Consider the following 72,089-nt stretch of genomic DNA (forward strand, 5'->3'; position numbering starts at 1 on the left):
GCACTTTTTAGGTGGTTTGGTGCATATGTGGTTCATTGTTGGGCAGTATTGGCCTATGTTCATAAATGCACTCTATTCGGTCTGAAACGCGTTTTTAAGCAACAACTGTTAGATTTAGTCACTGCAAGCCAACAGAAGATGCTATAACCTCAAATCTCACGTATGTGGTGTAGTTTCTTACCCCCTGCATGGAGAATGTGGTTTGGTGCTGCTGAGATGTATTGTTGGGCAGTTACAGGCAAAATGAAAAAAGTAATTCATTTGGCCTCAGCAGGTCTTTCAAGCACTTTTTAGGTGGTTTGGTGCATATGTGGTTCATTGTTGGGCAGTATTGGCCTATGTTCATAAATGCACTCTATTCGGTCTGAAACACGTTTTTAAGCAACAACTGTTAGATTTAGTCACTGCAAGCCAACAGAAGGTGCTATAACCTCAAATCTCACATATGTGGTGTAGTTTCTTACCCCCTGCATGGGGAATGTGGTTTGGTGCTGCTGAGATGTATTGTTGGGTAGTTACAGGCAAAATGAAAAAAGTAATTCATTCGGCCTCAGCAGGTGTTTAAAGCACTTTTTAGGTGGGTTGGTGCATATGTGGTTCATTGTTGGGCAGTTCTGGCCTATGTTCATAAATGTACTCTATTGTGTCTGAAAGGAATTTTTAAGCAATCACTGTTAGATTTAGTCACTGCAAGCCAGCAGAAAGGGCTATACCCTCAAATCTCATGTATGTGGTGTAGCTTCTTACCCCCTGCATGGGCAATGTGGTTTGGTGCTGCTGAGATGTATTGTTGGGCAGTTACAGGCAAAATGAAAAAAGTAATTCATTCGGCCTCAGCAGGTGTTTAAAGCACTTTTTAGTTGGGTTGGTGCATATGTGGTTCATTGTTGGGCAGTATTGGCCTATGTTCATAAATGCACTCTATTCGGTCTGAAACGCGTTTTTAAGCAACAACTGTTAGATTTAGTCACTGCAAGCCAACAGAAGGTGCTATAACCTCAAATCTCACATATGTGGTGTAGTTTCTTACCCCCTGCATGGGGAATGTGGTTTGGTGCTGCTGAGATGTATTGTTGGGCAGTTACAGGCAAAATGAAAAAAGTAATTCATTTGGCCTCAGCAGGTCTTCAAGCACTTTTTAGGTGGTTTGGTGCATATGTGGTTCATTGTTGGGCAGTATTGGCCTATGTTCATAAATGCACTCTATTCGGTCTGAAACACGTTTTTAAGCAACAACTGTTAGATTTAGTCACTGCAAGCCAACAGAAGGTGCTATAACCTCAAATCTCACATATGTGGTGTAGTTTCTTACCCCCTGCATGGGGAATGTGGTTTGGTGCTGCTGAGATGTATTGTTGGGCAGTTACAGGCAAAATGAAAAAAGTAATTCATTTGGCCTCAGCAGGTCTTTCAAGCACTTTTTAGGTGGTTTGGTGCATATGTGGTTCATTGTTGGGCAGTATTGGCCTATGTTCATAAATGCACTCTATTCGGTCTGAAACGCGTTTTTAAGCAACAACTGTTAGATTTAGTCACTGCAAGCCAACAGAAGGTGCTATAACCTCAAATCTCACATATGTGGTGTAGTTTCTTACCCCCTGCATGGGGAATGTGGTTTGGTGCTGCTAAGATGTATTGTTGGGCAGTTACAGGCAAAATGAAAAAAGTAATTCATTTGGCCTCAGCAGGTGTTTCAAGCACTTTTTAGGTGGTTTGGTGCATATGTGGTTCATTGTTGGGCAGTATTGGCCTATGTTCATAAATGCACTCTATTCGGTCTGAAACGCGTTTTTAAGCAACAACTGTTAGATTTAGTCACTGCAAGCCAACAGAAGATGCTATAACCTCAAATCTCACGTATGTGGTGTAGTTTCTTACCCCCTGCATGGAGAATGTGGTTTGGTGCTGCTGAGATGTATTGTTGGGCAGTTACAGGCAAAATGAAAAAAGTAATTCATTTGGCCTCAGCAGGTCTTTCAAGCACTTTTTAGGTGGTTTGGTGCATATGTGGTTCATTGTTGGGCAGTATTGGCCTATGTTCATAAATGCACTCTATTCGGTCTGAAACACGTTTTTAAGCAAAAACTGTTAGATTTAGTCACTGCAAGCCAACAGAAGGTGCTATAACCTCAAATCTCACATATGTGGTGTAGTTTCTTACCACCTGCATGGGGAATGTGGTTTGGTGCTGCTGAGATGTATTGTTGGGCAGTTACAGGCAAAATGAAAAAAGTAATTCATTTGGCCTCAGCAGGTCTTTCAAGCACTTTTTAGGTGGTTTGGTGCATATGTGGTTCATTGTTGGGCAGTATTGGCCTATGTTCATAAATGCACTCTATTCGGTCTGAAACACGTTTTTAAGCAACAACTGTTAGATTTAGTCACTGCAAGCCAACAGAAGGTGCTATAACCTCAAATCTCACATATGTGGTGTAGTTTCTTACCCCCTGCATGGGGAATGTGGTTTGGTGCTGCTGAGATGTATTGTTGGGTAGTTACAGGCAAAATGAAAAAAGTAATTCATTCGGCCTCAGCAGGTGTTTAAAGCACTTTTTAGGTGGGTTGGTGCATATGTGGTTCATTGTTGGGCAGTTCTGGCCTATGTTCATAAATGTACTCTATTGTGTCTGAAAGGAATTTTTAAGCAATCACTGTTAGATTTAGTCACTGCAAGCCAGCAGAAAGGGCTATACCCTCAAATCTCATGTATGTGGTGTAGCTTCTTACCCCCTGCATGGGCAATGTGGTTTGGTGCTGCTGAGATGTATTGTTGGGCAGTTACAGGCAAAATGAAAAAAGTAATTCATTCGGCCTCAGCAGGTGTTTAAAGCACTTTTTAGTTGGGTTGGTGCATATGTGGTTCATTGTTGGGCAGTATTGGCCTATGTTCATAAATGCACTCTATTCGGTCTGAAACGCGTTTTTAAGCAACAACTGTTAGATTTAGTCACTGCAAGCCAACAGAAGGTGCTATAACCTCAAATCTCACATATGTGGTGTAGTTTCTTACCCCCTGCATGGGGAATGTGGTTTGGTGCTGCTGAGATGTATTGTTGGGCAGTTACAGGCAAAATGAAAAAAGTAATTCATTTGGCCTCAGCAGGTCTTCAAGCACTTTTTAGGTGGTTTGGTGCATATGTGGTTCATTGTTGGGCAGTATTGGCCTATGTTCATAAATGCACTCTATTCGGTCTGAAACACGTTTTTAAGCAACAACTGTTAGATTTAGTCACTGCAAGCCAACAGAAGGTGCTATAACCTCAAATCTCACATATGTGGTGTAGTTTCTTACCCCCTGCATGGGGAATGTGGTTTGGTGCTGCTGAGATGTATTGTTGGGCAGTTACAGGCAAAATGAAAAAAGTAATTCATTTGGCCTCAGCAGGTCTTTCAAGCACTTTTTAGGTGGTTTGGTGCATATGTGGTTCATTGTTGGGCAGTATTGGCCTATGTTCATAAATGCACTCTATTCGGTCTGAAACGCGTTTTTAAGCAACAACTGTTAGATTTAGTCACTGCAAGCCAACAGAAGGTGCTATAACCTCAAATCTCACATATGTGGTGTAGTTTCTTACCCCCTGCATGGGGAATGTGGTTTGGTGCTGCTAAGATGTATTGTTGGGCAGTTACAGGCAAAATGAAAAAAGTAATTCATTTGGCCTCAGCAGGTGTTTCAAGCACTTTTTAGGTGGTTTGGTGCATATGTGGTTCATTGTTGGGCAGTATTGGCCTATGTTCATAAATGCACTCTATTCGGTCTGAAACGCGTTTTTAAGCAACAACTGTTAGATTTAGTCACTGCAAGCCAACAGAAGATGCTATAACCTCAAATCTCACGTATGTGGTGTAGTTTCTTACCCCCTGCATGGAGAATGTGGTTTGGTGCTGCTGAGATGTATTGTTGGGCAGTTACAGGCAAAATGAAAAAAGTAATTCATTTGGCCTCAGCAGGTCTTTCAAGCACTTTTTAGGTGGTTTGGTGCATATGTGGTTCATTGTTGGGCAGTATTGGCCTATGTTCATAAATGCACTCTATTCGGTCTGAAACACGTTTTTAAGCAAAAACTGTTAGATTTAGTCACTGCAAGCCAACAGAAGGTGCTATAACCTCAAATCTCACATATGTGGTGTAGTTTCTTACCACCTGCATGGGGAATGTGGTTTGGTGCTGCTGAGATGTATTGTTGGGCAGTTACAGGCAAAATGAAAAAAGTAATTCATTTGGCCTCAGCAGGTCTTTCAAGCACTTTTTAGGTGGTTTGGTGCATATGTGGTTCATTGTTGGGCAGTATTGGCCTATGTTCATAAATGCACTCTATTCGGTCTGAAACGCGTTTTTAAGCAACAACTGTTAGATTTAGTCACTGCAAGCCAACAGAAGGTGCTATAACCTCAAATCTCACATATGTGGTGTAGTTTCTTACCCCCTGCATGGGGAATGTGGTTTGGTGCTGCTGAGATGTATTGTTGGGCAGTTACAGGCAAAATGAAAAAAGTAATTCATTTGGCCTCAGCAGGTCTTCAAGCACTTTTTAGGTGGTTTGGTGCATATGTGGTTCATTGTTGGGCAGTATTGGCCTATGTTCATAAATGCACTCTATTCGGTCTGAAACACGTTTTTAAGCAACAACTGTTAGATTTAGTCACTGCAAGCCAACAGAAGGTGCTATAACCTCAAATCTCACATATGTGGTGTAGTTTCTTACCCCCTGCATGGGGAATGTGGTTTGGTGCTGCTGAGATGTATTGTTGGGCAGTTACAGGCAAAATGAAAAAAGTAATTCATTTGGCCTCAGCAGGTCTTTCAAGCACTTTTTAGGTGGTTTGGTGCATATGTGGTTCATTGTTGGGCAGTATTGGCCTATGTTCATAAATGCACTCTATTCGGTCTGAAACGCGTTTTTAAGCAACAACTGTTAGATTTAGTCACTGCAAGCCAACAGAAGGTGCTATAACCTCAAATCTCACATATGTGGTGTAGTTTCTTACCCCCTGCATGGGGAATGTGGTTTGGTGCTGCTAAGATGTATTGTTGGGCAGTTACAGGCAAAATGAAAAAAGTAATTCATTTGGCCTCAGCAGGTGTTTCAAGCACTTTTTAGGTGGTTTGGTGCATATGTGGTTCATTGTTGGGCAGTATTGGCCTATGTTCATAAATGCACTCTATTCGGTCTGAAACGCGTTTTTAAGCAACAACTGTTAGATTTAGTCACTGCAAGCCAACAGAAGATGCTATAACCTCAAATCTCACGTATGTGGTGTAGTTTCTTACCCCCTGCATGGAGAATGTGGTTTGGTGCTGCTGAGATGTATTGTTGGGCAGTTACAGGCAAAATGAAAAAAGTAATTCATTTGGCCTCAGCAGGTCTTTCAAGCACTTTTTAGGTGGTTTGGTGCATATGTGGTTCATTGTTGGGCAGTATTGGCCTATGTTCATAAATGCACTCTATTCGGTCTGAAACACGTTTTTAAGCAAAAACTGTTAGATTTAGTCACTGCAAGCCAACAGAAGGTGCTATAACCTCAAATCTCACATATGTGGTGTAGTTTCTTACCACCTGCATGGGGAATGTGGTTTGGTGCTGCTGAGATGTATTGTTGGGCAGTTACAGGCAAAATGAAAAAAGTAATTCATTTGGCCTCAGCAGGTCTTTCAAGCACTTTTTAGGTGGTTTGGTGCATATGTGGTTCATTGTTGGGCAGTATTGGCCTATGTTCATAAATGCACTCTATTCGGTCTGAAACACGTTTTTAAGCAACAACTGTTAGATTTAGTCACTGCAAGCCAACAGAAGGTGCTATAACCTCAAATCTCACATATGTGGTGTAGTTTCTTACCCCCTGCATGGGGAATGTGGTTTGGTGCTGCTGAGATGTATTGTTGGGTAGTTACAGGCAAAATGAAAAAAGTAATTCATTCGGCCTCAGCAGGTGTTTAAAGCACTTTTTAGGTGGGTTGGTGCATATGTGGTTCATTGTTGGGCAGTTCTGGCCTATGTTCATAAATGTACTCTATTGTGTCTGAAAGGAATTTTTAAGCAATCACTGTTAGATTTAGTCACTGCAAGCCAGCAGAAAGGGCTATACCCTCAAATCTCATGTATGTGGTGTAGCTTCTTACCCCCTGCATGGGCAATGTGGTTTGGTGCTGCTGAGATGTATTGTTGGGCAGTTACAGGCAAAATGAAAAAAGTAATTCATTCGGCCTCAGCAGGTGTTTAAAGCACTTTTTAGTTGGGTTGGTGCATATGTGGTTCATTGTTGGGCAGTATTGGCCTATGTTCATAAATGCACTCTATTCGGTCTGAAACGCGTTTTTAAGCAACAACTGTTAGATTTAGTCACTGCAAGCCAACAGAAGGTGCTATAACCTCAAATCTCACATATGTGGTGTAGTTTCTTACCCCCTGCATGGGGAATGTGGTTTGGTGCTGCTGAGATGTATTGTTGGGCAGTTACAGGCAAAATGAAAAAAGTAATTCATTTGGCCTCAGCAGGTCTTCAAGCACTTTTTAGGTGGTTTGGTGCATATGTGGTTCATTGTTGGGCAGTATTGGCCTATGTTCATAAATGCACTCTATTCGGTCTGAAACACGTTTTTAAGCAACAACTGTTAGATTTAGTCACTGCAAGCCAACAGAAGGTGCTATAACCTCAAATCTCACATATGTGGTGTAGTTTCTTACCCCCTGCATGGGGAATGTGGTTTGGTGCTGCTGAGATGTATTGTTGGGCAGTTACAGGCAAAATGAAAAAAGTAATTCATTTGGCCTCAGCAGGTCTTTCAAGCACTTTTTAGGTGGTTTGGTGCATATGTGGTTCATTGTTGGGCAGTATTGGCCTATGTTCATAAATGCACTCTATTCGGTCTGAAACGCGTTTTTAAGCAACAACTGTTAGATTTAGTCACTGCAAGCCAACAGAAGGTGCTATAACCTCAAATCTCACATATGTGGTGTAGTTTCTTACCCCCTGCATGGGGAATGTGGTTTGGTGCTGCTAAGATGTATTGTTGGGCAGTTACAGGCAAAATGAAAAAAGTAATTCATTTGGCCTCAGCAGGTGTTTCAAGCACTTTTTAGGTGGTTTGGTGCATATGTGGTTCATTGTTGGGCAGTATTGGCCTATGTTCATAAATGCACTCTATTCGGTCTGAAACGCGTTTTTAAGCAACAACTGTTAGATTTAGTCACTGCAAGCCAACAGAAGATGCTATAACCTCAAATCTCACGTATGTGGTGTAGTTTCTTACCCCCTGCATGGAGAATGTGGTTTGGTGCTGCTGAGATGTATTGTTGGGCAGTTACAGGCAAAATGAAAAAAGTAATTCATTTGGCCTCAGCAGGTCTTTCAAGCACTTTTTAGGTGGTTTGGTGCATATGTGGTTCATTGTTGGGCAGTATTGGCCTATGTTCATAAATGCACTCTATTCGGTCTGAAACACGTTTTTAAGCAACAACTGTTAGATTTAGTCACTGCAAGCCAACAGAAGGTGCTATAACCTCAAATCTCACATATGTGGTGTAGTTTCTTACCCCCTGCATGGGGAATGTGGTTTGGTGCTGCTGAGATGTATTGTTGGGTAGTTACAGGCAAAATGAAAAAAGTAATTCATTCGGCCTCAGCAGGTGTTTAAAGCACTTTTTAGGTGGGTTGGTGCATATGTGGTTCATTGTTGGGCAGTTCTGGCCTATGTTCATAAATGTACTCTATTGTGTCTGAAAGGAATTTTTAAGCAATCACTGTTAGATTTAGTCACTGCAAGCCAGCAGAAAGGGCTATACCCTCAAATCTCATGTATGTGGTGTAGCTTCTTACCCCCTGCATGGGCAATGTGGTTTGGTGCTGCTGAGATGTATTGTTGGGCAGTTACAGGCAAAATGAAAAAAGTAATTCATTCGGCCTCAGCAGGTGTTTAAAGCACTTTTTAGTTGGGTTGGTGCATATGTGGTTCATTGTTGGGCAGTATTGGCCTATGTTCATAAATGCACTCTATTCGGTCTGAAACGCGTTTTTAAGCAACAACTGTTAGATTTAGTCACTGCAAGCCAACAGAAGGTGCTATAACCTCAAATCTCACATATGTGGTGTAGTTTCTTACCCCCTGCATGGGGAATGTGGTTTGGTGCTGCTGAGATGTATTGTTGGGCAGTTACAGGCAAAATGAAAAAAGTAATTCATTTGGCCTCAGCAGGTCTTCAAGCACTTTTTAGGTGGTTTGGTGCATATGTGGTTCATTGTTGGGCAGTATTGGCCTATGTTCATAAATGCACTCTATTCGGTCTGAAACACGTTTTTAAGCAACAACTGTTAGATTTAGTCACTGCAAGCCAACAGAAGGTGCTATAACCTCAAATCTCACATATGTGGTGTAGTTTCTTACCCCCTGCATGGGGAATGTGGTTTGGTGCTGCTGAGATGTATTGTTGGGCAGTTACAGGCAAAATGAAAAAAGTAATTCATTTGGCCTCAGCAGGTCTTTCAAGCACTTTTTAGGTGGTTTGGTGCATATGTGGTTCATTGTTGGGCAGTATTGGCCTATGTTCATAAATGCACTCTATTCGGTCTGAAACGCGTTTTTAAGCAACAACTGTTAGATTTAGTCACTGCAAGCCAACAGAAGGTGCTATAACCTCAAATCTCACATATGTGGTGTAGTTTCTTACCCCCTGCATGGGGAATGTGGTTTGGTGCTGCTAAGATGTATTGTTGGGCAGTTACAGGCAAAATGAAAAAAGTAATTCATTTGGCCTCAGCAGGTGTTTCAAGCACTTTTTAGGTGGTTTGGTGCATATGTGGTTCATTGTTGGGCAGTATTGGCCTATGTTCATAAATGCACTCTATTCGGTCTGAAACGCGTTTTTAAGCAACAACTGTTAGATTTAGTCACTGCAAGCCAACAGAAGATGCTATAACCTCAAATCTCACGTATGTGGTGTAGTTTCTTACCCCCTGCATGGAGAATGTGGTTTGGTGCTGCTGAGATGTATTGTTGGGCAGTTACAGGCAAAATGAAAAAAGTAATTCATTTGGCCTCAGCAGGTCTTTCAAGCACTTTTTAGGTGGTTTGGTGCATATGTGGTTCATTGTTGGGCAGTATTGGCCTATGTTCATAAATGCACTCTATTCGGTCTGAAACACGTTTTTAAGCAAAAACTGTTAGATTTAGTCACTGCAAGCCAACAGAAGGTGCTATAACCTCAAATCTCACATATGTGGTGTAGTTTCTTACCACCTGCATGGGGAATGTGGTTTGGTGCTGCTGAGATGTATTGTTGGGCAGTTACAGGCAAAATGAAAAAAGTAATTCATTTGGCCTCAGCAGGTCTTTCAAGCACTTTTTAGGTGGTTTGGTGCATATGTGGTTCATTGTTGGGCAGTATTGGCCTATGTTCATAAATGCACTCTATTCGGTCTGAAACACGTTTTTAAGCAACAACTGTTAGATTTAGTCACTGCAAGCCAACAGAAGGTGCTATAACCTCAAATCTCACATATGTGGTGTAGTTTCTTACCCCCTGCATGGGGAATGTGGTTTGGTGCTGCTGAGATGTATTGTTGGGTAGTTACAGGCAAAATGAAAAAAGTAATTCATTCGGCCTCAGCAGGTGTTTAAAGCACTTTTTAGGTGGGTTGGTGCATATGTGGTTCATTGTTGGGCAGTTCTGGCCTATGTTCATAAATGTACTCTATTGTGTCTGAAAGGAATTTTTAAGCAATCACTGTTAGATTTAGTCACTGCAAGCCAGCAGAAAGGGCTATACCCTCAAATCTCATGTATGTGGTGTAGCTTCTTACCCCCTGCATGGGCAATGTGGTTTGGTGCTGCTGAGATGTATTGTTGGGCAGTTACAGGCAAAATGAAAAAAGTAATTCATTCGGCCTCAGCAGGTGTTTAAAGCACTTTTTAGTTGGGTTGGTGCATATGTGGTTCATTGTTGGGCAGTATTGGCCTATGTTCATAAATGCACTCTATTCGGTCTGAAACGCGTTTTTAAGCAACAACTGTTAGATTTAGTCACTGCAAGCCAACAGAAGGTGCTATAACCTCAAATCTCACATATGTGGTGTAGTTTCTTACCCCCTGCATGGGGAATGTGGTTTGGTGCTGCTGAGATGTATTGTTGGGCAGTTACAGGCAAAATGAAAAAAGTAATTCATTTGGCCTCAGCAGGTCTTCAAGCACTTTTTAGGTGGTTTGGTGCATATGTGGTTCATTGTTGGGCAGTATTGGCCTATGTTCATAAATGCACTCTATTCGGTCTGAAACACGTTTTTAAGCAACAACTGTTAGATTTAGTCACTGCAAGCCAACAGAAGGTGCTATAACCTCAAATCTCACATATGTGGTGTAGTTTCTTACCCCCTGCATGGGGAATGTGGTTTGGTGCTGCTGAGATGTATTGTTGGGCAGTTACAGGCAAAATGAAAAAAGTAATTCATTTGGCCTCAGCAGGTCTTTCAAGCACTTTTTAGGTGGTTTGGTGCATATGTGGTTCATTGTTGGGCAGTATTGGCCTATGTTCATAAATGCACTCTATTCGGTCTGAAACGCGTTTTTAAGCAACAACTGTTAGATTTAGTCACTGCAAGCCAACAGAAGGTGCTATAACCTCAAATCTCACATATGTGGTGTAGTTTCTTACCCCCTGCATGGGGAATGTGGTTTGGTGCTGCTAAGATGTATTGTTGGGCAGTTACAGGCAAAATGAAAAAAGTAATTCATTTGGCCTCAGCAGGTGTTTCAAGCACTTTTTAGGTGGTTTGGTGCATATGTGGTTCATTGTTGGGCAGTATTGGCCTATGTTCATAAATGCACTCTATTCGGTCTGAAACGCGTTTTTAAGCAACAACTGTTAGATTTAGTCACTGCAAGCCAACAGAAGATGCTATAACCTCAAATCTCACGTATGTGGTGTAGTTTCTTACCCCCTGCATGGAGAATGTGGTTTGGTGCTGCTGAGATGTATTGTTGGGCAGTTACAGGCAAAATGAAAAAAGTAATTCATTTGGCCTCAGCAGGTCTTTCAAGCACTTTTTAGGTGGTTTGGTGCATATGTGGTTCATTGTTGGGCAGTATTGGCCTATGTTCATAAATGCACTCTATTCGGTCTGAAACACGTTTTTAAGCAAAAACTGTTAGATTTAGTCACTGCAAGCCAACAGAAGGTGCTATAACCTCAAATCTCACATATGTGGTGTAGTTTCTTACCACCTGCATGGGGAATGTGGTTTGGTGCTGCTGAGATGTATTGTTGGGCAGTTACAGGCAAAATGAAAAAAGTAATTCATTTGGCCTCAGCAGGTCTTTCAAGCACTTTTTAGGTGGTTTGGTGCATATGTGGTTCATTGTTGGGCAGTATTGGCCTATGTTCATAAATGCACTCTATTCGGTCTGAAACGCGTTTTTAAGCAACAACTGTTAGATTTAGTCACTGCAAGCCAACAGAAGGTGCTATAACCTCAAATCTCACATATGTGGTGTAGTTTCTTACCCCCTGCATGGGGAATGTGGTTTGGTGCTGCTGAGATGTATTGTTGGGCAGTTACAGGCAAAATGAAAAAAGTAATTCATTTGGCCTCAGCAGGTCTTCAAGCACTTTTTAGGTGGTTTGGTGCATATGTGGTTCATTGTTGGGCAGTATTGGCCTATGTTCATAAATGCACTCTATTCGGTCTGAAACACGTTTTTAAGCAACAACTGTTAGATTTAGTCACTGCAAGCCAACAGAAGGTGCTATAACCTCAAATCTCACATATGTGGTGTAGTTTCTTACCCCCTGCATGGGGAATGTGGTTTGGTGCTGCTGAGATGTATTGTTGGGCAGTTACAGGCAAAATGAAAAAAGTAATTCATTTGGCCTCAGCAGGTCTTTCAAGCACTTTTTAGGTGGTTTGGTGCATATGTGGTTCATTGTTGGGCAGTATTGGCCTATGTTCATAAATGCACTCTATTCGGTCTGAAACGCGTTTTTAAGCAACAACTGTTAGATTTAGTCACTGCAAGCCAACAGAAGGTGCTATAACCTCAAATCTCACATATGTGGTGTAGTTTCTTACCCCCTGCATGGGGAATGTGGTTTGGTGCTGCTAAGATGTATTGTTGGGCAGTTACAGGCAAAATGAAAAAAGTAATTCATTTGGCCTCAGCAGGTGTTTCAAGCACTTTTTAGGTGGTTTGGTGCATATGTGGTTCATTGTTGGGCAGTATTGGCCTATGTTCATAAATGCACTCTATTCGGTCTGAAACGCGTTTTTAAGCAACAACTGTTAGATTTAGTCACTGCAAGCCAACAGAAGATGCTATAACCTCAAATCTCACGTATGTGGTGTAGTTTCTTACCCCCTGCATGGAGAATGTGGTTTGGTGCTGCTGAGATGTATTGTTGGGCAGTTACAGGCAAAATGAAAAAAGTAATTCATTTGGCCTCAGCAGGTCTTTCAAGCACTTTTTAGGTGGTTTGGTGCATATGTGGTTCATTGTTGGGCAGTATTGGCCTATGTTCATAAATGCACTCTATTCGGTCTGAAACACGTTTTTAAGCAAAAACTGTTAGATTTAGTCACTGCAAGCCAACAGAAGGTGCTATAACCTCAAATCTCACATATGTGGTGTAGTTTCTTACCACCTGCATGGGGAATGTGGTTTGGTGCTGCTGAGATGTATTGTTGGGCAGTTACAGGCAAAATGAAAAAAGTAATTCATTTGGCCTCAGCAGGTCTTTCAAGCACTTTTTAGGTGGTTTGGTGCATATGTGGTTCATTGTTGGGCAGTATTGGCCTATGTTCATAAATGCACTCTATTCGGTCTGAAACACGTTTTTAAGCAACAACTGTTAGATTTAGTCACTGCAAGCCAACAGAAGGTGCTATAACCTCAAATCTCACATATGTGGTGTAGTTTCTTACCCCCTGCATGGGGAATGTGGTTTGGTGCTGCTGAGATGTATTGTTGGGTAGTTACAGGCAAAATGAAAAAAGTAATTCATTCGGCCTCAGCAGGTGTTTAAAGCACTTTTTAGGTGGGTTGGTGCATATGTGGTTCATTGTTGGGCAGTTCTGGCCTATGTTCATAAATGTACTCTATTGTGTCTGAAAGGAATTTTTAAGCAATCACTGTTAGATTTAGTCACTGCAAGCCAGCAGAAAGGGCTATACCCTCAAATCTCATGTATGTGGTGTAGCTTCTTACCCCCTGCATGGGCAATGTGGTTTGGTGCTGCTGAGATGTATTGTTGGGCAGTTACAGGCAAAATGAAAAAAGTAATTCATTCGGCCTCAGCAGGTGTTTAAAGCACTTTTTAGTTGGGTTGGTGCATATGTGGTTCATTGTTGGGCAGTATTGGCCTATGTTCATAAATGCACTCTATTCGGTCTGAAACGCGTTTTTAAGCAACAACTGTTAGATTTAGTCACTGCAAGCCAACAGAAGGTGCTATAACCTCAAATCTCACATATGTGGTGTAGTTTCTTACCCCCTGCATGGGGAATGTGGTTTGGTGCTGCTGAGATGTATTGTTGGGCAGTTACAGGCAAAATGAAAAAAGTAATTCATTTGGCCTCAGCAGGTCTTCAAGCACTTTTTAGGTGGTTTGGTGCATATGTGGTTCATTGTTGGGCAGTATTGGCCTATGTTCATAAATGCACTCTATTCGGTCTGAAACACGTTTTTAAGCAACAACTGTTAGATTTAGTCACTGCAAGCCAACAGAAGGTGCTATAACCTCAAATCTCACATATGTGGTGTAGTTTCTTACCCCCTGCATGGGGAATGTGGTTTGGTGCTGCTGAGATGTATTGTTGGGCAGTTACAGGCAAAATGAAAAAAGTAATTCATTTGGCCTCAGCAGGTCTTTCAAGCACTTTTTAGGTGGTTTGGTGCATATGTGGTTCATTGTTGGGCAGTATTGGCCTATGTTCATAAATGCACTCTATTCGGTCTGAAACGCGTTTTTAAGCAACAACTGTTAGATTTAGTCACTGCAAGCCAACAGAAGGTGCTATAACCTCAAATCTCACATATGTGGTGTAGTTTCTTACCCCCTGCATGGGGAATGTGGTTTGGTGCTGCTAAGATGTATTGTTGGGCAGTTACAGGCAAAATGAAAAAAGTAATTCATTTGGCCTCAGCAGGTGTTTCAAGCACTTTTTAGGTGGTTTGGTGCATATGTGGTTCATTGTTGGGCAGTATTGGCCTATGTTCATAAATGCACTCTATTCGGTCTGAAACGCGTTTTTAAGCAACAACTGTTAGATTTAGTCACTGCAAGCCAACAGAAGATGCTATAACCTCAAATCTCACGTATGTGGTGTAGTTTCTTACCCCCTGCATGGAGAATGTGGTTTGGTGCTGCTGAGATGTATTGTTGGGCAGTTACAGGCAAAATGAAAAAAGTAATTCATTTGGCCTCAGCAGGTCTTTCAAGCACTTTTTAGGTGGTTTGGTGCATATGTGGTTCATTGTTGGGCAGTATTGGCCTATGTTCATAAATGCACTCTATTCGGTCTGAAACACGTTTTTAAGCAAAAACTGTTAGATTTAGTCACTGCAAGCCAACAGAAGGTGCTATAACCTCAAATCTCACATATGTGGTGTAGTTTCTTACCACCTGCATGGGGAATGTGGTTTGGTGCTGCTGAGATGTATTGTTGGGCAGTTACAGGCAAAATGAAAAAAGTAATTCATTTGGCCTCAGCAGGTCTTTCAAGCACTTTTTAGGTGGTTTGGTGCATATGTGGTTCATTGTTGGGCAGTATTGGCCTATGTTCATAAATGCACTCTATTCGGTCTGAAACACGTTTTTAAGCAACAACTGTTAGATTTAGTCACTGCAAGCCAACAGAAGGTGCTATAACCTCAAATCTCACATATGTGGTGTAGTTTCTTACCCCCTGCATGGGGAATGTGGTTTGGTGCTGCTGAGATGTATTGTTGGGTAGTTACAGGCAAAATGAAAAAAGTAATTCATTCGGCCTCAGCAGGTGTTTAAAGCACTTTTTAGGTGGGTTGGTACATATGTGGTTCATTGTTGGGCAGTTCTGGCCTATGTTCATAAATGTACTCTATTGTGTCTGAAAGGAATTTTTAAGCAATCACTGTTAGATTTAGTCACTGCAAGCCAGCAGAAAGGGCTATACCCTCAAATCTCATGTATGTGGTGTAGCTTCTTACCCCCTGCATGGGCAATGTGGTTTGGTGCTGCTGAGATGTATTGTTGGGCAGTTACAGGCAAAATGAAAAAAGTAATTCATTCGGCCTCAGCAGGTGTTTAAAGCACTTTTTAGTTGGGTTGGTGCATATGTGGTTCATTGTTGGGCAGTATTGGCCTATGTTCATAAATGCACTCTATTCGGTCTGAAACGCGTTTTTAAGCAACAACTGTTAGATTTAGTCACTGCAAGCCAACAGAAGGTGCTATAACCTCAAATCTCACATATGTGGTGTAGTTTCTTACCCCCTGCATGGGGAATGTGGTTTGGTGCTGCTGAGATGTATTGTTGGGCAGTTACAGGCAAAATGAAAAAAGTAATTCATTTGGCCTCAGCAGGTCTTCAAGCACTTTTTAGGTGGTTTGGTGCATATGTGGTTCATTGTTGGGCAGTATTGGCCTATGTTCATAAATGCACTCTATTCGGTCTGAAACACGTTTTTAAGCAACAACTGTTAGATTTAGTCACTGCAAGCCAACAGAAGGTGCTATAACCTCAAATCTCACATATGTGGTGTAGTTTCTTACCCCCTGCATGGGGAATGTGGTTTGGTGCTGCTGAGATGTATTGTTGGGCAGTTACAGGCAAAATGAAAAAAGTAATTCATTTGGCCTCAGCAGGTCTTTCAAGCACTTTTTAGGTGGTTTGGTGCATATGTGGTTCATTGTTGGGCAGTATTGGCCTATGTTCATAAATGCACTCTATTCGGTCTGAAACGCGTTTTTAAGCAACAACTGTTAGATTTAGTCACTGCAAGCCAACAGAAGGTGCTATAACCTCAAATCTCACATATGTGGTGTAGTTTCTTACCCCCTGCATGGGGAATGTGGTTTGGTGCTGCTAAGATGTATTGTTGGGCAGTTACAGGCAAAATGAAAAAAGTAATTCATTTGGCCTCAGCAGGTGTTTCAAGCACTTTTTAGGTGGTTTGGTGCATATGTGGTTCATTGTTGGGCAGTATTGGCCTATGTTCATAAATGCACTCTATTCGGTCTGAAACGCGTTTTTAAGCAACAACTGTTAGATTTAGTCACTGCAAGCCAACAGAAGATGCTATAACCTCAAATCTCACGTATGTGGTGTAGTTTCTTACCCCCTGCATGGAGAATGTGGTTTGGTGCTGCTGAGATGTATTGTTGGGCAGTTACAGGCAAAATGAAAAAAGTAATTCATTTGGCCTCAGCAGGTCTTTCAAGCACTTTTTAGGTGGTTTGGTGCATATGTGGTTCATTGTTGGGCAGTATTGGCCTATGTTCATAAATGCACTCTATTCGGTCTGAAACACGTTTTTAAGCAAAAACTGTTAGATTTAGTCACTGCAAGCCAACAGAAGGTGCTATAACCTCAAATCTCACATATGTGGTGTAGTTTCTTACCACCTGCATGGGGAATGTGGTTTGGTGCTGCTGAGATGTATTGTTGGGCAGTTACAGGCAAAATGAAAAAAGTAATTCATTTGGCCTCAGCAGGTCTTTCAAGCACTTTTTAGGTGGTTTGGTGCATATGTGGTTCATTGTTGGGCAGTATTGGCCTATGTTCATAAATGCACTCTATTCGGTCTGAAACACGTTTTTAAGCAACAACTGTTAGATTTAGTCACTGCAAGCCAACAGAAGGTGCTATAACCTCAAATCTCACATATGTGGTGTAGTTTCTTACCCCCTGCATGGGGAATGTGGTTTGGTGCTGCTGAGATGTATTGTTGGGTAGTTACAGGCAAAATGAAAAAAGTAATTCATTCGGCCTCAGCAGGTGTTTAAAGCACTTTTTAGGTGGGTTGGTGCATATGTGGTTCATTGTTGGGCAGTTCTGGCCTATGTTCATAAATGTACTCTATTGTGTCTGAAAGGAATTTTTAAGCAATCACTGTTAGATTTAGTCACTGCAAGCCAGCAGAAAGGGCTATACCCTCAAATCTCATGTATGTGGTGTAGCTTCTTACCCCCTGCATGGGCAATGTGGTTTGGTGCTGCTGAGATGTATTGTTGGGCAGTTACAGGCAAAATGAAAAAAGTAATTCATTCGGCCTCAGCAGGTGTTTAAAGCACTTTTTAGTTGGGTTGGTGCATATGTGGTTCATTGTTGGGCAGTATTGGCCTATGTTCATAAATGCACTCTATTCGGTCTGAAACGCGTTTTTAAGCAACAACTGTTAGATTTAGTCACTGCAAGCCAGCAGAAAGGGCTATAACCTCAAATCTCACATATGTGGTGTAGTTTCTTACCCCCTGCATGGAGAATGTGGTTTGGTGCTGCTGAGATGTATTGTTGGGCAGTTACAGGCAAAATGAAAAAAGTAATTCATTTGGCCTCAGCAGGTGTTTCAAGCACTTTTTAGGTGGTTTGGTGCATATGTGGTTCATTGTTGGGCAGTATTGGCCTATGTTCATAAATGCACTCTATTCGGTCTGAAACGCGTTTTTAAGCAACAACTGTTAGATTTAGTCACTGCAAGCCAACAGAAGGTGCTATAACCTCAAATCTCACATATGTGGTGTAGTTTCTTACCCCCTGCATGGGGAATGTGGTTTGGTGCTGCTGAGATGTATTGTTGGGCAGTTACAGGCAAAATGAAAAAAGTAATTCATTTGGCCTCAGCAGGTCTTTCAAGCACTTTTTAGGTGGGTTGGTGCATATGTGGTTCATTGTTGGGCAGTATTGGCCTATGTTCATAAATGCACTCTATTCGGTCTGAAATGCGTTTTTAAGCAACAACTGTTAGATTTAGTCACTGCAAGCCAACAGAAGGTGCTATAACCTCAAATCTCACATATGTGGTGTAGTTTCTTACCCCCTGCATGGGGAATGTGGTTTGGTGCTGCTAAGATGTATTGTTGGGCAGTTACAGGCAAAATGAAAAAAGTAATTCATTTGGCCTCAGCAGGTGTTTCAAGCACTTTTTAGGTGGTTTGGTGCATATGTGGTTCATTGTTGGGCAGTATTGGCCTATGTTCATAAATGCACTCTATTCGGTCTGAAACGCGTTTTTAAGCAACAACTGTTAGATTTAGTCACTGCAAGCCAACAGAAGGTGCTATAACCTCAAATCTCACATATGTGGTGTAGTTTCTTACCCCCTGCATGGGGAATGTGGTTTGGTGCTGCTGAGATGTATTGTTGGGCAGTTACAGGCAAAATGAAAAAAGTAATTCATTTGGCCTCAGCAGGTCTTCAAGCACTTTTTAGGTGGTTTGGTGCATATGTGGTTCATTGTTGGGCAGTATTGGCCTATGTTCATAAATGCACTCTATTCGGTCTGAAACACGTTTTTAAGCAACAACTGTTAGATTTAGTCACTGCAAGCCAACAGAAGGTGCTATAACCTCAAATCTCACATATGTGGTGTAGTTTCTTACCCCCTGCATGGGGAATGTGGTTTGGTGCTGCTGAGATGTATTGTTGGGCAGTTACAGGCAAAATGAAAAAAGTAATTCATTTGGCCTCAGCAGGTCTTTCAAGCACTTTTTAGGTGGTTTGGTGCATATGTGGTTCATTGTTGGGCAGTATTGGCCTATGTTCATAAATGCACTCTATTCGGTCTGAAACGCGTTTTTAAGCAACAACTGTTAGATTTAGTCACTGCAAGCCAACAGAAGGTGCTATAACCTCAAATCTCACATATGTGGTGTAGTTTCTTACCCCCTGCATGGGGAATGTGGTTTGGTGCTGCTAAGATGTATTGTTGGGCAGTTACAGGCAAAATGAAAAAAGTAATTCATTTGGCCTCAGCAGGTGTTTCAAGCACTTTTTAGGTGGTTTGGTGCATATGTGGTTCATTGTTGGGCAGTATTGGCCTATGTTCATAAATGCACTCTATTCGGTCTGAAACGCGTTTTTAAGCAACAACTGTTAGATTTAGTCACTGCAAGCCAACAGAAGATGCTATAACCTCAAATCTCACGTATGTGGTGTAGTTTCTTACCCCCTGCATGGAGAATGTGGTTTGGTGCTGCTGAGATGTATTGTTGGGCAGTTACAGGCAAAATGAAAAAAGTAATTCATTTGGCCTCAGCAGGTCTTTCAAGCACTTTTTAGGTGGTTTGGTGCATATGTGGTTCATTGTTGGGCAGTATTGGCCTATGTTCATAAATGCACTCTATTCGGTCTGAAACACGTTTTTAAGCAAAAACTGTTAGATTTAGTCACTGCAAGCCAACAGAAGGTGCTATAACCTCAAATCTCACATATGTGGTGTAGTTTCTTACCACCTGCATGGGGAATGTGGTTTGGTGCTGCTGAGATGTATTGTTGGGCAGTTACAGGCAAAATGAAAAAAGTAATTCATTTGGCCTCAGCAGGTCTTTCAAGCACTTTTTAGGTGGTTTGGTGCATATGTGGTTCATTGTTGGGCAGTATTGGCCTATGTTCATAAATGCACTCTATTCGGTCTGAAACACGTTTTTAAGCAACAACTGTTAGATTTAGTCACTGCAAGCCAACAGAAGGTGCTATAACCTCAAATCTCACATATGTGGTGTAGTTTCTTACCCCCTGCATGGGGAATGTGGTTTGGTGCTGCTGAGATGTATTGTTGGGTAGTTACAGGCAAAATGAAAAAAGTAATTCATTCGGCCTCAGCAGGTGTTTAAAGCACTTTTTAGGTGGGTTGGTGCATATGTGGTTCATTGTTGGGCAGTTCTGGCCTATGTTCATAAATGTACTCTATTGTGTCTGAAAGGAATTTTTAAGCAATCACTGTTAGATTTAGTCACTGCAAGCCAGCAGAAAGGGCTATACCCTCAAATCTCATGTATGTGGTGTAGCTTCTTACCCCCTGCATGGGCAATGTGGTTTGGTGCTGCTGAGATGTATTGTTGGGCAGTTACAGGCAAAATGAAAAAAGTAATTCATTCGGCCTCAGCAGGTGTTTAAAGCACTTTTTAGTTGGGTTGGTGCATATGTGGTTCATTGTTGGGCAGTATTGGCCTATGTTCATAAATGCACTCTATTCGGTCTGAAACGCGTTTTTAAGCAACAACTGTTAGATTTAGTCACTGCAAGCCAGCAGAAAGGGCTATAACCTCAAATCTCACATATGTGGTGTAGTTTCTTACCCCCTGCATGGAGAATGTGGTTTGGTGCTGCTGAGATGTATTGTTGGGCAGTTACAGGCAAAATGAAAAAAGTAATTCATTTGGCCTCAGCAGGTGTTTCAAGCACTTTTTAGGTGGTTTGGTGCATATGTGGTTCATTGTTGGGCAGTATTGGCCTATGTTCATAAATGCACTCTATTCGGTCTGAAACGCGTTTTTAAGCAACAACTGTTAGATTTAGTCACTGCAAGCCAACAGAAGGTGCTATAACCTCAAATCTCACATATGTGGTGTAGTTTCTTACCCCCTGCATGGGGAATGTGGTTTGGTGCTGCTGAGATGTATTGTTGGGCAGTTACAGGCAAAATGAAAAAAGTAATTCATTTGGCCTCAGCAGGTCTTTCAAGCACTTTTTAGGTGGGTTGGTGCATATGTGGTTCATTGTTGGGCAGTATTGGCCTATGTTCATAAATGCACTCTATTCGGTCTGAAATGCGTTTTTAAGCAACAACTGTTAGATTTAGTCACTGCAAGCCAACAGAAGGTGCTATAACCTCAAATCTCACATATGTGGTGTAGTTTCTTACCCCCTGCATGGGGAATGTGGTTTGGTGCTGCTAAGATGTATTGTTGGGCAGTTACAGGCAAAATGAAAAAAGTAATTCATTTGGCCTCAGCAGGTGTTTCAAGCACTTTTTAGGTGGTTTGGTGCATATGTGGTTCATTGTTGGGCAGTATTGGCCTATGTTCATAAATGCACTCTATTCGGTCTGAAACGCGTTTTTAAGCAACAACTGTTAGATTTAGTCACTGCAAGCCAACAGAAGGTGCTATAACCTCAAATCTCACATATGTGGTGTAGTTTCTTACCCCCTGCATGGGGAATGTGGTTTGGTGCTGCTGAGATGTATTGTTGGGCAGTTACAGGCAAAATGAAAAAAGTAATTCATTTGGCCTCAGCAGGTCTTCAAGCACTTTTTAGGTGGTTTGGTGCATATGTGGTTCATTGTTGGGCAGTATTGGCCTATGTTCATAAATGCACTCTATTCGGTCTGAAACACGTTTTTAAGCAACAACTGTTAGATTTAGTCACTGCAAGCCAACAGAAGGTGCTATAACCTCAAATCTCACATATGTGGTGTAGTTTCTTACCCCCTGCATGGGGAATGTGGTTTGGTGCTGCTGAGATGTATTGTTGGGCAGTTACAGGCAAAATGAAAAAAGTAATTCATTTGGCCTCAGCAGGTCTTTCAAGCACTTTTTAGGTGGTTTGGTGCATATGTGGTTCATTGTTGGGCAGTATTGGCCTATGTTCATAAATGCACTCTATTCGGTCTGAAACGCGTTTTTAAGCAACAACTGTTAGATTTAGTCACTGCAAGCCAACAGAAGGTGCTATAACCTCAAATCTCACATATGTGGTGTAGTTTCTTACCCCCTGCATGGGGAATGTGGTTTGGTGCTGCTAAGATGTATTGTTGGGCAGTTACAGGCAAAATGAAAAAAGTAATTCATTTGGCCTCAGCAGGTGTTTCAAGCACTTTTTAGGTGGTTTGGTGCATATGTGGTTCATTGTTGGGCAGTATTGGCCTATGTTCATAAATGCACTCTATTCGGTCTGAAACGCGTTTTTAAGCAACAACTGTTAGATTTAGTCACTGCAAGCCAACAGAAGATGCTATAACCTCAAATCTCACGTATGTGGTGTAGTTTCTTACCCCCTGCATGGAGAATGTGGTTTGGTGCTGCTGAGATGTATTGTTGGGCAGTTACAGGCAAAATGAAAAAAGTAATTCATTTGGCCTCAGCAGGTCTTTCAAGCACTTTTTAGGTGGTTTGGTGCATATGTGGTTCATTGTTGGGCAGTATTGGCCTATGTTCATAAATGCACTCTATTCGGTCTGAAACGCGTTTTTAAGCAACAACTGTTAGATTTAGTCACTGCAAGCCAACAGAAGGTGCTATAACCTCAAATCTCACATATGTGGTGTAGTTTCTTACCACCTGCATGGGGAATGTGGTTTGGTGCTGCTGAGATGTATTGTTGGGCAGTTACAGGCAAAATGAAAAAAGTAATTCATTTGGCCTCAGCAGGTCTTTCAAGCACTTTTTAGGTGGTTTGGTGCATATGTGGTTCATTGTTGGGCAGTATTGGCCTATGTTCATAAATGCACTCTATTCGGTCTGAAACACGTTTTTAAGCAACAACTGTTAGATTTAGTCACTGCAAGCCAACAGAAGGTGCTATAACCTCAAATCTCACATATGTGGTGTAGTTTCTTACCCCCTGCATGGGGAATGTGGTTTGGTGCTGCTGAGATGTATTGTTGGGTAGTTACAGGCAAAATGAAAAAAGTAATTCATTCGGCCTCAGCAGGTGTTTAAAGCACTTTTTAGGTGGGTTGGTGCATATGTGGTTCATTGTTGGGCAGTTCTGGCCTATGTTCATAAATGTACTCTATTGTGCTGAAAGGAATTTTTAAGCAATCACTGTTAGATTTAGTCACTGCAAGCCAGCAGAAAGGGCTATACCCTCAAATCTCATGTATGTGGTGTAGCTTCTTACCCCCTGCATGGGCAATGTGGTTTGGTGCTGCTGGGGCAGTTACAAGCAAAATGAAAAAAGTAATTCATTCGGCCTCAGCAGGTGTTTAAAGCACTTCTTAGGTGGGTTGGTGCATATGTGGTTCATTGTTGGGCAGTTCTGGCCTATGTTCATAAATGCACTCTATTGTGTCTGAAAGGAGTTTTTAAGCAATCACTGTTAGATTTAGTCACTGCAAGCCAGCAGAAAGGGCTATACCCTCAAATCTCATGTATGTGGTGTAGCTTCTTACCCCCTGCATGGGCAATGTGGTTTGGTGCTGCTGAGATGTATTGTTGGGCAGTTACAGGCAAAATGAAAAAAGTAATTCATTCGGCCTCAGCAGGTGTTTAAAGCACTTTTTAGGTGGGTTGGTGCATATGTGGTTCATTGTTGGGCAGTATTGGCCTATGTTCATAAATACACTCTATTCGGTCTGAAACGCGTTTTTAAGCAACAACTGTTAGATTTAGTCACTGCAAGCCAACAGAAGGTGCTATAACCTCAAATCTCACATATGTGGTGTAGTTTCTTACCCCCTGCATGGAGAATGTGGTTTGGTGCTGCTGAGATGTATTGTTGGGCAGTTACAGGCAAAATGAAAAAAGTAATTCATTTGGCCTCAGCAGGTGTTTCAAGCACTTTTTAGGTGGTTTGGTGCATATGTGGTTCATTGTTGGGCAGTATTGGCCTATGTTCATAAATGCACTCTATTCGGTCTGAAACGCGTTTTTAAGCAACAACTGTTAGATTTAGTCACTGCAAGCCAACAGAAGGTGCTATAACCTCAAATCTCACATATGTGGTGTAGTTTCTTACCCCCTGCATGGGGAATGTGGTTTGGTGCTGCTGAGATGTATTGTTGGGCAGTTACAGGCAAAATGAAAAAAGTAATTCATTTGGCCTCAGCAGGTCTTTCAAGCACTTTTTAGGTGGTTTGGTGCATATGTGGTTCATTGTTGGGCAGTATTGGCCTATGTTCATAAATGCACTCTATTCGGTCTGAAACGCGTTTTTAAGCAACAACTGTTAGATTTAGTCACTGCAAGCCAACAGAAGGTGCTATAACCTCAAATCTCACATATGTGGTGTAGTTTCTTACCCCCTGCATGGGGAATGTGGTTTGGTGCTGCTAAGATGTATTGTTGGGCAGTTACAGGCAAAATGAAAAAAGTAATTCATTTGGCCTCAGCAGGTGTTTCAAGCACTTTTTAGGTGGTTTGGTGCATATGTGGTTCATTGTTGGGCAGTATTGGCCTATGTTCATAAATGCACTCTATTCGGTCTGAAACGCGTTTTTAAGCAACAACTGTTAGATTTAGTCACTGCAAGCCAACAGAAGATGCTATAACCTCAAATCTCACGTATGTGGTGTAGTTTCTTACCCCCTGCATGGAGAATGTGGTTTGGTGCTGCTGAGATGTATTGTTGGGCAGTTACAGGCAAAATGAAAAAAGTAATTCATTTGGCCTCAGCAGGTGTTTCAAGCACTTTTTAGGTGGTTTGGTGCATATGTGGTTCATTGTTGGGCAGTATTGGCCTATGTTCATAAATGCACTCTATTCGGTCTGAAACGCGTTTTTAAGCAACAACTGTTAGATTTAGTCACTGCAAGCCAACAGAAGGTGCTATAACCTCAAATCTCACATATGTGGTGTAGTTTCTTACCCCCTGCATGGAGAATGTGGTTTGGTGCTGCTGAGATGTATTGTTGGGCAGTTACAGGCAAAATGAAAAAAGTAATTCATTTGGCCTCAGCAGGTCTTTCAAGCACTTTTTAGGTGGTTTGGTGCATATGTGGTTCATTGTTGGGCAGTATTGGCCTATGTTCATAAATGCACTCTATTCGGTCTGAAACACGTTTTTAAGCAACAACTGTTAGATTTAGTCACTGCAAGCCAACAGAAGGTGCTATAACCTCAAATCTCACATATGTGGTGTAGTTTCTTACCCCCTGCATGGGGAATGTGGTTTGGTGCTGCTAAGATGTATTGTTGGGCAGTTACAGGCAAAATGAAAAAAGTAATTCATTTGGCCTCAGCAGGTGTTTCAAGCACTTTTTAGGTGGTTTGGTGCATATGTGGTTCATTGTTGGGCAGTATTGGCCTATGTTCATAAATGCACTCTATTCGGTCTGAAACGCGTTTTTAAGCAACAACTGTTAGATTTAGTCACTGCAAGCCAACAGAAGGTGCTATAACCTCAAATCTCACATATGTGGTGTAGTTTCTTACCCCCTGCATGGAGAATGTGGTTTGGTGCTGCTGAGATGTATTGTTGGGCAGTTACAGGCAAAATGAAAAAAGTAATTCATTTGGCCTCAGCAGGTCTTTCAAGAACTTTTTAGGTGGTTTGGTGCATATGTGGTTCATTGTTGGGCAGTATTGGCCTATGTTCATAAATGCACTCTATTCGGTCTGAAACACGTTTTTAAGCAACAACTGTTAGATTTAGTCACTGCAAGCCAACAGAAGGTGCTATAACCTCAAATCTCACATATGTGGTGTAGTTTCTTACCCCCTGCATGGGGAATGTGGTTTGGTGCTGCTGAGATGTATTGTTGGGTAGTTACAGGCAAAATGAAAAAAGTAATTCATTCGGCCTCAGCAGGTGTTTAAAGCACTTTTTAGGTGGGTTGGTGCATATGTGGTTCATTGTTGGGCAGTTCTGGCCTATGTTCATAAATGTACTCTATTGTGTCTGAAAGGAATTTTTAAGCAATCACTGTTAGATTTAGTCACTGCAAGCCAGCAGAAAGGGCTATACCCTCAAATCTCATGTATGTGGTGTAGCTTCTTACCCCCTGCATGGGCAATGTGGTTTGGTGCTGCTGAGATGTATTGTTGGGCAGTTACAGGCAAAATGAAAAAAGTAATTCATTCGGCCTCAGCAGGTGTTTAAAGCACTTTTTAGTTGGGTTGGTGCATATGTGGTTCATTGTTGGGCAGTATTGGCCTATGTTCATAAATGCACTCTATTCGGTCTGAAACGCGTTTTTAAGCAACAACTGTTAGATTTAGTCACTGCAAGCCAACAGAAGGTGCTATAACCTCAAATCTCACATATGTGGTGTAGTTTCTTACCCCCTGCATGGGGAATGTGGTTTGGTGCTGCTGAGATGTATTGTTGGGCAGTTACAGGCAAAATGAAAAAAGTAATTCATTTGGCCTCAGCAGGTCTTCAAGCACTTTTTAGGTGGTTTGGTGCATATGTGGTTCATTGTTGGGCAGTATTGGCCTATGTTCATAAATGCACTCTATTCGGTCTGAAACACGTTTTTAAGCAACAACTGTTAGATTTAGTCACTGCAAGCCAACAGAAGGTGCTATAACCTCAAATCTCACATATGTGGTGTAGTTTCTTACCCCCTGCATGGGGAATGTGGTTTGGTGCTGCTGAGATGTATTGTTGGGCAGTTACAGGCAAAATGAAAAAAGTAATTCATTTGGCCTCAGCAGGTCTTTCAAGCACTTTTTAGGTGGTTTGGTGCATATGTGGTTCATTGTTGGGCAGTATTGGCCTATGTTCATAAATGCACTCTATTCGGTCTGAAACGCGTTTTTAAGCAACAACTGTTAGATTTAGTCACTGCAAGCCAACAGAAGGTGCTATAACCTCAAATCTCACATATGTGGTGTAGTTTCTTACCACCTGCATGGGGAATGTGGTTTGGTGCTGCTGAGATGTATTGTTGGGCAGTTACAGGCAAAATGAAAAAAGTAATTCATTTGGCCTCAGCAGGTCTTTCAAGCACTTTTTAGGTGGTTTGGTGCATATGTGGTTCATTGTTGGGCAGTATTGGCCTATGTTCATAAATGCACTCTATTCGGTCTGAAACACGTTTTTAAGCAACAACTGTTAGATTTAGTCACTGCAAGCCAACAGAAGGTGCTATAACCTCAAATCTCACATATGTGGTGTAGTTTCTTACCCCCTGCATGGGGAATGTGGTTTGGTGCTGCTGAGATGTATTGTTGGGTAGTTACAGGCAAAATGAAAAAAGTAATTCATTCGGCCTCAGCAGGTGTTTAAAGCACTTTTTAGGTGGGTTGGTGCATATGTGGTTCATTGTTGGGCAGTTCTGGCCTATGTTCATAAATGTACTCTATTGTGTCTGAAAGGAATTTTTAAGCAATCACTGTTAGATTTAGTCACTGCAAGCCAGCAGAAAGGGCTATACCCTCAAATCTCATGTATGTGGTGTAGCTTCTTACCCCCTGCATGGGCAATGTGGTTTGGTGCTGCTGAGATGTATTGTTGGGCAGTTACAGGCAAAATGAAAAAAGTAATTCATTCGGCCTCAGCAGGTGTTTAAAGCACTTTTTAGTTGGGTTGGTGCATATGTGGTTCATTGTTGGGCAGTATTGGCCTATGTTCATAAATGCACTCTATTCGGTCTGAAACGCGTTTTTAAGCAACAACTGTTAGATTTAGTCACTGCAAGCCAGCAGAAAGGGCTATAACCTCAAATCTCACATATGTGGTGTAGTTTCTTACCCCCTGCATGGAGAATGTGGTTTGGTGCTGCTGAGATGTATTGTTGGGCAGTTACAGGCAAAATGAAAAAAGTAATTCATTTGGCCTCAGCAGGTGTTTCAAGCACTTTTTAGGTGGTTTGGTGCATATGTGGTTCATTGTTGGGCAGTATTGGCCTATGTTCATAAATGCACTCTATTCGGTCTGAAACGCGTTTTTAAGCAACAACTGTTAGATTTAGTCACTGCAAGCCAACAGAAGGTGCTATAACCTCAAATCTCACATATGTGGTGTAGTTTCTTACCCCCTGCATGGGGAATGTGGTTTGGTGCTGCTGAGATGTATTGTTGGGCAGTTACAGGCAAAATGAAAAAAGTAATTCATTTGGCCTCAGCAGGTCTTTCAAGCACTTTTTAGGTGGGTTGGTGCATATGTGGTTCATTGTTGGGCAGTATTGGCCTATGTTCATAAATGCACTCTATTCGGTCTGAAATGCGTTTTTAAGCAACAACTGTTAGATTTAGTCACTGCAAGCCAACAGAAGGTGCTATAACCTCAAATCTCACATATGTGGTGTAGTTTCTTACCCCCTGCATGGGGAATGTGGTTTGGTGCTGCTAAGATGTATTGTTGGGCAGTTACAGGCAAAATGAAAAAAGTAATTCATTTGGCCTCAGCAGGTGTTTCAAGCACTTTTTAGGTGGTTTGGTGCATATGTGGTTCATTGTTGGGCAGTATTGGCCTATGTTCATAAATGCACTCTATTCGGTCTGAAACGCGTTTTTAAGCAACAACTGTTAGATTTAGTCACTGCAAGCCAACAGAAGGTGCTATAACCTCAAATCTCACATATGTGGTGTAGTTTCTTACCCCCTGCATGGGGAATGTGGTTTGGTGCTGCTGAGATGTATTGTTGGGCAGTTACAGGCAAAATGAAAAAAGTAATTCATTTGGCCTCAGCAGGTCTTCAAGCACTTTTTAGGTGGTTTGGTGCATATGTGGTTCATTGTTGGGCAGTATTGGCCTATGTTCATAAATGCACTCTATTCGGTCTGAAACACGTTTTTAAGCAACAACTGTTAGATTTAGTCACTGCAAGCCAACAGAAGGTGCTATAACCTCAAATCTCACATATGTGGTGTAGTTTCTTACCCCCTGCATGGGGAATGTGGTTTGGTGCTGCTGAGATGTATTGTTGGGCAGTTACAGGCAAAATGAAAAAAGTAATTCATTTGGCCTCAGCAGGTCTTTCAAGCACTTTTTAGGTGGTTTGGTGCATATGTGGTTCATTGTTGGGCAGTATTGGCCTATGTTCATAAATGCACTCTATTCGGTCTGAAACGCGTTTTTAAGCAACAACTGTTAGATTTAGTCACTGCAAGCCAACAGAAGGTGCTATAACCTCAAATCTCACATATGTGGTGTAGTTTCTTACCCCCTGCATGGGGAATGTGGTTTGGTGCTGCTAAGATGTATTGTTGGGCAGTTACAGGCAAAATGAAAAAAGTAATTCATTTGGCCTCAGCAGGTGTTTCAAGCACTTTTTAGGTGGTTTGGTGCATATGTGGTTCATTGTTGGGCAGTATTGGCCTATGTTCATAAATGCACTCTATTCGGTCTGAAACGCGTTTTTAAGCAACAACTGTTAGATTTAGTCACTGCAAGCCAACAGAAGATGCTATAACCTCAAATCTCACGTATGTGGTGTAGTTTCTTACCCCCTGCATGGAGAATGTGGTTTGGTGCTGCTGAGATGTATTGTTGGGCAGTTACAGGCAAAATGAAAAAAGTAATTCATTTGGCCTCAGCAGGTCTTTCAAGCACTTTTTAGGTGGTTTGGTGCATATGTGGTTCATTGTTGGGCAGTATTGGCCTATGTTCATAAATGCACTCTATTCGGTCTGAAACGCGTTTTTAAGCAACAACTGTTAGATTTAGTCACTGCAAGCCAACAGAAGGTGCTATAACCTCAAATCTCACATATGTGGTGTAGTTTCTTACCCCCTGCATGGGGAATGTGGTTTGGTGCTGCTGAGATGTATTGTTGGGCAGTTACAGGCAAAATGAAAAAAGTAATTCATTTGGCCTCAGCAGGTCTTTCAAGCACTTTTTAGGTGGTTTGGTGCATATGTGGTTCATTGTTGGGCAGTATTGGCCCATGTTCATAAATGCACTCTATTCGGTCTGAAACACGTTTTTAAGCAACAACTGTTAGATTTAGTCACTGCAAGCCAACAGAAGGTGCTATAACCTCAAATCTCACATATGTGGTGTAGTTTCTTACCCCCTGCATGGGGAATGTGGTTTGGTGCTGCTGAGATGTATTGTTGGGTAGTTACAGGCAAAATGAAAAAAGTAATTCATTCGGCCTCAGCAGGTGTTTAAAGCACTTTTTAGGTGGGTTGGTGCATATGTGGTTCATTGTTGGGCAGTTCTGGCCTATGTTCATAAATGTACTCTATTGTGCTGAAAGGAATTTTTAAGCAATCACTGTTAGATTTAGTCACTGCAAGCCAGCAGAAAGGGCTATACCCTCAAATCTCATGTATGTGGTGTAGCTTCTTACCCCCTGCATGGGCAATGTGGTTTGGTGCTGCTGGGGCAGTTACAAGCAAAATGAAAAAAGTAATTCATTCGGCCTCAGCAGGTGTTTAAAGCACTTCTTAGGTGGGTTGGTGCATATGTGGTTCATTGTTGGGCAGTTCTGGCCTATGTTCATAAATGCACTCTATTGTGTCTGAAAGGAGTTTTTAAGCAATCACTGTTAGATTTAGTCACTGCAAGCCAGCAGAAAGGGCTATACCCTCAAATCTCATGTATGTGGTGTAGCTTCTTACCCCCTGCATGGGCAATGTGGTTTGGTGCTGCTGAGATGTATTGTTGGGCAGTTACAGGCAAAATGAAAAAAGTAATTCATTCGGCCTCAGCAGGTGTTTAAAGCACTTTTTAGGTGGGTTGGTGCATATGTGGTTCATTGTTGGGCAGTATTGGCCTATGTTCATAAATACACTCTATTCGGTCTGAAACGCGTTTTTAAGCAACAACTGTTAGATTTAGTCACTGCAAGCCAACAGAAGGTGCTATAACCTCAAATCTCACATATGTGGTGTAGTTTCTTACCCCCTGCATGGAGAATGTGGTTTGGTGCTGCTGAGATGTATTGTTGGGCAGTTACAGGCAAAATGAAAAAAGTAATTCATTTGGCCTCAGCAGGTGTTTCAAGCACTTTTTAGGTGGTTTGGTGCATATGTGGTTCATTGTTGGGCAGTATTGGCCTATGTTCATAAATGCACTCTATTCGGTCTGAAACGCGTTTTTAAGCAACAACTGTTAGATTTAGTCACTGCAAGCCAACAGAAGGTGCTATAACCTCAAATCTCACATATGTGGTGTAGTTTCTTACCCCCTGCATGGGGAATGTGGTTTGGTGCTGCTGAGATGTATTGTTGGGCAGTTACAGGCAAAATGAAAAAAGTAATTCATTTGGCCTCAGCAGGTCTTTCAAGCACTTTTTAGGTGGTTTGGTGCATATGTGGTTCATTGTTGGGCAGTATTGGCCTATGTTCATAAATGCACTCTATTCGGTCTGAAACGCGTTTTTAAGCAACAACTGTTAGATTTAGTCACTGCAAGCCAACAGAAGGTGCTATAACCTCAAATCTCACATATGTGGTGTAGTTTCTTACCCCCTGCATGGGGAATGTGGTTTGGTGCTGCTAAGATGTATTGTTGGGCAGTTACAGGCAAAATGAAAAAAGTAATTCATTTGGCCTCAGCAGGTGTTTCAAGCACTTTTTAGGTGGTTTGGTGCATATGTGGTTCATTGTTGGGCAGTATTGGCCTATGTTCATAAATGCACTCTATTCGGTCTGAAACGCGTTTTTAAGCAACAACTGTTAGATTTAGTCACTGCAAGCCAACAGAAGATGCTATAACCTCAAATCTCACGTATGTGGTGTAGTTTCTTACCCCCTGCATGGAGAATGTGGTTTGGTGCTGCTGAGATGTATTGTTGGGCAGTTACAGGCAAAATGAAAAAAGTAATTCATTTGGCCTCAGCAGGTCTTTCAAGCACTTTTTAGGTGGTTTGGTGCATATGTGGTTCATTGTTGGGCAGTATTGGCCTATGTTCATAAATGCACTCTATTCGGTCTGAAACGCGTTTTTAAGCAACAACTGTTAGATTTAGTCACTGCAAGCCAACAGAAGGTGCTATAACCTCAAATCTCACATATGTGGTGTAGTTTCTTACCCCCTGCATGGGGAATGTGGTTTGGTGCTGCTGAGATGTATTGTTGGGCAGTTACAGGCAAAATGAAAAAAGTAATTCATTTGGCCTCAGCAGGTCTTTCAAGCACTTTTTAGGTGGTTTGGTGCATATGTGGTTCATTGTTGGGCAGTATTGGCCTATGTTCATAAATGCACTCTATTCGGTCTGAAACACGTTTTTAAGCAACAACTGTTAGATTTAGTCACTGCAAGCCAACAGAAGGTGCTATAACCTCAAATCTCACATATGTGGTGTAGTTTCTTACCCCCTGCATGGGGAATGTGGTTTGGTGCTGCTGAGATGTATTGTTGGGTAGTTACAGGCAAAATGAAAAAAGTAATTCATTCGGCCTCAGCAGGTGTTTAAAGCACTTTTTAGGTGGGTTGGTGCATATGTGGTTCATTGTTGGGCAGTTCTGGCCTATGTTCATAAATGTACTCTATTGTGCTGAAAGGAATTTTTAAGCAATCACTGTTAGATTTAGTCACTGCAAGCCAGCAGAAAGGGCTATACCCTCAAATCTCATGTATGTGGTGTAGCTTCTTACCCCCTGCATGGGCAATGTGGTTTGGTGCTGCTGGGGCAGTTACAAGCAAAATGAAAAAAGTAATTCATTCGGCCTCAGCAGGTGTTTAAAGCACTTCTTAGGTGGGTTGGTGCATATGTGGTTCATTGTTGGGCAGTTCTGGCCTATGTTCATAAATGCACTCTATTGTGTCTGAAAGGAGTTTTTAAGCAATCACTGTTAGATTTAGTCACTGCAAGCCAGCAGAAAGGGCTATACCCTCAAATCTCATGTATGTGGTGTAGCTTCTTACCCCCTGCATGGGCAATGTGGTTTGGTGCTGCTGAGATGTATTGTTGGGCAGTTACAGGCAAAATGAAAAAAGTAATTCATTCGGCCTCAGCAGGTGTTTAAAGCACTTTTTAGGTGGGTTGGTGCATATGTGGTTCATTGTTGGGCAGTATTGGCCTATGTTCATAAATACACTCTATTCGGTCTGAAACGCGTTTTTAAGCAACAACTGTTAGATTTAGTCACTGCAAGCCAACAGAAGGTGCTATAACCTCAAATCTCACATATGTGGTGTAGTTTCTTACCCCCTGCATGGAGAATGTGGTTTGGTGCTGCTGAGATGTATTGTTGGGCAGTTACAGGCAAAATGAAAAAAGTAATTCATTTGGCCTCAGCAGGTGTTTCAAGCACTTTTTAGGTGGTTTGGTGCATATGTGGTTCATTGTTGGGCAGTATTGGCCTATGTTCATAAATGCACTCTATTCGGTCTGAAACGCGTTTTTAAGCAACAACTGTTAGATTTAGTCACTGCAAGCCAACAGAAGGTGCTATAACCTCAAATCTCACATATGTGGTGTAGTTTCTTACCCCCTGCATGGGGAATGTGGTTTGGTGCTGCTGAGATGTATTGTTGGGCAGTTACAGGCAAAATGAAAAAAGTAATTCATTTGGCCTCAGCAGGTCTTTCAAGCACTTTTTAGGTGGTTTGGTGCATATGTGGTTCATTGTTGGGCAGTATTGGCCTATGTTCATAAATGCACTCTATTCGGTCTGAAACGCGTTTTTAAGCAACAACTGTTAGATTTAGTCACTGCAAGCCAACAGAAGGTGCTATAACCTCAAATCTCACATATGTGGTGTAGTTTCTTACCCCCTGCATGGGGAATGTGGTTTGGTGCTGCTAAGATGTATTGTTGGGCAGTTACAGGCAAAATGAAAAAAGTAATTCATTTGGCCTCAGCAGGTGTTTCAAGCACTTTTTAGGTGGTTTGGTGCATATGTGGTTCATTGTTGGGCAGTATTGGCCTATGTTCATAAATGCACTCTATTCGGTCTGAAACGCGTTTTTAAGCAACAACTGTTAGATTTAGTCACTGCAAGCCAACAGAAGATGCTATAACCTCAAATCTCACGTATGTGGTGTAGTTTCTTACCCCCTGCATGGAGAATGTGGTTTGGTGCTGCTGAGATGTATTGTTGGGCAGTTACAGGCAAAATGAAAAAAGTAATTCATTTGGCCTCAGCAGGTCTTTCAAGCACTTTTTAGGTGGTTTGGTGCATATGTGGTTCATTGTTGGGCAGTATTGGCCTATGTTCATAAATGCACTCTATTCGGTCTGAAACGCGTTTTTAAGCAACAACTGTTAGATTTAGTCACTGCAAGCCAACAGAAGGTGCTATAACCTCAAATCTCACATATGTGGTGTAGTTTCTTACCCCCTGCATGGGGAATGTGGTTTGGTGCTGCTGAGATGTATTGTTGGGCAGTTACAGGCAAAATGAAAAAAGTAATTCATTTGGCCTCAGCAGGTCTTTCAAGCACTTTTTAGGTGGTTTGGTGCATATGTGGTTCATTGTTGGGCAGTATTGGCCCATGTTCATAAATGCACTCTATTCGGTCTGAAACACGTTTTTAAGCAACAACTGTTAGATTTAGTCACTGCAAGCCAACAGAAGGTGCTATAACCTCAAATCTCACATATGTGGTGTAGTTTCTTACCCCCTGCATGGGGAATGTGGTTTGGTGCTGCTGAGATGTATTGTTGGGTAGTTACAGGCAAAATGAAAAAAGTAATTCATTCGGCCTCAGCAGGTGTTTAAAGCACTTTTTAGGTGGGTTGGTGCATATGTGGTTCATTGTTGGGCAGTTCTGGCCTATGTTCATAAATGTACTCTATTGTGCTGAAAGGAATTTTTAAGCAATCACTGTTAGATTTAGTCACTGCAAGCCAGCAGAAAGGGCTATACCCTCAAATCTCATGTATGTGGTGTAGCTTCTTACCCCCTGCATGGGCAATGTGGTTTGGTGCTGCTGGGGCAGTTACAAGCAAAATGAAAAAAGTAATTCATTCGGCCTCAGCAGGTGTTTAAAGCACTTCTTAGGTGGGTTGGTGCATATGTGGTTCATTGTTGGGCAGTTCTGGCCTATGTTCATAAATGCACTCTATTGTGTCTGAAAGGAGTTTTTAAGCAATCACTGTTAGATTTAGTCACTGCAAGCCAGCAGAAAGGGCTATACCCTCAAATCTCATGTATGTGGTGTAGCTTCTTACCCCCTGCATGGGCAATGTGGTTTGGTGCTGCTGAGATGTATTGTTGGGCAGTTACAGGCAAAATGAAAAAAGTAATTCATTCGGCCTCAGCAGGTGTTTAAAGCACTTTTTAGGTGGGTTGGTGCATATGTGGTTCATTGTTGGGCAGTATTGGCCTATGTTCATAAATACACTCTATTCGGTCTGAAACGCGTTTTTAAGCAACAACTGTTAGATTTAGTCACTGCAAGCCAACAGAAGGTGCTATAACCTCAAATCTCACATATGTGGTGTAGTTTCTTACCCCCTGCATGGAGAATGTGGTTTGGTGCTGCTGAGATGTATTGTTGGGCAGTTACAGGCAAAATGAAAAAAGTAATTCATTTGGCCTCAGCAGGTGTTTCAAGCACTTTTTAGGTGGTTTGGTGCATATGTGGTTCATTGTTGGGCAGTATTGGCCTATGTTCATAAATGCACTCTATTCGGTCTGAAACGCGTTTTTAAGCAACAACTGTTAGATTTAGTCACTGCAAGCCAACAGAAGGTGCTATAACCTCAAATCTCACATATGTGGTGTAGTTTCTTACCCCCTGCATGGGGAATGTGGTTTGGTGCTGCTGAGATGTATTGTTGGGCAGTTACAGGCAAAATGAAAAAAGTAATTCATTTGGCCTCAGCAGGTCTTTCAAGCACTTTTTAGGTGGTTTGGTGCATATGTGGTTCATTGTTGGGCAGTATTGGCCTATGTTCATAAATGCACTCTATTCGGTCTGAAACGCGTTTTTAAGCAACAACTGTTAGATTTAGTCACTGCAAGCCAACAGAAGGTGCTATAACCTCAAATCTCACATATGTGGTGTAGTTTCTTACCCCCTGCATGGGGAATGTGGTTTGGTGCTGCTAAGATGTATTGTTGGGCAGTTACAGGCAAAATGAAAAAAGTAATTCATTTGGCCTCAGCAGGTGTTTCAAGCACTTTTTAGGTGGTTTGGTGCATATGTGGTTCATTGTTGGGCAGTATTGGCCTATGTTCATAAATGCACTCTATTCGGTCTGAAACGCGTTTTTAAGCAACAACTGTTAGATTTAGTCACTGCAAGCCAACAGAAGATGCTATAACCTCAAATCTCACGTATGTGGTGTAGTTTCTTACCCCCTGCATGGAGAATGTGGTTTGGTGCTGCTGAGATGTATTGTTGGGCAGTTACAGGCAAAATGAAAAAAGTAATTCATTTGGCCTCAGCAGGTCTTTCAAGCACTTTTTAGGTGGTTTGGTGCATATGTGGTTCATTGTTGGGCAGTATTGGCCTATGTTCATAAATGCACTCTATTCGGTCTGAAACGCGTTTTTAAGCAACAACTGTTAGATTTAGTCACTGCAAGCCAACAGAAGGTGCTATAACCTCAAATCTCACATATGTGGTGTAGTTTCTTACCCCCTGCATGGGGAATGTGGTTTGGTGCTGCTGAGATGTATTGTTGGGCAGTTACAGGCAAAATGAAAAAAGTAATTCATTTGGCCTCAGCAGGTCTTTCAAGCACTTTTTAGGTGGTTTGGTGCATATGTGGTTCATTGTTGGGCAGTATTGGCCTATGTTCATAAATGCACTCTATTCGGTCTGAAACACGTTTTTAAGCAACAACTGTTAGATTTAGTCACTGCAAGCCAACAGAAGGTGCTATAACCTCAAATCTCACATATGTGGTGTAGTTTCTTACCCCCTGCATGGGGAATGTGGTTTGGTGCTGCTGAGATGTATTGTTGGGTAGTTACAGGCAAAATGAAAAAAGTAATTCATTCGGCCTCAGCAGGTGTTTAAAGCACTTTTTAGGTGGGTTGGTGCATATGTGGTTCATTGTTGGGCAGTTCTGGCCTATGTTCATAAATGTACTCTATTGTGCTGAAAGGAATTTTTAAGCAATCACTGTTAGATTTAGTCACTGCAAGCCAGCAGAAAGGGCTATACCCTCAAATCTCATGTATGTGGTGTAGCTTCTTACCCCCTGCATGGGCAATGTGGTTTGGTGCTGCTGGGGCAGTTACAAGCAAAATGAAAAAAGTAATTCATTCGGCCTCAGCAGGTGTTTAAAGCACTTCTTAGGTGGGTTGGTGCATATGTGGTTCATTGTTGGGCAGTTCTGGCCTATGTTCATAAATGCACTCTATTGTGTCTGAAAGGAGTTTTTAAGCAATCACTGTTAGATTTAGTCACTGCAAGCCAGCAGAAAGGGCTATACCCTCAAATCTCATGTATGTGGTGTAGCTTCTTACCCCCTGCATGGGCAATGTGGTTTGGTGCTGCTGAGATGTATTGTTGGGCAGTTACAGGCAAAATGAAAAAAGTAATTCATTCGGCCTCAGCAGGTGTTTAAAGCACTTTTTAGGTGGGTTGGTGCATATGTGGTTCATTGTTGGGCAGTATTGGCCTATGTTCATAAATACACTCTATTCGGTCTGAAACGCGTTTTTAAGCAACAACTGTTAGATTTAGTCACTGCAAGCCAACAGAAGGTGCTATAACCTCAAATCTCACATATGTGGTGTAGTTTCTTACCCCCTGCATGGAGAATGTGGTTTGGTGCTGCTGAGATGTATTGTTGGGCAGTTACAGGCAAAATGAAAAAAGTAATTCATTTGGCCTCAGCAGGTGTTTCAAGCACTTTTTAGGTGGTTTGGTGCATATGTGGTTCATTGTTGGGCAGTATTGGCCTATGTTCATAAATGCACTCTATTCGGTCTGAAACGCGTTTTTAAGCAACAACTGTTAGATTTAGTCACTGCAAGCCAACAGAAGGTGCTATAACCTCAAATCTCACATATGTGGTGTAGTTTCTTACCCCCTGCATGGGGAATGTGGTTTGGTGCTGCTGAGATGTATTGTTGGGCAGTTACAGGCAAAATGAAAAAAGTAATTCATTTGGCCTCAGCAGGTCTTTCAAGCACTTTTTAGGTGGGTTGGTGCATATGTGGTTCATTGTTGGGCAGTATTGGCCTATGTTCATAAATGCACTCTATTCGGTCTGAAATGCGTTTTTAAGCAACAACTGTTAGATTTAGTCACTGCAAGCCAACAGAAGGTGCTATAACCTCAAATCTCACATATGTGGTGTAGTTTCTTACCCCCTGCATGGGGAATGTGGTTTGGTGCTGCTAAGATGTATTGTTGGGCAGTTACAGGCAAAATGAAAAAAGTAATTCATTTGGCCTCAGCAGGTGTTTCAAGCACTTTTTAGGTGGTTTGGTGCATATGTGGTTCATTGTTGGGCAGTATTGGCCTATGTTCATAAATGCACTCTATTCGGTCTGAAACGCGTTTTTAAGCAACAACTGTTAGATTTAGTCACTGCAAGCCAACAGAAGGTGCTATAACCTCAAATCTCACATATGTGGTGTAGTTTCTTACCCCCTGCATGGGGAATGTGGTTTGGTGCTGCTGAGATGTATTGTTGGGCAGTTACAGGCAAAATGAAAAAAGTAATTCATTTGGCCTCAGCAGGTCTTCAAGCACTTTTTAGGTGGTTTGGTGCATATGTGGTTCATTGTTGGGCAGTATTGGCCTATGTTCATAAATGCACTCTATTCGGTCTGAAACACGTTTTTAAGCAACAACTGTTAGATTTAGTCACTGCAAGCCAACAGAAGGTGCTATAACCTCAAATCTCACATATGTGGTGTAGTTTCTTACCCCCTGCATGGGGAATGTGGTTTGGTGCTGCTGAGATGTATTGTTGGGCAGTTACAGGCAAAATGAAAAAAGTAATTCATTTGGCCTCAGCAGGTCTTTCAAGCACTTTTTAGGTGGTTTGGTGCATATGTGGTTCATTGTTGGGCAGTATTGGCCTATGTTCATAAATGCACTCTATTCGGTCTGAAACGCGTTTTTAAGCAACAACTGTTAGATTTAGTCACTGCAAGCCAACAGAAGGTGCTATAACCTCAAATCTCACATATGTGGTGTAGTTTCTTACCCCCTGCATGGGGAATGTGGTTTGGTGCTGCTAAGATGTATTGTTGGGCAGTTACAGGCAAAATGAAAAAAGTAATTCATTTGGCCTCAGCAGGTGTTTCAAGCACTTTTTAGGTGGTTTGGTGCATATGTGGTTCATTGTTGGGCAGTATTGGCCTATGTTCATAAATGCACTCTATTCGGTCTGAAACGCGTTTTTAAGCAACAACTGTTAGATTTAGTCACTGCAAGCCAACAGAAGATGCTATAACCTCAAATCTCACGTATGTGGTGTAGTTTCTTACCCCCTGCATGGAGAATGTGGTTTGGTGCTGCTGAGATGTATTGTTGGGCAGTTACAGGCAAAATGAAAAAAGTAATTCATTTGGCCTCAGCAGGTCTTTCAAGCACTTTTTAGGTGGTTTGGTGCATATGTGGTTCATTGTTGGGCAGTATTGGCCTATGTTCATAAATGCACTCTATTCGGTCTGAAACGCGTTTTTAAGCAACAACTGTTAGATTTAGTCACTGCAAGCCAACAGAAGGTGCTATAACCTCAAATCTCACATATGTGGTGTAGTTTCTTACCCCCTGCATGGGGAATGTGGTTTGGTGCTGCTGAGATGTATTGTTGGGCAGTTACAGGCAAAATGAAAAAAGTAATTCATTTGGCCTCAGCAGGTCTTTCAAGCACTTTTTAGGTGGTTTGGTGCATATGTGGTTCATTGTTGGGCAGTATTGGCCCATGTTCATAAATGCACTCTATTCGGTCTGAAACACGTTTTTAAGCAACAACTGTTAGATTTAGTCACTGCAAGCCAACAGAAGGTGCTATAACCTCAAATCTCACATATGTGGTGTAGTTTCTTACCCCCTGCATGGGGAATGTGGTTTGGTGCTGCTGAGATGTATTGTTGGGTAGTTACAGGCAAAATGAAAAAAGTAATTCATTCGGCCTCAGCAGGTGTTTAAAGCACTTTTTAGGTGGGTTGGTGCATATGTGGTTCATTGTTGGGCAGTTCTGGCCTATGTTCATAAATGTACTCTATTGTGCTGAAAGGAATTTTTAAGCAATCACTGTTAGATTTAGTCACTGCAAGCCAGCAGAAAGGGCTATACCCTCAAATCTCATGTATGTGGTGTAGCTTCTTACCCCCTGCATGGGCAATGTGGTTTGGTGCTGCTGGGGCAGTTACAAGCAAAATGAAAAAAGTAATTCATTCGGCCTCAGCAGGTGTTTAAAGCACTTCTTAGGTGGGTTGGTGCATATGTGGTTCATTGTTGGGCAGTTCTGGCCTATGTTCATAAATGCACTCTATTGTGTCTGAAAGGAGTTTTTAAGCAATCACTGTTAGATTTAGTCACTGCAAGCCAGCAGAAAGGGCTATACCCTCAAATCTCATGTATGTGGTGTAGCTTCTTACCCCCTGCATGGGCAATGTGGTTTGGTGCTGCTGAGATGTATTGTTGGGCAGTTACAGGCAAAATGAAAAAAGTAATTCATTCGGCCTCAGCAGGTGTTTAAAGCACTTTTTAGGTGGGTTGGTGCATATGTGGTTCATTGTTGGGCAGTATTGGCCTATGTTCATAAATACACTCTATTCGGTCTGAAACGCGTTTTTAAGCAACAACTGTTAGATTTAGTCACTGCAAGCCAACAGAAGGTGCTATAACCTCAAATCTCACATATGTGGTGTAGTTTCTTACCCCCTGCATGGAGAATGTGGTTTGGTGCTGCTGAGATGTATTGTTGGGCAGTTACAGGCAAAATGAAAAAAGTAATTCATTTGGCCTCAGCAGGTGTTTCAAGCACTTTTTAGGTGGTTTGGTGCATATGTGGTTCATTGTTGGGCAGTATTGGCCTATGTTCATAAATGCACTCTATTCGGTCTGAAACGCGTTTTTAAGCAACAACTGTTAGATTTAGTCACTGCAAGCCAACAGAAGGTGCTATAACCTCAAATCTCACATATGTGGTGTAGTTTCTTACCCCCTGCATGGGGAATGTGGTTTGGTGCTGCTGAGATGTATTGTTGGGCAGTTACAGGCAAAATGAAAAAAGTAATTCATTTGGCCTCAGCAGGTCTTTCAAGCACTTTTTAGGTGGTTTGGTGCATATGTGGTTCATTGTTGGGCAGTATTGGCCTATGTTCATAAATGCACTCTATTCGGTCTGAAACGCGTTTTTAAGCAACAACTGTTAGATTTAGTCACTGCAAGCCAACAGAAGGTGCTATAACCTCAAATCTCACATATGTGGTGTAGTTTCTTACCCCCTGCATGGGGAATGTGGTTTGGTGCTGCTAAGATGTATTGTTGGGCAGTTACAGGCAAAATGAAAAAAGTAATTCATTTGGCCTCAGCAGGTGTTTCAAGCACTTTTTAGGTGGTTTGGTGCATATGTGGTTCATTGTTGGGCAGTATTGGCCTATGTTCATAAATGCACTCTATTCGGTCTGAAACGCGTTTTTAAGCAACAACTGTTAGATTTAGTCACTGCAAGCCAACAGAAGATGCTATAACCTCAAATCTCACGTATGTGGTGTAGTTTCTTACCCCCTGCATGGAGAATGTGGTTTGGTGCTGCTGAGATGTATTGTTGGGCAGTTACAGGCAAAATGAAAAAAGTAATTCATTTGGCCTCAGCAGGTCTTTCAAGCACTTTTTAGGTGGTTTGGTGCATATGTGGTTCATTGTTGGGCAGTATTGGCCTATGTTCATAAATGCACTCTATTCGGTCTGAAACGCGTTTTTAAGCAACAACTGTTAGATTTAGTCACTGCAAGCCAACAGAAGGTGCTATAACCTCAAATCTCACATATGTGGTGTAGTTTCTTACCCCCTGCATGGGGAATGTGGTTTGGTGCTGCTGAGATGTATTGTTGGGCAGTTACAGGCAAAATGAAAAAAGTAATTCATTTGGCCTCAGCAGGTCTTTCAAGCACTTTTTAGGTGGTTTGGTGCATATGTGGTTCATTGTTGGGCAGTATTGGCCTATGTTCATAAATGCACTCTATTCGGTCTGAAACACGTTTTTAAGCAACAACTGTTAGATTTAGTCACTGCAAACCAACAGAAGGTGCTATAACCTCAAATCTCACATATGTGGTGTAGTTTCTTACCCCCTGCATGGGGAATGTGGTTTGGTGCTGCTGAGATGTATTGTTGGGTAGTTACAGGCAAAATGAAAAAAGTAATTCATTCGGCCTCAGCAGGTGTTTAAAGCACTTTTTAGGTGGGTTGGTGCATATGTGGTTCATTGTTGGGCAGTTCTGGCCTATGTTCATAAATGTACTCTATTGTGCTGAAAGGAATTTTTAAGCAATCACTGTTAGATTTAGTCACTGCAAGCCAGCAGAAAGGGCTATACCCTCAAATCTCATGTATGTGGTGTAGCTTCTTACCCCCTGCATGGGCAATGTGGTTTGGTGCTGCTGGGGCAGTTACAAGCAAAATGAAAAAAGTAATTCATTCGGCCTCAGCAGGTGTTTAAAGCACTTCTTAGGTGGGTTGGTGCATATGTGGTTCATTGTTGGGCAGTTCTGGCCTATGTTCATAAATGCACTCTATTGTGTCTGAAAGGAGTTTTTAAGCAATCACTGTTAGATTTAGTCACTGCAAGCCAGCAGAAAGGGCTATACCCTCAAATCTCATGTATGTGGTGTAGCTTCTTACCCCCTGCATGGGCAATGTGGTTTGGTGCTGCTGAGATGTATTGTTGGGCAGTTACAGGCAAAATGAAAAAAGTAATTCATTCGGCCTCAGCAGGTGTTTAAAGCACTTTTTAGGTGGGTTGGTGCATATGTGGTTCATTGTTGGGCAGTATTGGCCTATGTTCATAAATACACTCTATTCGGTCTGAAACGCGTTTTTAAGCAACAACTGTTAGATTTAGTCACTGCAAGCCAACAGAAGGTGCTATAACCTCAAATCTCACATATGTGGTGTAGTTTCTTACCCCCTGCATGGAGAATGTGGTTTGGTGCTGCTGAGATGTATTGTTGGGCAGTTACAGGCAAAATGAAAAAAGTAATTCATTTGGCCTCAGCAGGTGTTTCAAGCACTTTTTAGGTGGTTTGGTGCATATGTGGTTCATTGTTGGGCAGTATTGGCCTATGTTCATAAATGCACTCTATTCGGTCTGAAACGCGTTTTTAAGCAACAACTGTTAGATTTAGTCACTGCAAGCCAACAGAAGGTGCTATAACCTCAAATCTCACATATGTGGTGTAGTTTCTTACCCCCTGCATGGGGAATGTGGTTTGGTGCTGCTGAGATGTATTGTTGGGCAGTTACAGGCAAAATGAAAAAAGTAATTCATTTGGCCTCAGCAGGTCTTTCAAGCACTTTTTAGGTGGTTTGGTGCATATGTGGTTCATTGTTGGGCAGTATTGGCCTATGTTCATAAATGCACTCTATTCGGTCTGAAACGCGTTTTTAAGCAACAACTGTTAGATTTAGTCACTGCAAGCCAACAGAAGGTGCTATAACCTCAAATCTCACATATGTGGTGTAGTTTCTTACCCCCTGCATGGGGAATGTGGTTTGGTGCTGCTAAGATGTATTGTTGGGCAGTTACAGGCAAAATGAAAAAAGTAATTCATTTGGCCTCAGCAGGTGTTTCAAGCACTTTTTAGGTGGTTTGGTGCATATGTGGTTCATTGTTGGGCAGTATTGGCCTATGTTCATAAATGCACTCTATTCGGTCTGAAACGCGTTTTTAAGCAACAACTGTTAGATTTAGTCACTGCAAGCCAACAGAAGATGCTATAACCTCAAATCTCACGTATGTGGTGTAGTTTCTTACCCCCTGCATGGAGAATGTGGTTTGGTGCTGCTGAGATGTATTGTTGGGCAGTTACAGGCAAAATGAAAAAAGTAATTCATTTGGCCTCAGCAGGTCTTTCAAGCACTTTTTAGGTGGTTTGGTGCATATGTGGTTCATTGTTGGGCAGTATTGGCCTATGTTCATAAATGCACTCTATTCGGTCTGAAACGCGTTTTTAAGCAACAACTGTTAGATTTAGTCACTGCAAGCCAACAGAAGGTGCTATAACCTCAAATCTCACATATGTGGTGTAGTTTCTTACCCCCTGCATGGGGAATGTGGTTTGGTGCTGCTGAGATGTATTGTTGGGCAGTTACAGGCAAAATGAAAAAAGTAATTCATTTGGCCTCAGCAGGTCTTTCAAGCACTTTTTAGGTGGTTTGGTGCATATGTGGTTCATTGTTGGGCAGTATTGGCCTATGTTCATAAATGCACTCTATTCGGTCTGAAACACGTTTTTAAGCAACAACTGTTAGATTTAGTCACTGCAAGCCAACAGAAGGTGCTATAACCTCAAATCTCACATATGTGGTGTAGTTTCTTACCCCCTGCATGGGGAATGTGGTTTGGTGCTGCTGAGATGTATTGTTGGGTAGTTACAGGCAAAATGAAAAAAGTAATTCATTCGGCCTCAGCAGGTGTTTAAAGCACTTTTTAGGTGGGTTGGTGCATATGTGGTTCATTGTTGGGCAGTTCTGGCCTATGTTCATAAATGTACTCTATTGTGCTGAAAGGAATTTTTAAGCAATCACTGTTAGATTTAGTCACTGCAAGCCAGCAGAAAGGGCTATACCCTCAAATCTCATGTATGTGGTGTAGCTTCTTACCCCCTGCATGGGCAATGTGGTTTGGTGCTGCTGGGGCAGTTACAAGCAAAATGAAAAAAGTAATTCATTCGGCCTCAGCAGGTGTTTAAAGCACTTCTTAGGTGGGTTGGTGCATATGTGGTTCATTGTTGGGCAGTTCTGGCCTATGTTCATAAATGCACTCTATTGTGTCTGAAAGGAGTTTTTAAGCAATCACTGTTAGATTTAGTCACTGCAAGCCAGCAGAAAGGGCTATACCCTCAAATCTCATGTATGTGGTGTAGCTTCTTACCCCCTGCATGGGCAATGTGGTTTGGTGCTGCTGAGATGTATTGTTGGGCAGTTACAGGCAAAATGAAAAAAGTAATTCATTCGGCCTCAGCAGGTGTTTAAAGCACTTTTTAGGTGGGTTGGTGCATATGTGGTTCATTGTTGGGCAGTATTGGCCTATGTTCATAAATACACTCTATTCGGTCTGAAACGCGTTTTTAAGCAACAACTGTTAGATTTAGTCACTGCAAGCCAACAGAAGGTGCTATAACCTCAAATCTCACATATGTGGTGTAGTTTCTTACCCCCTGCATGGAGAATGTGGTTTGGTGCTGCTGAGATGTATTGTTGGGCAGTTACAGGCAAAATGAAAAAAGTAATTCATTTGGCCTCAGCAGGTGTTTCAAGCACTTTTTAGGTGGTTTGGTGCATATGTGGTTCATTGTTGGGCAGTATTGGCCTATGTTCATAAATGCACTCTATTCGGTCTGAAACGCGTTTTTAAGCAACAACTGTTAGATTTAGTCACTGCAAGCCAACAGAAGGTGCTATAACCTCAAATCTCACATATGTGGTGTAGTTTCTTACCCCCTGCATGGGGAATGTGGTTTGGTGCTGCTGAGATGTATTGTTGGGCAGTTACAGGCAAAATGAAAAAAGTAATTCATTTGGCCTCAGCAGGTCTTTCAAGCACTTTTTAGGTGGTTTGGTGCATATGTGGTTCATTGTTGGGCAGTATTGGCCTATGTTCATAAATGCACTCTATTCGGTCTGAAACGCGTTTTTAAGCAACAACTGTTAGATTTAGTCACTGCAAGCCAACAGAAGGTGCTATAACCTCAAATCTCACATATGTGGTGTAGTTTCTTACCCCCTGCATGGGGAATGTGGTTTGGTGCTGCTAAGATGTATTGTTGGGCAGTTACAGGCAAAATGAAAAAAGTAATTCATTTGGCCTCAGCAGGTGTTTCAAGCACTTTTTAGGTGGTTTGGTGCATATGTGGTTCATTGTTGGGCAGTATTGGCCTATGTTCATAAATGCACTCTATTCGGTCTGAAACGCGTTTTTAAGCAACAACTGTTAGATTTAGTCACTGCAAGCCAACAGAAGATGCTATAACCTCAAATCTCACGTATGTGGTGTAGTTTCTTACCCCCTGCATGGAGAATGTGGTTTGGTGCTGCTGAGATATATTGTTGGGCAGTTACAGGCAAAATGAAAAAAGTAATTCATTTGGCCTCAGCAGGTGTTTCAAGCACTTTTTAGGTGGTTTGGTGCATATGTGGTTCATTGTTGGGCAGTATTGGCCTATGTTCATAAATGCACTCTATTCGGTCTGAAACGCGTTTTTAAGCAACAACTGTTAGATTTAGTCACTGCAAGCCAACAGAAGGTGCTATAACCTCAAATCTCACATATGTGGTGTAGTTTCTTACCCCCTGCATGGAGAATGTGGTTTGGTGCTGCTGAGATGTATTGTTGGGCAGTTACAGGCAAAATGAAAAAAGTAATTCATTTGGCCTCAGCAGGTCTTTCAAGCACTTTTTAGGTGGTTTGGTGCATATGTGGTTCATTGTTGGGCAGTATTGGCCTATGTTCATAAATGCACTCTATTCGGTCTGAAACACGTTTTTAAGCAACAACTGTTAGATTTAGTCACTGCAAGCCAACAGAAGGTGCTATAACCTCAAATCTCACATATGTGGTGTAGTTTCTTACCCCCTGCATGGGGAATGTGGTTTGGTGCTGCTAAGATGTATTGTTGGGCAGTTACAGGCAAAATGAAAAAAGTAATTCATTTGGCCTCAGCAGGTCTTTCAAGCACTTTTTAGGTGGTTTGGTGCATATGTGGTTCATTGTTGGGCAGTATTGGCCTATGTTCATAAATGCACTCTATTCGGTCTGAAACACGTTTTTAAGCAACAACTGTTAGATTTAGTCACTGCAAGCCAACAGAAGGTGCTATAACCTCAAATCTCACATATGTGGTGTAGTTTCTTACCCCCTGCATGGGGAATGTGGTTTGGTGCTGCTGAGATGTATTGTTGGGTAGTTACAGGCAAAATGAAAAAAGTAATTCATTCGGCCTCAGCAGGTGTTTAAAGCACTTTTTAGGTGGGTTGGTGCATATGTGGTTCATTGTTGGGCAGTTCTGGCCTATGTTCATAAATGTACTCTATTGTGCTGAAAGGAATTTTTAAGCAATCACTGTTAGATTTAGTCACTGCAAGCCAGCAGAAAGGGCTATACCCTCAAATCTCATGTATGTGGTGTAGCTTCTTACCCCCTGCATGGGCAATGTGGTTTGGTGCTGCTGGGGCAGTTACAAGCAAAATGAAAAAAGTAATTCATTCGGCCTCAGCAGGTGTTTAAAGCACTTCTTAGGTGGGTTGGTGCATATGTGGTTCATTGTTGGGCAGTTCTGGCCTATGTTCATAAATGCACTCTATTGTGTCTGAAAGGAGTTTTTAAGCAATCACTGTTAGATTTAGTCACTGCAAGCCAGCAGAAAGGGCTATACCCTCAAATCTCATGTATGTGGTGTAGCTTCTTACCCCCTGCATGGGCAATGTGGTTTGGTGCTGCTGAGATGTATTGTTGGGCAGTTACAGGCAAAATGAAAAAAGTAATTCATTCGGCCTCAGCAGGTGTTTAAAGCACTTTTTAGGTGGGTTGGTGCATATGTGGTTCATTGTTGGGCAGTATTGGCCTATGTTCATAAATACACTCTATTCGGTCTGAAACGCGTTTTTAAGCAACAACTGTTAGATTTAGTCACTGCAAGCCAACAGAAGGTGCTATAACCTCAAATCTCACATATGTGGTGTAGTTTCTTACCCCCTGCATGGAGAATGTGGTTTGGTGCTGCTGAGATGTATTGTTGGGCAGTTACAGGCAAAATGAAAAAAGTAATTCATTTGGCCTCAGCAGGTGTTTCAAGCACTTTTTAGGTGGTTTGGTGCATATGTGGTTCATTGTTGGGCAGTATTGGCCTATGTTCATAAATGCACTCTATTCGGTCTGAAACGCGTTTTTAAGCAACAACTGTTAGATTTAGTCACTGCAAGCCAACAGAAGGTGCTATAACCTCAAATCTCACATATGTGGTGTAGTTTCTTACCCCCTGCATGGGGAATGTGGTTTGGTGCTGCTGAGATGTATTGTTGGGCAGTTACAGGCAAAATGAAAAAAGTAATTCATTTGGCCTCAGCAGGTCTTTCAAGCACTTTTTAGGTGGTTTGGTGCATATGTGGTTCATTGTTGGGCAGTATTGGCCTATGTTCATAAATGCACTCTATTCGGTCTGAAACGCGTTTTTAAGCAACAACTGTTAGATTTAGTCACTGCAAGCCAACAGAAGGTGCTATAACCTCAAATCTCACATATGTGGTGTAGTTTCTTACCCCCTGCATGGGGAATGTGGTTTGGTGCTGCTAAGATGTATTGTTGGGCAGTTACAGGCAAAATGAAAAAAGTAATTCATTTGGCCTCAGCAGGTGTTTCAAGCACTTTTTAGGTGGTTTGGTGCATATGTGGTTCATTGTTGGGCAGTATTGGCCTATGTTCATAAATGCACTCTATTCGGTCTGAAACGCGTTTTTAAGCAACAACTGTTAGATTTAGTCACTGCAAGCCAACAGAAGATGCTATAACCTCAAATCTCACGTATGTGGTGTAGTTTCTTACCCCCTGCATGGAGAATGTGGTTTGGTGCTGCTGAGATGTATTGTTGGGCAGTTACAGGCAAAATGAAAAAAGTAATTCATTTGGCCTCAGCAGGTGTTTCAAGCACTTTTTAGGTGGTTTGGTGCATATGTGGTTCATTGTTGGGCAGTATTGGCCTATGTTCATAAATGCACTCTATTCGGTCTGAAACGCGTTTTTAAGCAACAACTGTTAGATTTAGTCACTGCAAGCCAACAGAAGGTGCTATAACCTCAAATCTCACATATGTGGTGTAGTTTCTTACCCCCTGCATGGAGAATGTGGTTTGGTGCTGCTGAGATGTATTGTTGGGCAGTTACAGGCAAAATGAAAAAAGTAATTCATTTGGCCTCAGCAGGTCTTTCAAGCACTTTTTAGGTGGTTTGGTGCATATGTGGTTCATTGTTGGGCAGTATTGGCCTATGTTCATAAATGCACTCTATTCGGTCTGAAACACGTTTTTAAGCAACAACTGTTAGATTTAGTCACTGCAAGCCAACAGAAGGTGCTATAACCTCAAATCTCACATATGTGGTGTAGTTTCTTACCCCCTGCATGGGGAATGTGGTTTGGTGCTGCTAAGATGTATTGTTGGGCAGTTACAGGCAAAATGAAAAAAGTAATTCATTTGGCCTCAGCAGGTGTTTCAAGCACTTTTTAGGTGGTTTGGTGCATATGTGGTTCATTGTTGGGCAGTATTGGCCTATGTTCATAAATGCACTCTATTCGGTCTGAAACGCGTTTTTAAGCAACAACTGTTAGATTTAGTCACTGCAAGCCAACAGAAGGTGCTATAACCTCAAATCTCACATATGTGGTGTAGTTTCTTACCCCCTGCATGGAGAATGTGGTTTGGTGCTGCTGAGATGTATTGTTGGGCAGTTACAGGCAAAATGAAAAAAGTAATTCATTTGGCCTCAGCAGGTCTTTCAAGAACTTTTTAGGTGGTTTGGTGCATATGTGGTTCATTGTTGGGCAGTATTGGCCTATGTTCATAAATGCACTCTATTCGGTCTGAAACACGTTTTTAAGCAACAACTGTTAGATTTAGTCACTGCAAGCCAACAGAAGGTGCTATAACCTCAAATCTCACATATGTGGTGTAGTTTCTTACCCCCTGCATGGGGAATGTGGTTTGGTGCTGCTGAGATGTATTGTTGGGTAGTTACAGGAAAAATGAAAAAAGTAATTCATTCGGCCTCAGCAGGTGTTTAAAGCACTTTTTAGGTGGGTTGGTGCATATGTGGTTCATTGTTGGGCAGTTCTGGCCTATGTTCATAAATGTACTCTATTGTGCTGAAAGGAATTTTTAAGCAATCACTGTTAGATTTAGTCACTGCAAGCCAGCAGAAAGGGCTATACCCTCAAATCTCATGTATGTGGTGTAGCTTCTTACCCCCTGCATGGGCAATGTGGTTTGGTGCTGCTGGGGCAGTTACAAGCAAAATGAAAAAAGTAATTCATTCGGCCTCAGCAGGTGTTTAAAGCACTTCTTAGGTGGGTTGGTGCATATGTGGTTCATTGTTGGGCAGTTCTGGCCTATGTTCATAAATGCACTCTATTGTGTCTGAAAGGAGTTTTTAAGCAATCACTGTTAGATTTAGTCACTGCAAGCCAGCAGAAAGGGCTATACCCTCAAATCTCATGTATGTGGTGTAGCTTCTTACCCCCTGCATGGGCAATGTGGTTTGGTGCTGCTGAGATGTATTGTTGGGCAGTTACAGGCAAAATGAAAAAAGTAATTCATTCGGCCTCAGCAGGTGTTTAAAGCACTTTTTAGGTGGGTTGGTGCATATGTGGTTCATTGTTGGGCAGTATTGGCCTATGTTCATAAATACACTCTATTCGGTCTGAAACGCGTTTTTAAGCAACAACTGTTAGATTTAGTCACTGCAAGCCAACAGAAGGTGCTATAACCTCAAATCTCACATATGTGGTGTAGTTTCTTACCCCCTGCATGGAGAATGTGGTTTGGTGCTGCTGAGATGTATTGTTGGGCAGTTACAGGCAAAATGAAAAAAGTAATTCATTTGGCCTCAGCAGGTGTTTCAAGCACTTTTTAGGTGGTTTGGTGCATATGTGGTTCATTGTTGGGCAGTATTGGCCTATGTTCATAAATGCACTCTATTCGGTCTGAAACGCGTTTTTAAGCAACAACTGTTAGATTTAGTCACTGCAAGCCAACAGAAGGTGCTATAACCTCAAATCTCACATATGTGGTGTAGTTTCTTACCCCCTGCATGGGGAATGTGGTTTGGTGCTGCTGAGATGTATTGTTGGGCAGTTACAGGCAAAATGAAAAAAGTAATTCATTTGGCCTCAGCAGGTCTTTCAAGCACTTTTTAGGTGGTTTGGTGCATATGTGGTTCATTGTTGGGCAGTATTGGCCTATGTTCATAAATGCACTCTATTCGGTCTGAAACGCGTTTTTAAGCAACAACTGTTAGATTTAGTCACTGCAAGCCAACAGAAGGTGCTATAACCTCAAATCTCACATATGTGGTGTAGTTTCTTACCCCCTGCATGGGGAATGTGGTTTGGTGCTGCTAAGATGTATTGTTGGGCAGTTACAGGCAAAATGAAAAAAGTAATTCATTTGGCCTCAGCAGGTGTTTCAAGCACTTTTTAGGTGGTTTGGTGCATATGTGGTTCATTGTTGGGCAGTATTGGCCTATGTTCATAAATGCACTCTATTCGGTCTGAAACGCGTTTTTAAGCAACAACTGTTAGATTTAGTCACTGCAAGCCAACAGAAGATGCTATAACCTCAAATCTCACGTATGTGGTGTAGTTTCTTACCCCCTGCATGGAGAATGTGGTTTGGTGCTGCTGAGATGTATTGTTGGGCAGTTACAGGCAAAATGAAAAAAGTAATTCATTTGGCCTCAGCAGGTGTTTCAAGCACTTTTTAGGTGGTTTGGTGCATATGTGGTTCATTGTTGGGCAGTATTGGCCTATGTTCATAAATGCACTCTATTCGGTCTGAAACGCGTTTTTAAGCAACAACTGTTAGATTTAGTCACTGCAAGCCAACAGAAGGTGCTATAACCTCAAATCTCACATATGTGGTGTAGTTTCTTACCCCCTGCATGGAGAATGTGGTTTGGTGCTGCTGAGATGTATTGTTGGGCAGTTACAGGCAAAATGAAAAAAGTAATTCATTTGGCCTCAGCAGGTCTTTCAAGCACTTTTTAGGTGGTTTGGTGCATATGTGGTTCATTGTTGGGCAGTATTGGCCTATGTTCATAAATGCACTCTATTCGGTCTGAAACACGTTTTTAAGCAACAACTGTTAGATTTAGTCACTGCAAGCCAACAGAAGGTGCTATAACCTCAAATCTCACATATGTGGTGTAGTTTCTTACCCCCTGCATGGGGAATGTGGTTTGGTGCTGCTAAGATGTATTGTTGGGCAGTTACAGGCAAAATGAAAAAAGTAATTCATTTGGCCTCAGCAGGTGTTTCAAGCACTTTTTAGGTGGTTTGGTGCATATGTGGTTCATTGTTGGGCAGTATTGGCCTATGTTCATAAATGCACTCTATTCGGTCTGAAACGCGTTTTTAAGCAACAACTGTTAGATTTAGTCACTGCAAGCCAACAGAAGGTGCTATAACCTCAAATCTCACATATGTGGTGTAGTTTCTTACCCCCTGCATGGAGAATGTGGTTTGGTGCTGCTGAGATGTATTGTTGGGCAGTTACAGGCAAAATGAAAAAAGTAATTCATTTGGCCTCAGCAGGTCTTTCAAGAACTTTTTAGGTGGTTTGGTGCATATGTGGTTCATTGTTGGGCAGTATTGGCCTATGTTCATAAATGCACTCTATTCGGTCTGAAACACGTTTTTAAGCAACAACTGTTAGATTTAGTCACTGCAAGCCAACAGAAGGTGCTATAACCTCAAATCTCACATATGTGGTGTAGTTTCTTACCCCCTGCATGGGGAATGTGGTTTGGTGCTGCTGAGATGTATTGTTGGGTAGTTACAGGCAAAATGAAAAAAGTAATTCATTCGGCCTCAGCAGGTGTTTAAAGCACTTTTTAGGTGGGTTGGTGCATATGTGGTTCATTGTTGGGCAGTTCTGGCCTATGTTCATAAATGTACTCTATTGTGTCTGAAAGGAATTTTTAAGCAATCACTGTTAGATTTAGTCACTGCAAGCCAGCAGAAAGGGCTATACCCTCAAATCTCATGTATGTGGTGTAGCTTCTTACCCCCTGCATGGGCAATGTGGTTTGGTGCTGCTGAGATGTATTGTTGGGCAGTTACAGGCAAAATGAAAAAAGTAATTCATTCGGCCTCAGCAGGTGTTTAAAGCACTTTTTAGTTGGGTTGGTGCATATGTGGTTCATTGTTGGGCAGTATTGGCCTATGTTCATAAATGCACTCTATTCGGTCTGAAACGCGTTTTTAAGCAACAACTGTTAGATTTAGTCACTGCAAGCCAACAGAAGGTGCTATAACCTCAAATCTCACATATGTGGTGTAGTTTCTTACCCCCTGCATGGGGAATGTGGTTTGGTGCTGCTGAGATGTATTGTTGGGCAGTTACAGGCAAAATGAAAAAAGTAATTCATTTGGCCTCAGCAGGTCTTCAAGCACTTTTTAGGTGGTTTGGTGCATATGTGGTTCATTGTTGGGCAGTATTGGCCTATGTTCATAAATGCACTCTATTCGGTCTGAAACACGTTTTTAAGCAACAACTGTTAGATTTAGTCACTGCAAGCCAACAGAAGGTGCTATAACCTCAAATCTCACATATGTGGTGTAGTTTCTTACCCCCTGCATGGGGAATGTGGTTTGGTGCTGCTGAGATGTATTGTTGGGCAGTTACAGGCAAAATGAAAAAAGTAATTCATTTGGCCTCAGCAGGTCTTTCAAGCACTTTTTAGGTGGTTTGGTGCATATGTGGTTCATTGTTGGGCAGTATTGGCCTATGTTCATAAATGCACTCTATTCGGTCTGAAACGCGTTTTTAAGCAACAACTGTTAGATTTAGTCACTGCAAGCCAACAGAAGGTGCTATAACCTTAAATCTCACATATGTGGTGTAGTTTCTTACCCCCTGCATGGGGAATGTGGTTTGGTGCTGCTAAGATGTATTGTTGGGCAGTTACAGGCAAAATGAAAAAAGTAATTCATTTGGCCTCAGCAGGTGTTTCAAGCACTTTTTAGGTGGTTTGGTGCATATGTGGTTCATTGTTGGGCAGTATTGGCCTATGTTCATAAATGCACTCTATTCGGTCTGAAACGCGTTTTTAAGCAACAACTGTTAGATTTAGTCACTGCAAGCCAACAGAAGATGCTATAACCTCAAATCTCACGTATGTGGTGTAGTTTCTTACCCCCTGCATGGAGAATGTGGTTTGGTGCTGCTGAGATGTATTGTTGGGCAGTTACAGGCAAAATGAAAAAAGTAATTCATTTGGCCTCAGCAGGTCTTTCAAGCACTTTTTAGGTGGTTTGGTGCATATGTGGTTCATTGTTGGGCAGTATTGGCCTATGTTCATAAATGCACTCTATTCGGTCTGAAACACGTTTTTAAGCAAAAACTGTTAGATTTAGTCACTGCAAGCCAACAGAAGGTGCTATAACCTCAAATCTCACATATGTGGTGTAGTTTCTTACCACCTGCATGGGGAATGTGGTTTGGTGCTGCTGAGATGTATTGTTGGGCAGTTACAGGCAAAATGAAAAAAGTAATTCATTTGGCCTCAGCAGGTCTTTCAAGCACTTTTTAGGTGGTTTGGTGCATATGTGGTTCATTGTTGGGCAGTATTGGCCTATGTTCATAAATGCACTCTATTCGGTCTGAAACACGTTTTTAAGCAACAACTGTTAGATTTAGTCACTGCAAGCCAACAGAAGGTGCTATAACCTCAAATCTCACATATGTGGTGTAGTTTCTTACCCCCTGCATGGGGAATGTGGTTTGGTGCTGCTGAGATGTATTGTTGGGTAGTTACAGGCAAAATGAAAAAAGTAATTCATTCGGCCTCAGCAGGTGTTTAAAGCACTTTTTAGGTGGGTTGGTGCATATGTGGTTCATTGTTGGGCAGTTCTGGCCTATGTTCATAAATGTACTCTATTGTGTCTGAAAGGAATTTTTAAGCAATCACTGTTAGATTTAGTCACTGCAAGCCAGCAGAAAGGGCTATACCCTCAAATCTCATGTATGTGGTGTAGCTGCTTACCCCCTGCATGGGCAATGTGGTTTGGTGCTGCTGAGATGTATTGTTGGGCAGTTACAGGCAAAATGAAAAAAGTAATTCATTCGGCCTCAGCAGGTGTTTAAAGCACTTTTTAGTTGGGTTGGTGCATATGTGGTTCATTGTTGGGCAGTATTGGCCTATGTTCATAAATGCACTCTATTCGGTCTGAAACGCGTTTTTAAGCAACAACTGTTAGATTTAGTCACTGCAAGCCAACAGAAGGTGCTATAACCTCAAATCTCACATATGTGGTGTAGTTTCTTACCCCCTGCATGGGGAATGTGGTTTGGTGCTGCTGAGATGTATTGTTGGGCAGTTACAGGCAAAATGAAAAAAGTAATTCATTTGGCCTCAGCAGGTCTTCAAGCACTTTTTAGGTGGTTTGGTGCATATGTGGTTCATTGTTGGGCAGTATTGGCCTATGTTCATAAATGCACTCTATTCGGTCTGAAACACGTTTTTAAGCAACAACTGTTAGATTTAGTCACTGCAAGCCAACAGAAGGTGCTATAACCTCAAATCTCACATATGTGGTGTAGTTTCTTACCCCCTGCATGGGGAATGTGGTTTGGTGCTGCTGAGATGTATTGTTGGGTAGTTACAGGCAAAATAAAAAAGTAATTCATTCGGCCTCAGCAGGTGTTTAAAGCACTTCTTAGGTGGGTTGGTGAATATGTGGTTCATTGTTGGGCAGTTCTGGCCTATGTTCATAAATGCACTCTATTGTGTCTGAAAGGAGTTTTTAAGCAATCACTGTTAGATTTAGTCACTGCAAGCCAGCAGAAAGGGCTATACCCTCAAATCTCATGTATGTGGTGTAGCTTCTTACCCCCTGCATGGGCAATGTGGTTTGGTGCTGCTGAGATGTATTGTTGGGCAGTTACAGGCAAAATGAAAAAAGTAATTCATTCGGCCTCAGCAGGTGTTTAAAGCACTTTTTAGGTGGGTTGGTGCATATGTGGTTCATTGTTGGGCAGTATTGGCCTATGTTCATAAATACACTCTATTCGGTCTGAAACGCGTTTTTAAGCAACAACTGTTAGATTTAGTCACTGCAAGCCAACAGAAGGTGCTATAACCTCAAATCTCACATATGTAGTGTAGTTTCTTACCCCCTGCATGGGGAATGTGGTTTGGTGCTGCTAAGATGTATTGTTGGGCAGTTACAGGCAAAATGAAAAAAGTAATTCATTTGGCCTCAGCAGGTGTTTCAAGCACTTTTTAGGTGGTTTGGTGCATATGTGGTTCATTGTTGGGCAGTATTGGCCTATGTTCATAAATGCACTCTATTCGGTCTGAAACGCGTTTTTAAGCAACAACTGTTAGATTTAGTCACTGCAAGCCAACAGAAGATGCTATAACCTCAAATCTCACGTATGTGGTGTAGTTTCTTACCCCCTGCATGGAGAATGTGGTTTGGTGCTGCTGAGATGTATTGTTGGGCAGTTACAGGCAAAATGAAAAAAGTAATTCATTTGGCCTCAGCAGGTGTTTCAAGCACTTTTTAGGTGGTTTGGTGCATATGTGGTTCATTGTTGGGCAGTATTGGCCTATGTTCATAAATGCACTCTATTCGGTCTGAAACGCGTTTTTAAGCAACAACTGTTAGATTTAGTCACTGCAAGCCAACAGAAGGTGCTATAACCTCAAATCTCACATATGTAGTGTAGTTTCTTACCCCCTGCATGGGGAATGTGGTTTGGTGCTGCTAAGATGTATTGTTGGGCAGTTACAGGCAAAATGAAAAAAGTAATTCATTTGGCCTCAGCAGGTGTTTCAAGCACTTTTTAGGTGGTTTGGTGCATATGTGGTTCATTGTTGGGCAGTATTGGCCTATGTTCATAAATGCACTCTATTCGGTCTGAAACGCGTTTTTAAGCAACAACTGTTAGATTTAGTCACTGCAAGCCAACAGAAGATGCTATAACCTCAAATCTCACGTATGTGGTGTAGTTTCTTACCCCCTGCATGGAGAATGTGGTTTGGTGCTGCTGAGATGTATTGTTGGGCAGTTACAGGCAAAATGAAAAAAGTAATTCATTTGGCCTCAGCAGGTGTTTCAAGCACTTTTTAGGTGGTTTGGTGCATATGTGGTTCATTGTTGGGCAGTATTGGCCTATGTTCATAAATGCACTCTATTCGGTCTGAAACGCGTTTTTAAGCAACAACTGTTAGATTTAGTCACTGCAAGCCAACAGAAGGTGCTATAACCTCAAATCTCACATATGTGGTGTAGTTTCTTACCCCCTGCATGGAGAATGTGGTTTGGTGCTGCTGAGATGTATTGTTGGGCAGTTACAGGCAAAATGAAAAAAGTAATTCATTTGGCCTCAGCAGGTCTTTCAAGCACTTTGTAGGTGGTTTGGTGCATATGTGGTTCATTGTTGGGCAGTATTGGCCTATGTTCATAAATGCACTCTATTCGGTCTGAAACACGTTTTTAAGCAACAACTGTTAGATTTAGTCACTGCAAGCCAACAGAAGGTGCTATAACCTCAAATCTCACATATGTGGTGTAGTTTCTTACCCCCTGCATGGGGAATGTGGTTTGGTGCTGCTGAGATGTATTGTTGGGTAGTTACAGGCAAAATAAAAAAGTAATTCATTCGGCCTCAGCAGGTGTTTAAAGCACTTCTTAGGTGGGTTGGTGCATATGTGGTTCATTGTTGGGCAGTTCTGGCCTATGTTCATAAATGCACTCTATTGTGTCTGAAAGGAGTTTTTAAGCAATCACTGTTAGATTTAGTCACTGCAAGCCAGCAGAAAGGGCTATACCCTCAAATCTCATGTATGTGGTGTAGCTTCTTACCCCCTGCATGGGCAATGTGGTTTGGTGCTGCTGAGATGTATTGTTGGGCAGTTACAGGCAAAATGAAAAAAGTAATTCATTCGGCCTCAGCAGGTGTTTAAAGCACTTTTTAGGTGGGTTGGTGCATATGTGGTTCATTGTTGGGCAGTATTGGCCTATGTTCATAAATACACTCTATTCGGTCTGAAACGCGTTTTTAAGCAACAACTGTTAGATTTAGTCACTGCAAGCCAACAGAAGGTGCTATAACCTCAAATCTCACATATGTAGTGTAGTTTCTTACCCCCTGCATGGGGAATGTGGTTTGGTGCTGCTAAGATGTATTGTTGGGCAGTTACAGGCAAAATGAAAAAAGTAATTCATTTGGCCTCAGCAGGTGTTTCAAGCACTTTTTAGGTGGTTTGGTGCATATGTGGTTCATTGTTGGGCAGTATTGGCCTATGTTCATAAATGCACTCTATTCGGTCTGAAACGCGTTTTTAAGCAACAACTGTTAGATTTAGTCACTGCAAGCCAACAGAAGGTGCTATAACCTCAAATCTCACATATGTGGTGTAGTTTCTTACCCCCTGCATGGAGAATGTGGTTTGGTGCTGCTGAGATGTATTGTTGGGCAGTTACAGGCTAAATGAACAAAGTAATTCATTTGGCCTCAGCAGGTGTTTCAAGCACTTTTTAGGTGGTTTGGTGCATATGTGGTTCATTGTTGGGCAGTATTGGCCTATGTTCATAAATGCACTCTATTCGGTCTGAAACGTGTTTTTAAGCAACAACTGTTAGATTTAGTCACTGCAAGCCAACAGAAGGTGCTATAACCTCAAATCTCACATATGTGGTGTAGTTTCTTACCCCCTGCATGGAGAATGTGGTTTGGTGCTGCTGAGATGTATTGTTGGGCAGTTACAGGCAAAATGAAAAAAGTAATTCATTTGGCCTCAGCAGGTCTTTCAAGCACTTTTTAGGTGGTTTGGTGCATATGTGGTTCATTGTTGGGCAGTATTGGCCTATGTTCATAAATGCACTCTATTCGGTCTGAAACACGTTTTTAAGCAACAACTGTTAGATTTAGTCACTGCAAGCCAACAGAAGGTGCTATAACCTCAAATCTCACATATGTGGTGTAGTTTCTTACCCCCTGCATGGGGAATGTGGTTTGGTGCTGCTAAGATGTATTGTTGGGCAGTTACAGGCAAAATGAAAAAAGTAATTCATTTGGCCTCAGCAGGTGTTTCAAGCACTTTTTAGGTGGTTTGGTGCATATGTGGTTCATTGTTGGGCAGTATTGGCCTATGTTCATAAATGCACTCTATTCGGTCTGAAACGCGTTTTTAAGCAACAACTGTTAGATTTAGTCACTGCAAGCCAACAGAAGGTGCTATAACCTCAAATCTCACATATGTGGTGTAGTTTCTTACCCCCTGCATGGAGAATGTGGTTTGGTGCTGCTGAGATGTATTGTTGGGCAGTTACAGGCAAAATGAAAAAAGTAATTCATTTGGCCTCAGCAGGTCTTTCAAGCACTTTTTAGGTGGTTTGGTGCATATGTGGTTCATTGTTGGGCAGTATTGGCCTATGTTCATAAATGCACTCTATTCGGTCTGAAACACGTTTTTAAGCAACAACTGTTAGATTTAGTCACTGCAAGCCAACAGAAGGTGCTATAACCTCAAATCTCACATATGTGGTGTAGTTTCTTACCCCCTGCATGGAGAATGTGGTTTGGTGCTGCTGAGATGTATTGTTGGGCAGTTACAGGCAAAATGAAAAAAGTAATTCATTTGGCCTCAGCAGGTCTTTCAAGCACTTTTTAGGTGGTTTGGTGCATATGTGGTTCATTGTTGGGCAGTATTGGCCTATGTTCATAAATGCACTCTATTCGGTCTGAAACGCGTTTTTAAGCAACAACTGTTAGATTTAGTCACTGCAAGCCAACAGAAGGTGCTATAACCTCAAATCTCACATATGTGGTGTAGTTTCTTACCCCCTGCATGGAGAATGTGGTTTGGTGCTGCTGAGATGTATTGTTGGGCAGTTACAGGCAAAATGAAAAAAGTAATTCATTTGGCCTCAGCAGGTCTTTCAAGCACTTTGTAGGTGGTTTGGTGCATATGTGGTTTATTGTTGGGCAGTATTGGCCTATGTTCATAAATGCACTCTATTCGGTCTGAAACACGTTTTTAAGCAACAACTGTTAGATTTAGTCACTGCAAGCCAACAGAAGGTGCTATAACCTCAAATCTCACATATGTGGTGTAGTTTCTTACCCCCTGCATGGGGAATGTGGTTTGGTGCTGCTGAGATGTATTGTTGGGTAGTTACAGGCAAAATAAAAAAGTAATTCATTCGGCCTCAGCAGGTGTTTAAAGCACTTCTTAGGTGGGTTGGTGAATATGTGGTTCATTGTTGGGCAGTTCTGGCCTATGTTCATAAATGCACTCTATTGTGTCTGAAAGGAGTTTTTAAGCAATCACTGTTAGATTTAGTCACTGCAAGCCAGCAGAAAGGGCTATACCCTCAAATCTCATGTATGTGGTGTAGCTTCTTACCCCCTGCATGGGCAATGTGGTTTGGTGCTGCTGAGATGTATTGTTGGGCAGTTACAGGCAAAATGAAAAAAGTAATTCATTCGGCCTCAGCAGGTGTTTAAAGCACTTTTTAGGTGGGTTGGTGCATATGTGGTTCATTGTTGGGCAGTATTGGCCTATGTTCATAAATACACTCTATTCGGTCTGAAACGCGTTTTTAAGCAACAACTGTTAGATTTAGTCACTGCAAGCCAACAGAAGGTGCTATAACCTCAAATCTCACATATGTAGTGTAGTTTCTTACCCCCTGCATGGGGAATGTGGTTTGGTGCTGCTAAGATGTATTGTTGGGCAGTTACAGGCAAAATGAAAAAAGTAATTCATTTGGCCTCAGCAGGTGTTTCAAGCACTTTTTAGGTGGTTTGGTGCATATGTGGTTCATTGTTGGGCAGTATTGGCCTATGTTCATAAATGCACTCTATTCGGTCTGAAACGCGTTTTTAAGCAACAACTGTTAGATTTAGTCACTGCAAGCCAACAGAAGATGCTATAACCTCAAATCTCACGTATGTGGTGTAGTTTCTTACCCCCTGCATGGAGAATGTGGTTTGGTGCTGCTGAGATGTATTGTTGGGCAGTTACAGGCAAAATGAAAAAAGTAATTCATTTGGCCTCAGCAGGTGTTTCAAGCACTTTTTAGGTGGTTTGGTGCATATGTGGTTCATTGTTGGGCAGTATTGGCCTATGTTCATAAATGCACTCTATTCGGTCTGAAACGCGTTTTTAAGCAACAACTGTTAGATTTAGTCACTGCAAGCCAACAGAAGGTGCTATAACCTCAAATCTCACATATGTAGTGTAGTTTCTTACCCCCTGCATGGGGAATGTGGTTTGGTGCTGCTAAGATGTATTGTTGGGCAGTTACAGGCAAAATGAAAAAAGTAATTCATTTGGCCTCAGCAGGTGTTTCAAGCACTTTTTAGGTGGTTTGGTGCATATGTGGTTCATTGTTGGGCAGTATTGGCCTATGTTCATAAATGCACTCTATTCGGTCTGAAACGCGTTTTTAAGCAACAACTGTTAGATTTAGTCACTGCAAGCCAACAGAAGATGCTATAACCTCAAATCTCACGTATGTGGTGTAGTTTCTTACCCCCTGCATGGAGAATGTGGTTTGGTGCTGCTGAGATGTATTGTTGGGCAGTTACAGGCAAAATGAAAAAAGTAATTCATTTGGCCTCAGCAGGTGTTTCAAGCACTTTTTAGGTGGTTTGGTGCATATGTGGTTCATTGTTGGGCAGTATTGGCCTATGTTCATAAATGCACTCTATTCGGTCTGAAACGCGTTTTTAAGCAACAACTGTTAGATTTAGTCACTGCAAGCCAACAGAAGGTGCTATAACCTCAAATCTCACATATGTGGTGTAGTTTCTTACCCCCTGCATGGAGAATGTGGTTTGGTGCTGCTGAGATGTATTGTTGGGCAGTTACAGGCAAAATGAAAAAAGTAATTCATTTGGCCTCAGCAGGTCTTTCAAGCACTTTTTAGGTGGTTTGGTGCATATGTGGTTCATTGTTGGGCAGTATTGGCCTATGTTCATAAATGCACTCTATTCGGTCTGAAACACGTTTTTAAGCAACAACTGTTAGATTTAGTCACTGCAAGCCAACAGAAGGTGCTATAACCTCAAATCTCACATATGTGGTGTAGTTTCTTACCCCCTGCATGGGGAATGTGGTTTGGTGCTGCTAAGATGTATTGTTGGGCAGTTACAGGCAAAATGAAAAAAGTAATTCATTTGGCCTCAGCAGGTGTTTCAAGCACTTTTTAGGTGGTTTGGTGCATATGTGGTTCATTGTTGGGCAGTATTGGCCTATGTTCATAAATGCACTCTATTCGGTCTGAAACGCGTTTTTAAGCAACAACTGTTAGATTTAGTCACTGCAAGCCAACAGAAGGTGCTATAACCTCAAATCTCACATATGTGGTGTAGTTTCTTACCCCCTGCATGGAGAATGTGGTTTGGTGCTGCTGAGATGTATTGTTGGGCAGTTACAGGCAAAATGAAAAAAGTAATTCATTTGGCCTCAGCAGGTCTTTCAAGCACTTTTTAGGTGGTTTGGTGCATATGTGGTTCATTGTTGGGCAGTATTGGCCTATGTTCATAAATGCACTCTATTCGGTCTGAAACGCGTTTTTAAGCAACAACTGTTAGATTTAGTCACTGCAAGCCAACAGAAGGTGCTATAACCTCAAATCTCACATATGTGGTGTAGTTTCTTACCCCCTGCATGGAGAATGTGGTTTGGTGCTGCTGAGATGTATTGTTGGGCAGTTACAGGCAAAATGAAAAAAGTAATTCATTTGGCCTCAGCAGGTCTTTCAAGCACTTTGTAGGTGGTTTGGTGCATATGTGGTTCATTGTTGGGCAGTATTGGCCTATGTTCATAAATGCACTCTATTCGGTCTGAAACACGTTTTTAAGCAACAACTGTTAGATTTAGTCACTGCAAGCCAACAGAAGGTGCTATAACCTCAAATCTCACATATGTGGTGTAGTTTCTTACCCCCTGCATGGGGAATGTGGTTTGGTGCTGCTGAGATGTATTGTTGGGTAGTTACAGGCAAAATAAAAAAGTAATTCATTCGGCCTCAGCAGGTGTTTAAAGCACTTCTTAGGTGGGTTGGTGCATATGTGGTTCATTGTTGGGCAGTTCTGGCCTATGTTCATAAATGCACTCTATTGTGTCTGAAAGGAGTTTTTAAGCAATCACTGTTAGATTTAGTCACTGCAAGCCAGCAGAAAGGGCTATACCCTCAAATCTCATGTATGTGGTGTAGCTTCTTACCCCCTGCATGGGCAATGTGGTTTGGTGCTGCTGAGATGTATTGTTGGGCAGTTACAGGCAAAATGAAAAAAGTAATTCATTCGGCCTCAGCAGGTGTTTCAAGCACTTTTTAGGTGGGTTGGTGCATATGTGGTTCATTGTTGGGCAGTATTGGCCTATGTTCATAAATACACTCTATTCGGTCTGAAACGCGTTTTTAAGCAACAACTGTTAGATTTAGTCACTGCAAGCCAACAGAAGGTGCTATAACCTCAAATCTCACATATGTAGTGTAGTTTCTTACCCCCTGCATGGGGAATGTGGTTTGGTGCTGCTAAGATGTATTGTTGGGCAGTTACAGGCAAAATGAAAAAAGTAATTCATTTGGCCTCAGCAGGTGTTTCAAGCACTTTTTAGGTGGTTTGGTGCATATGTGGTTCATTGTTGGGCAGTATTGGCCTATGTTCATAAATGCACTCTATTCGGTCTGAAACGCGTTTTTAAGCAACAACTGTTAGATTTAGTCACTGCAAGCCAACAGAAGGTGCTATAACCTCAAATCTCACATATGTGGTGTAGTTTCTTACCCCCTGCATGGAGAATGTGGTTTGGTGCTGCTGAGATGTATTGTTGGGCAGTTACAGGCTAAATGAACAAAGTAATTCATTTGGCCTCAGCAGGTGTTTCAAGCACTTTTTAGGTGGTTTGGTGCATATGTGGTTCATTGTTGGGCAGTATTGGCCTATGTTCATAAATGCACTCTATTCGGTCTGAAACGTGTTTTTAAGCAACAACTGTTAGATTTAGTCACTGCAAGCCAACAGAAGGTGCTATAACCTCAAATCTCACATATGTGGTGTAGTTTCTTACCCCCTGCATGGAGAATGTGGTTTGGTGCTGCTGAGATGTATTGTTGGGCAGTTACAGGCAAAATGAAAAAAGTAATTCATTTGGCCTCAGCAGGTCTTTCAAGCACTTTTTAGGTGGTTTGGTGCATATGTGGTTCATTGTTGGGCAGTATTGGCCTATGTTCATAAATGCACTCTATTCGGTCTGAAACACGTTTTTAAGCAACAACTGTTAGATTTAGTCACTGCAAGCCAACAGAAGGTGCTATAACCTCAAATCTCACATATGTGGTGTAGTTTCTTACCCCCTGCATGGGGAATGTGGTTTGGTGCTGCTGAGATGTATTGTTGGGTAGTTACAGGCAAAATAAAAAAGTAATTCATTCGGCCTCAGCAGGTGTTTAAAGCACTTCTTAGGTGGGTTGGTGAATATGTGGTTCATTGTTGGGCAGTTCTGGCCTATGTTCATAAATGCACTCTATTGTGTCTGAAAGGAGTTTTTAAGCAATCACTGTTAGATTTAGTCACTGCAAGCCAGCAGAAAGGGCTATACCCTCAAATCTCATGTATGTGGTGTAGCTTCTTACCCCCTGCATGGGCAATGTGGTTTGGTGCTGCTGAGATGTATTGTTGGGCAGTTACAGGCAAAATGAAAAAAGTAATTCATTCGGCCTCAGCAGGTGTTTAAAGCACTTTTTAGGTGGGTTGGTGCATATGTGGTTCATTGTTGGGCAGTATTGGCCTATGTTCATAAATACACTCTATTCGGTCTGAAACGCGTTTTTAAGCAACAACTGTTAGATTTAGTCACTGCAAGCCAACAGAAGGTGCTATAACCTCAAATCTCACATATGTAGTGTAGTTTCTTACCCCCTGCATGGGGAATGTGGTTTGGTGCTGCTAAGATGTATTGTTGGGCAGTTACAGGCAAAATGAAAAAAGTAATTCATTTGGCCTCAGCAGGTGTTTCAAGCACTTTTTAGGTGGTTTGGTGCATATGTGGTTCATTGTTGGGCAGTATTGGCCTATGTTCATAAATGCACTCTATTCGGTCTGAAACGCGTTTTTAAGCAACAACTGTTAGATTTAGTCACTGCAAGCCAACAGAAGATGCTATAACCTCAAATCTCACGTATGTGGTGTAGTTTCTTACCCCCTGCATGGAGAATGTGGTTTGGTGCTGCTGAGATGTATTGTTGGGCAGTTACAGGCAAAATGAAAAAAGTAATTCATTTGGCCTCAGCAGGTGTTTCAAGCACTTTTTAGGTGGTTTGGTGCATATGTGGTTCATTGTTGGGCAGTATTGGCCTATGTTCATAAATGCACTCTATTCGGTCTGAAACGCGTTTTTAAGCAACAACTGTTAGATTTAGTCACTGCAAGCCAACAGAAGGTGCTATAACCTCAAATCTCACATATGTGGTGTAGTTTCTTACCCCCTGCATGGAGAATGTGGTTTGGTGCTGCTGAGATGTATTGTTGGGCAGTTACAGGCAAAATGAAAAAAGTAATTCATTTGGCCTCAGCAGGTCTTTCAAGCACTTTTTAGGTGGTTTGGTGCATATGTGGTTCATTGTTGGGCAGTATTGGCCTATGTTCATAAATGCACTCTATTCGGTCTGAAACGCGTTTTTAAGCAACAACTGTTAGATTTAGTCACTGCAAGCCAACAGAAGGTGCTATAACCTCAAATCTCACATATGTGGTGTAGTTTCTTACCCCCTGCATGGAGAATGTGGTTTGGTGCTGCTGAGATGTATTGTTGGGCAGTTACAGGCAAAATGAAAAAAGTAATTCATTTGGCCTCAGCAGGTCTTTCAAGCACTTTTTAGGTGGTTTGGTGCATATGTGGTTCATTGTTGGGCAGTATTGGCCTATGTTCATAAATGCACTCTATTCGGTCTGAAACACGTTTTTAAGCAACAACTGTTAGATTTAGTCACTGCAAGCCAACAGAAGGTGCTATAACCTCAAATCTCACATATGTGGTGTAGTTTCTTACCCCCTGCATGGAGAATGTGGTTTGGTGCTGCTGAGATGTATTGTTGGGCAGTTACAGGCAAAATGAAAAAAGTAATTCATTTGGCCTCAGCAGGTGTTTCAAGCACTTTTTAGGTGGTTTGGTGCATATGTGGTTCATTGTTGGGCAGTATTGGCCTATGTTCATAAATGCACTCTATTCGGTCTGAAACGCGTTTTTAAGCAACAACTGTTAGATTTAGTCACTGCAAGCCAACAGAAGGTGCTATAACCTCAAATCTCACATATGTGGTGTAGTTTCTTACCCCCTGCATGGGGAATGTGGTTTGGTGCTGCTAAGATGTATTGTTGGGCAGTTACAGGCAAAATGAAAAAAGTAATTCATTTGGCCTCAGCAGGTGTTTCAAGCACTTTTTAGGTGGTTTGGTGCATATGTGGTTCATTGTTGGGCAGTATTGGCCTATGTTCATAAATGCACTCTATTCGGTCTGAAACGCGTTTTTAAGCAACAACTGTTAGATTTAGTCACTGCAAGCCAACAGAAGGTGCTATAACCTCAAATCTCACATATGTGGTGTAGTTTCTTACCCCCTGCATGGAGAATGTGGTTTGGTGCTGCTGAGATGTATTGTTGGGCAGTTACAGGCAAAATGAAAAAAGTAATTCATTTGGCCTCAGCAGGTCTTTCAAGCACTTTTTAGGTGGTTTGGTGCATATGTGGTTCATTGTTGGGCAGTATTGGCCTATGTTCATAAATGCATTCTATTCGGTCTGAAACACGTTTATAAGCAACAACTGTTAGATTTAGTCACTGCAAGCCAACAGAAGGTGCTATAACCTCAAATCTCACATATGTGGTGTAGTTTCTTACCCCCTGCATGGGGAATGTGGTTTGGTGCTGCTAAGATGTATTGTTGGGCAGTTACAGGCAAAATGAAAAAAGTAATTCATTTGGCCTCAGCAGGTCTTTCAAGCACTTTTTAGGTGGTTTGGTGCATATGTGGTTCATTGTTGGGCAGTATTGGCCTATGTTCATAAACGCACTCTATTCGGTCTGAAACGCGTTTTTAAGCAACAACTGTTAGATTTAGTCACTGCAAGCCAACAGAAGGTGCTATAACCTCAAATCTCACATATGTGGTGTAGTTTCTTACCCCCTGCATGGGGAATGTGGTTTGGTGCTGCTGAGATGTATTGTTGGGCAGTTACAGGCAAAATGAAAAAAGTAATTCATTTGGCCTCAGCAGGTCTTCAAGCACTTTTTAGGTGGTTTGGTGCATATGTGGTTCATTGTTGGGCAGTATTGGCCTATGTTCATAAATGCACTCTATTCGGTCTGAAACACGTTTTTAAGCAACAACTGTTAGATTTAGTCACTGCAAGCCAACAGAAGGTGGTATAACCTCAAATCTCACATATGTGGTGTAGTTTCTTACCCCCTGCATGGGGAATGTGGTTTGGTGCTGCTGAGATGTATTGTTGGGCAGTTACAGGCAAAATGAAAAAAGTAATTCATTTGGCCTCAGCAGGTCTTTCAAGCACTTTTTAGGTGGTTTGGTGCATATGTGGTTCATTGTTGGGCAGTATTGGCCTATGTTCATAAATGCACTCTATTCGGTCTGAAACGCGTTTTTAAGCAACAACTGTTAGATTTAGTCACTGCAAGCCAACAGAAGGTGCTATAACCTCAAATCTCACATATGTGGTGTAGTTTCTTACCCCCTGCATGGGGAATGTGGTTTGGTGCTGCTAAGATGTATTGTTGGGCAGTTACAGGCAAAATGAAAAAAGTAATTCATTTGGCCTCAGCAGGTGTTTCAAGCACTTTTTAGGTGGTTTGGTGCATATGTGGTTCATTGTTGGGCAGTATTGGCCTATGTTCATAAATGCACTCTATTCGGTCTGAAACGCGTTTTTAAGCAACAACTGTTAGATTTAGTCACTGCAAGCCAACAGAAGATGCTATAACCTCAAATCTCACGTATGTGGTGTAGTTTCTTACCCCCTGCATGGAGAATGTGGTTTGGTGCTGCTGAGATGTATTGTTGGGCAGTTACAGGCAAAATGAAAAAAGTAATTCATTTGGCCTCAGCAGGTCTTTCAAGCACTTTTTAGGTGGTTTGGTGCATATGTGGTTCATTGTTGGGCAGTATTGGCCTATGTTCATAAATGCACTCTATTCGGTCTGAAACACGTTTTTAAGCAAAAACTGTTAGATTTAGTCACTGCAAGCCAACAGAAGGTGCTATAACCTCAAATCTCACATATGTGGTGTAGTTTCTTACCACCTGCATGGGGAATGTGGTTTGGTGCTGCTGAGATGTATTGTTGGGCAGTTACAGGCAAAATGAAAAAAGTAATTCATTTGGCCTCAGCAGGTCTTTCAAGCACTTTTTAGGTGGTTTGGTGCATATGTGGTTCATTGTTGGGCAGTATTGGCCTATGTTCATAAATGCACTCTATTCGGTCTGAAACACGTTTTTAAGCAACAACTGTTAGATTTAGTCACTGCAAGCCAACAGAAGGTGCTATAACCTCAAATCTCACATATGTGGTGTAGTTTCTTACCCCCTGCATGGGGAATGTGGTTTGGTGCTGCTGAGATGTATTGTTGGGTAGTTACAGGCAAAATGAAAAAAGTAATTCATTCGGCCTCAGCAGGTGTTTAAAGCACTTTTTAGGTGGGTTGGTGCATATGTGGTTCATTGTTGGGCAGTTCTGGCCTATGTTCATAAATGTACTCTATTGTGTCTGAAAGGAATTTTTAAGCAATCACTGTTAGATTTAGTCACTGCAAGCCAGCAGAAAGGGCTATACCCTCAAATCTCATGTATGTGGTGTAGCTTCTTACCCCCTGCATGGGCAATGTGGTTTGGTGCTGCTGAGATGTATTGTTGGGCAGTTACAGGCAAAATGAAAAAAGTAATTCATTCGGCCTCAGCAGGTGTTTAAAGCACTTTTTAGTTGGGTTGGTGCATATGTGGTTCATTGTTGGGCAGTATTGGCCTATGTTCATAAATGCACTCTATTCGGTCTGAAACGCGTTTTTAAGCAACAACTGTTAGATTTAGTCACTGCAAGCCAACAGAAGGTGCTATAACCTCAAATCTCACATATGTGGTGTAGTTTCTTACCCCCTGCATGGGGAATGTGGTTTGGTGCTGCTAAGATGTATTGTTGGGCAGTTACAGGCAAAATGAAAAAAGTAATTCATTTGGCCTCAGCAGGTGTTTCAAGCACTTTTTAGGTGGTTTGGTGCATATGTGGTTCATTGTTGGGCAGTATTGGCCTATGTTCATAAATGCACTCTATTCGGTCTGAAACGCGTTTTTAAGCAACAACTGTTAGATTTAGTCACTGCAAGCCAACAGAAGATGCTATAACCTCAAATCTCACGTATGTGGTGTAGTTTCTTACCCCCTGCATGGAGAATGTGGTTTGGTGCTGCTGAGATGTATTGTTGGGCAGTTACAGGCAAAATGAAAAAAGTAATTCATTTGGCCTCAGCAGGTGTTTCAAGCACTTTTTAGGTGGTTTGGTGCATATGTGGTTCATTGTTGGGCAGTATTGGCCTATGTTCATAAATGCACTCTATTCGGTCTGAAACGCGTTTTTAAGCAACAACTGTTAGATTTAGTCACTGCAAGCCAACAGAAGGTGCTATAACCTCAAATCTCACATATGTGGTGTAGTTTCTTACCCCCTGCATGGAGAATGTGGTTTGGTGCTGCTGAGATGTATTGTTGGGCAGTTACAGGCAAAATGAAAAAAGTAATTCATTTGGCCTCAGCAGGTCTTTCAAGCACTTTTTAGGTGGTTTGGTGCATATGTGGTTCATTGTTGGGCAGTATTGGCCTATGTTCATAAATGCACTCTATTCGGTCTGAAACACGTTTTTAAGCAACAACTGTTAGATTTAGTCACTGCAAGCCAACAGAAGGTGCTATAACCTCAAATCTCACATATGTGGTGTAGTTTCTTACCCCCTGCATGGGGAATGTGGTTTGGTGCTGCTAAGATGTATTGTTGGGCAGTTACAGGCAAAATGAAAAAAGTAATTCATTTGGCCTCAGCAGGTGTTTCAAGCACTTTTTAGGTGGTTTGGTGCATATGTGGTTCATTGTTGGGCAGTATTGGCCTATGTTCATAAATGCACTCTATTCGGTCTGAAACGCGTTTTTAAGCAACAACTGTTAGATTTAGTCACTGCAAGCCAACAGAAGGTGCTATAACCTCAAATCTCACATATGTGGTGTAGTTTCTTACCCCCTGCATGGAGAATGTGGTTTGGTGCTGCTGAGATGTATTGTTGGGCAGTTACAGGCAAAATGAAAAAAGTAATTCATTTGGCCTCAGCAGGTCTTTCAAGAACTTTTTAGGTGGTTTGGTGCATATGTGGTTCATTGTTGGGCAGTATTGGCCTATGTTCATAAATGCACTCTATTCGGTCTGAAACACGTTTTTAAGCAACAACTGTTAGATTTAGTCACTGCAAGCCAACAGAAGGTGCTATAACCTCAAATCTCACATATGTGGTGTAGTTTCTTACCCCCTGCATGGGGAATGTGGTTTGGTGCTGCTGAGATGTATTGTTGGGTAGTTACAGGCAAAATGAAAAAAGTAATTCATTCGGCCTCAGCAGGTGTTTAAAGCACTTTTTAGGTGGGTTGGTGCATATGTGGTTCATTGTTGGGCAGTTCTGGCCTATGTTCATAAATGTACTCTATTGTGTCTGAAAGGAATTTTTAAGCAATCACTGTTAGATTTAGTCACTGCAAGCCAGCAGAAAGGGCTATACCCTCAAATCTCATGTATGTGGTGTAGCTTCTTACCCCCTGCATGGGCAATGTGGTTTGGTGCTGCTGAGATGTATTGTTGGGCAGTTACAGGCAAAATGAAAAAAGTAATTCATTCGGCCTCAGCAGGTGTTTAAAGCACTTTTTAGTTGGGTTGGTGCATATGTGGTTCATTGTTGGGCAGTATTGGCCTATGTTCATAAATGCACTCTATTCGGTCTGAAACGCGTTTTTAAGCAACAACTGTTAGATTTAGTCACTGCAAGCCAACAGAAGGTGCTATAACCTCAAATCTCACATATGTGGTGTAGTTTCTTACCCCCTGCATGGGGAATGTGGTTTGGTGCTGCTGAGATGTATTGTTGGGCAGTTACAGGCAAAATGAAAAAAGTAATTCATTTGGCCTCAGCAGGTCTTCAAGCACTTTTTAGGTGGTTTGGTGCATATGTGGTTCATTGTTGGGCAGTATTGGCCTATGTTCATAAATGCACTCTATTCGGTCTGAAACACGTTTTTAAGCAACAACTGTTAGATTTAGTCACTGCAAGCCAACAGAAGGTGCTATAACCTCAAATCTCACATATGTGGTGTAGTTTCTTACCCCCTGCATGGGGAATGTGGTTTGGTGCTGCTGAGATGTATTGTTGGGCAGTTACAGGCAAAATGAAAAAAGTAATTCATTTGGCCTCAGCAGGTCTTTCAAGCACTTTTTAGGTGGTTTGGTGCATATGTGGTTCATTGTTGGGCAGTATTGGCCTATGTTCATAAATGCACTCTATTCGGTCTGAAACGCGTTTTTAAGCAACAACTGTTAGATTTAGTCACTGCAAGCCAACAGAAGGTGCTATAACCTTAAATCTCACATATGTGGTGTAGTTTCTTACCCCCTGCATGGGGAATGTGGTTTGGTGCTGCTAAGATGTATTGTTGGGCAGTTACAGGCAAAATGAAAAAAGTAATTCATTTGGCCTCAGCAGGTGTTTCAAGCACTTTTTAGGTGGTTTGGTGCATATGTGGTTCATTGTTGGGCAGTATTGGCCTATGTTCATAAATGCACTCTATTCGGTCTGAAACGCGTTTTTAAGCAACAACTGTTAGATTTAGTCACTGCAAGCCAACAGAAGATGCTATAACCTCAAATCTCACGTATGTGGTGTAGTTTCTTACCCCCTGCATGGAGAATGTGGTTTGGTGCTGCTGAGATGTATTGTTGGGCAGTTACAGGCAAAATGAAAAAAGTAATTCATTTGGCCTCAGCAGGTCTTTCAAGCACTTTTTAGGTGGTTTGGTGCATATGTGGTTCATTGTTGGGCAGTATTGGCCTATGTTCATAAATGCACTCTATTCGGTCTGAAACACGTTTTTAAGCAAAAACTGTTAGATTTAGTCACTGCAAGCCAACAGAAGGTGCTATAACCTCAAATCTCACATATGTGGTGTAGTTTCTTACCACCTGCATGGGGAATGTGGTTTGGTGCTGCTGAGATGTATTGTTGGGCAGTTACAGGCAAAATGAAAAAAGTAATTCATTTGGCCTCAGCAGGTCTTTCAAGCACTTTTTAGGTGGTTTGGTGCATATGTGGTTCATTGTTGGGCAGTATTGGCCTATGTTCATAAATGCACTCTATTCGGTCTGAAACACGTTTTTAAGCAACAACTGTTAGATTTAGTCACTGCAAGCCAACAGAAGGTGCTATAACCTCAAATCTCACATATGTGGTGTAGTTTCTTACCCCCTGCATGGGGAATGTGGTTTGGTGCTGCTGAGATGTATTGTTGGGTAGTTACAGGCAAAATGAAAAAAGTAATTCATTCGGCCTCAGCAGGTGTTTAAAGCACTTTTTAGGTGGGTTGGTGCATATGTGGTTCATTGTTGGGCAGTTCTGGCCTATGTTCATAAATGTACTCTATT

This window comes from Dunckerocampus dactyliophorus, chromosome 3 (genome assembly GCF_027744805.1).
Source record: "Dunckerocampus dactyliophorus isolate RoL2022-P2 chromosome 3, RoL_Ddac_1.1, whole genome shotgun sequence".
NCBI lineage: Eukaryota > Metazoa > Chordata > Actinopteri > Syngnathiformes > Syngnathidae > Dunckerocampus > Dunckerocampus dactyliophorus.